The following is a 72089-nucleotide window of genomic DNA, read 5'->3' as shown; positions in this document are numbered from 1 at the left end:
AGACGTTCATCTTCAATAAGGTATTGAATTACTATTGACAATCCGATTGTCAATAGTAATTCAATACCTTATTGAAGATGAACGTCTTCCACGTCATTTGACATAATTATAGATTTTTTAAGCACCGAGAACACAAAAAAAAATTCTTTATTTAAAATGTATGTAAAATACTGGTATAAAAACAAATATTTCATAAAAATATATTGATAATATAATGTATACATCATTCTATAAGTGTGCAAAATTTAGACAATAAATTTATAAAATGTCACAATCGCATTGTTTTTTAGCACAACTGATTCTTTTTTCATTGAAATTAGGCAAACATATTTGATTATACGAAACTAGAAAACTATATCAAAATATGTTTGCACCTTTCCACCTGTCGAATAAATATTATTGTTTTTTGAACTTGAAACAGATAGTGTTTAATTTTTTTCAGTCCAATTACTGGAGCTAGTCTTGTTTACTTGAAGGCTCTGTCGCAATGGCGTAAGTAGACACAATTTCAGTCTCATAATTATAGCGAACGTATTGACATTGATTTGTGAGCTTGTAAATGGAATTTTGGCTAGAGCAGCTTTGAACTTTTCGACGAAAACAATCACCTCTATGGGTTCAGTAATAAGAACACAACCACTATTATATCACAACCGACGAAAACATTCCGATAGAATTCGTTCAAAACTACCCAGTTGTGTAAATATTGGAATTACCGGGCCTGATGGTTAGGGTGAATCTATTCAGGTAAATTGCACATACATACATTCATTAGTTTACATTCTGACTCGAAAGTTGTAAGATAACATCTACGAAAATGAAATGTATGTTATTTGTTGGGTTTAGCATGTGTCTATTAACCGTAAGTAGAATCATTTTCTTATTGGCAATCGAATTTAGATTTTGATTTCATTCTAGATTTTATTTGCTGCTCATGTAGATAATTTGCAAACCATTAATGGAACAGTCACGTCCACGGTGGATAATGTTCTAGATATTCTGGCATTACAACTATCGAATATCAACTCCCGGTTGAATGGACTGGTTGATGAAATAACCGAAGCTATCACGATTTTGACCGCAACTGCCCGTAATGCCGTCAACTCTCTATTAGTCACTGTTCTCTCCAACGCCCAGGGAGCTCTGCGAAATGCTCAGACCGCTCTCAATAGTGCTGCCAACAGTGGAGTGTCCAACACAAACAATGTTGTTAGTAGCGGTGTCACTCAGCTGTTGGACGCGATGTCCCACCTGAGCAACGTTACGAACCAAGTACTTGTGGCAGAAACTAACGTATCACAGGATCTTCTAAACCGACTGATTGGTGCCACCGATACTGTGAATAATCTTGCATCATCAGTGACTAGTTTAGTCAGTTCCCTTCTTGGTTTGATTGGGGGTTTGGTCGGTTAAGCGAAACTGAATAAATGAACATTGTTTTTTTACTTAAGGGGGTCTTCATATATAATTGTGCAAAAAGTACCTAATGTTTGATAATGTTTTTAAAAGAAGTAAAATGATATGTAAGCTATTCTGCAAAATGTTTATTAAGGTTTCATCTATAAAATAAAAACTTTCGAGTGCAAGGTGTCAAAAATGGCGGCTTCAGCAAAAGGTGTTTTGAAAACCGACCTCATCTGCGGGCACGATACAGGTCGCAATTCGTCGTCTAAAAGCCGCAAACCAAAATGATCTTGAAGATTATATTCCGTAGATGCGCCCCAACCTAAAAACATAAAAAATGCGATATTAAAACAAAATGGCAGACACTTGACAATAAAGTATCATTTCTTCGCATTATTTTTCCACTTTGGCCAGCTGTAAAAATTCGTTAATGATCAAAATATTGCGATTTTGTAGATTACAGCGCCCGAGAATGTTGTCTTCTTTTAGACGAGCAAAACCTGAAGTTGATTGGTTGAATGGTTCAAAAACGAGAATACCCGCAGATTCGAAAAATCTTGTTCCAAGATAGCCACCATTTTTGATACTTTACACTCGAAAAAATTTATTTTATAGATGAAACCTTAATAAACATTTTGCAGAATAGCGTACATTTCCAAGTTATTTTACTGCTTACAAATTATTAAACATTAGGTACTTTTTGCCACAATTATATAAGAGGACCCCCCCTAATTTGATTTTGTTATATTTTGTTTTAGTTTTTGTTAAGCTTCTTAGTGATCAGTATGTAGGATTGTAGCACTATCCTTCAAATGGTGTCTGGTACGTACGATGTTTGTACGCACAACAAGAAAAATGAAATCAAGTTTATTGCAATTTTGAGAAGCCAATTCAGCTATTTACTAAAGATGTAATAATGTATTCGTTCGACTAAATCGCAGTTCACTGTTGCTGGTACTTATTTGCTACTGCTGCTTAGTGGGAAGACGGAACTCTCCTCCGATCGACCAGTTCAATAACATTCGAGCTCTCCAGATTGTATCGTTGGTTGCTCCTACAGCGTTCTTAACTGTTAGCTAGATAGATAAGCTTTACTCCTTTGATGGAATCCCTGTGACTGTTGTGGGCGATGTCACTGTCTTGCCTACTTCACACTCCTTGGCTATTAGGGACCATTCATAAGTTACGTTCTAGCTTATTCTCCCTCCCCCATATGTCGCAACATGTCAATTTGTCGTACTCCCTTTCCCCCCCAAAAGCGTTACGTAATTTACGAATGATCACTTAGCTGTGAAAGAGAACTCGATTGGCACACCATCCATAGCGAGCGGGCCTGGTGCCGCAAGAAAAAAAAAACAACAAAAAAGTACAGTACAGTACTGTGAACAGTACTGAACAATGATGAGCATTATGCTATGCTATAATATTACACTGTACGGTGAACGTGTCAATTTTTCGCCCAGTGCTAAATTGTTATCCCGGTGAGTTAAGGCAAAAAAGTATTATTTTTTCTCAGAGTGTATGTATGGAGATTGAAGACAATTGCCATGATTATCTGTCAGTGTTATTCCAAATTAACAAACGACCTCTCATAATATATGAATTTAACTCATTTGGTATGACACTGACAAATAATTCTTTTTGGTAATCTATATATATATAAAAATCAATGTATGTTTGTATGTATGTCCGCTAACTAATTCTAAACTACAAGTCCGATCTTGATGAAATTTGGCATACGTATTCTTTCTCCCAAGAAGATGTTCATGGAATGTTTTGGGGGGGGGGGGGGTACACTTAGCTTTAGGGGGGGGGTTGTTTTTTAAGCAAAGAATTATTTATATCTCCATAGTTATTAGTATTTGACATATGTATTTCTCCCACTGAGCCGATGGATGATGGGAGTGGACCAAGAAAGGGGGGGGGGGTTCTGAAGTAATCCTTATCTATTCATTCAATGTGATTATTAGCGATGAATTCAATTTTGACATAAGTATTCCTTCCACTAAGGAGATGGTCATGGGGTGGTTTTTGTGAACGATGGGAAGGGTGAGAGGTACCTAATCCGAGGAAAGGGAGAGCGGGGGGGGGGTTGTACTGAAGAACTTTTTTTAGCTATATATATTATATATGATTTGGCACCAAAACGGTGGACATGATTGTTGGTTTCGGAATCTGAAGGAGAGGGAGGGTTTCTGATGCAATATCTATCAATTACTTCAAAAATCTAAAATTTTGTTGCATGTATGTTTACCAGCACATAAATGAAATGGCAAGAATTTATTTGATAGAGATCTATTACGCGAATGACAATATAATACTGATGAATTGCATGAATTTGTCGAAAATTAAATTGAAAATTGCACCTGCGATCGCTTCATCTGAAGTTGAATCAACATTGCTGGATTATAGACGAACAGCTCCGCCCTAAAACAGCCACTAAATCTTGCGCTTGCGGAAAACGTTACTTACAATATCAATCAAAATTCGGATGTAAGCAAAATGCTGAAAGAATGCAACACTGTTATATAGGACGAATTCACGATGACCCATAAAAGGAACTAATCGAATATTTGGTAGCGTGGTCCGCGATCTTCGTCAAATTTTATCCGTTAGTCGACACCTACTGATGAAATCAGTTCTTGCTTAAGGGGGTAGGATTATTGTTGAAAAAATATCGTGCTTAAAAAAAATTGCCGATACCGAGAGTGTTAGTCTATTCAGACAATAATGCAACATTTAAGCAATATTTTCCTTAATGTTCACCGCAAAATATTGAAAATCTTCAGGAGACACCACGAATAAATGCAATGTACAGAATAACTTTAAATCTTCATATCATATCTTATATCATAACATCATTAAAGATCATAACTTTGTTCACAAAAATAAGTTTCATGATTTTTTTTAGCGAAAATTGCATTTTTAGCTGCAGAATGCTATAAAAAATTCAAATATTAAGAAAAAAATAAAAGCTTTGATCAATACCTGGGGATATGTAGCAGAACTGTACAAACCTTGAAAACGATTGGTCCAATATATCTTGATTTATGATTTACACCACAAAGCAAGTTTTAAACGAGATACCTCCAGAGATTTTCTGTCACTGGCTCAATTTTTAGTATTCTGCTATGATATTTGAAGAAATACTGTTCAATTGTGCAGTAAGTATATGGAAAGTGAATGAATATACTAACACTCTCTGTATCGCCAAAATATTTTTTTAAATGCACCATTTCTTATGAATTAACTTTACCCACGTCCACCAACACTCCGTTATGTCTTCGTATCATTGGAAATATGTTTCGAAAACAGAACTTTTCACTATATGTGCATACTTTTATTGAATGATTCTTATAGTCACCTTCGCAGGTTAATTCGCCAAAAAAGTTAGATATATGGGTTGGGAAAATGTTAATCGATGCAACAATAACTTGCACCACATTTCCACAGGATTTTGTTACATAATACAATCTGTTGAAGAATTAATCGATTGCGTAAATTGACTTCAATTTCATACACTACTCCATCCAAAATAAAATCGATGGTAATTCTGTTACGCATATAAATCTATGGATGATCGTATTGAATTATTTAATTCAGTCGATCCACCATGCTTTCAGGAGTATTGGTTTTATACGTTACCAACCCAGCAGTCTCCGTCAGACGAAGGTTTTTATATTTAATCGAAAAAATAAAGTTCTTTCTGCGAATTTTTGCGATTAAGGAAGTTGCTTAAGGTGTAAATTGATAAAAAAATATTCGAAAATGGACAATAACTTTGTTGTTTCGAGAGCTACAGATTCATCGTTGTTATAAAAATGTGTATTTTATCGCTTTTAACAACTTTGTAGAAGACACTTTTAATAATAAAAAGTAATCGTAAAAAGTTATATTCGAAAACTCCCAAGCAAACCTACATATCTCGCTACTGTTACTATATAGAGCTTTAGTATCTTCAGTAAAGATTTTCACAATAATATTTTCTAGAACTTTACTGAAGACAGTGAGCTTCTAGCTAAATTATTTGGGGAAATAAATTTTCTATCTCACTTTTAGGGGATTAAGCACTCAATTTATTATATCAAAACATGCATCCAGAAAATTCTTCGAAAAAATCCATTCTCCAAAACCAATGGATCAGGAGTTATTAAATTTTGATCGTGAAAACGTCGTTTTGCAACACTGTGCACCGCATGTGTTGCAATTGAAACTTTGTGTGCCTATTATATTAGCTACTGCGCAACATAGACCCACCACAACTGTGCTTTGGTTGAAAAATTTCATTTAAGCGACCATTGTAGCTAGAAAATATAAAGGAGCAGATGTACCTCGAATTCGAATGATATTAATGGATTTCAAACGATTGTGTATAGGAAAACAGAGCAATTAATTTAATTGTGCTCCAGGTGGTCAAACTAAGAACATTGTCTATCCGCGAGCAAAAATATTTAGTATTTTTAGTATTTTTAAAATATTTCGTTTAGTCCTGATGGGTGTAGCGAAGCGCACCGGGTTACAGCTAGTTTGGTAATAAAAAGCAATAAAAGTGTTTCTTTTGAAGTCAACCCCAGATCGGAAAAGTCTTCCGATCAGAGTCCCACCAGAGGCGACAGCTTTTTAACACGCACTCATAATTCAGAGAATTCAAACCGTAGCTACTCAGATAAAAGTCGTGTTGACATTCGTTCAATTACCTAAACAATGATTAGGCATTGGTCTGAAGCTGGGACGGGACATGTGAAGACGGTCTTCTTTTTCCTTCCAGATATTGATGTTATTTTGCAGGGAAAAATCAGCTTGCAAAATAATTTCAAGCAAATGTCGATGATAGTGCTGTGCCGATGCGGCATAGATTTCTGCCGATGAGGAACAGATTTGTGCCGAAAATAATAGAGCTCATACATGACATGAATTATGTTATCGTTTCTCTGTGCTATGTAAAACAACATTAACCGTAACTGTTGAGCAGAATAATAAAATTGCACTTGCCGTCATTGCATTTTTAATATTTGTTTCTGTGCATGTACATGCATCTAAGCAACAGGTAAAATATATTTTCCAAAACCAGAATATTACGATGCTACCCAGACACTGTTTATTACAAGAAAATGAAAATCATCAAGAATCGCCCGGTTCACAGTGACAGGGCCATTGTCGGTTCGCGGTGACAGTTACTTTATTTCACTTTGTGCGTCCCGTCCCAGGTCTGAAGTTGTCCGATTTTTTTCACCGAATAATATGGCACGATGATGAGCAATATGATCACAGCTGGCTAAGGTATTAACAAAAACAAAGGATGACTGACATGCTCATGAGTTTCTACATTCTACTTTCGTCACAAACTAACAGTCACAACACTATCAGAAAATATCTGAAAAATATCGATCCGCAAACTTCGTTAGAACATTAGCTCCTTTGTTTAGCAGGCTCCGAAACAATTGTTCACTAGTGGTTCATCCCCCGTATACTTACACATAAGTCAGTGGCGACATCATCACATATGCGATCACAGTCTTAACTACACCCAAAACAGCGTGCTCACATTTGCTATTTTTGAGCTTACAATCTCATGCCCAAAAGCAATCCATTTTGAACATGGAGCTATTCACGTACAATTATAGGTTGGCACAACGCTCTCGAAAAAGATCGCTGGAGAACACTCACATATAAATGACTCTGTTAATATTTGGTTTCGTAATAATTTACTGTTTTCGAAGCTTACAAAGATTCCCTTCTTCTACACTACAATAGTATACAACCATAGGAGCTCATGATTGAACTGTATAATTGAATCACATTTTGGTTGTTTTCATATAGCTTTCAAATGGTTTACAATATCGCATTGATGTCAAAGAGAAAGTTACAAGAATTTTTTTCTTTTGAAAAAAAACTACACCGGATCTGTTTTTGCACGCCCTTTTTTTGCACGGATTTTGCTTGCACGACTTTTTTTGCACGATTTTTATGTATAAAATATCTATTTCGATATACCAGTTTAATGATTTGATCATCCCGTGAAAAAAAACCGTGCAAAAAAAATCCGTGCTATTTCGAGAAACCGTGTAAAAAAATCCGTGTTATTTCGAGAAACCGTGCAAAAAAAATCCGTGTTATTTTGAGAAACCGTGCAAAAAAAATCCGTGTTATTTCGAAAACCGTGCAAAAAAAATATTTTTAATAGGCATTTAGTAACAGCAGCTGAAAATAAATGGCATTGGATATTTGCAATGCAAATGGGGATGATCTGCCAATGTGCAAAAATCGCGTATTTTTCAATTTTAGGAAATGAGTTGTTATTCAAAATTCAAGTTATGGTAGTTGAAAATCCATAATGTTGGGCAATGGTTTTTATAGGATTGTATGCTTTTTAGATATCATCAAATAATATTCCGGTTCATATATCACATAGCATTGGCAATGGAGCAATTGGTATATGGCCAAGTTCCCCCGGTAAGTGCCACTACACAAAGTATATTAATTTTGCTTGTTCAGTTTGATAAGCTAGAAACTGATAGCGGAGATTTTAATATGCAGAGATACGCAATACGTATTGTTTGGTCTGAGTAGATAACGACTGATGTTTCTTTTTATCAACCAATTAGTGATCTCTGATTAAATAGAGCTTTCAAAGAGTTAGGAACAGGCACAAGTCTATTTTTTACTGAGATGGGACAAGTTGGTGCTGAACCTGTGGCCTTCGTCTGGTATGATCCATTCTCGTTGGTACGGATGTGTTCATGACTGGTTTGTAGATGAGTGGTCCTACTTAAAAGCGAATTGATCACTTCGTTTGGGTGGAGATATATGTGACTTCTGCTAGCTATCGAGCTTGGATATGTTAGCTGGTTCCAAGAAGATGTGCAGGACTGGCACCTACGAGAATGTTGATTGTCTCACTCGAGCTTTGGTTCTTGGAAATAACAAATCGCTTCCTCGGTGTGATATGCTCGAGTTGAATGCTCAGGGGTTGAAATGTGTTTGGAGGATTGGTGGTCTCCGAGAGCAGATGCGAATAACTCTGAAGTATCCAATAAAGGGAGATTGTATCTGTGGAACTGAAAAATATTGTCACTACTCTAGCTTATTGGTACATCATAATAACTACCAATATCGACTATTTAGAACAGAGATTTTCAAATTCTGTTATAAGATCGAGAAGATATATAGCACAGTTGTAGTGAATAAAGTATTTGCGAATAAGGACCAATACTGCTGGCATCTTTTATCATATTTATTAATAGATTGATCCGCTTCAGACCTAGGAGACGAAAGAAAAGAACAGGAACAAGACAAAAGGCGGTTCTAATTCTAAATTGGTTTAGTATAGATATAGACGACTCAAACGCACTGACAGGAGAAAATTTTTCAGAATTAGACAAATTGGAGGACATCGCGCTTTTTGAGACACACATGCACAAAACTTTATCGTCCTCCTAAAGATCAGTGCTTAATTGGCAGATAGTCGCCATTTCGTACGATTTTGCAAAGTTTGCCTCGCGGGACGGACCGATATCCACCCAGGCACAGGTTGCAGTCGTTAAAAAAACTAAATTCGATAAATGTAAAATAGCGAATTTTCAGCTTTTCAGGAAGGAATTTTTCATCAAAGTGCAGTTTTGGAAATTTTAGTTGCAAAGGAGGGGTCTGTCAACATTGCAAAATGGCAAATGCTGCCTCTTATCAGGAAAGAGTATTTAATTAAGTAAAAGCCAATCAATAGGCCGTTGAAAATTGACAATTTCTGACATTTCAATTGCGCAAGAGAGTCTTAGTATCAAAATGATTTTTTTTACTTGTCATGAAAATTCTTTTAATGAGAAAATAACCATTTACATGAAAAAATCGCAAAAAATGACAATTTTGATATTGTTGTCCCAGAATCGAACAATGTTTCTTACCAAACTGTATATGACCGCATACTGTTCGAAAGGTCTAGTTTTCTTCGTTTAAAAAATGTTACAAAACCGAAAATCGGCTGAAAATGACAACGTAGCAAATTTTGTTGTGGCAAAGGTCCCAAAAAAAATGTTTTTTTGCTTCAAAGTTTCGTGTGTACATTATTTTGTATCGCATTTGCTATCCTAGTTCATTTTAAAAATTTTAAATCGCTGTAGCCCAGTGTAAACTACAAAAAGTTAACAAACTCTAAATAGTTGAAACATTTTACCATTTTAACTATTGCTTTTCAACGGACAATAACTTCTTTTAACGAATAAAAAACTTACATTTTTCCTAAAAAAAACCTTTTCGAAAAATTAAAAAACTTCTACTGGGCACATTGGCAGCCTTTGTGCATTTAAAATGTCCAACAGTATTCATTGTTAAATACGATAACCAAATAGCTGTTAATAAAAAAATTCAGATTTTTTTTACACGGTTTCTCAAAATGACACGGATTTTTTTACACGGTTTCTCGAAATAACACGGATGTTAATAACCTTTCCAACAAGCCCCTCGTTCGCTGCAATCACTGCTTCATCTACTCGATGCGGCGAGGCGTAGGTATGCCGGAGCAAGTCGGCGCGTCGACGAAGACCGGATAATAAATAGACAAAGCTAATTGTAAACTAATTGTAAACAAACGACTAACGTTTCAAGCTTGTTGACGTTCGGAGGAGGAGCGTTTCGTATCCTTGATAGCAAACAGTGGACTAGCAACGTAACGCGGAAAGAATCTTTTTCGAAAAAAGTCCAATTAAACATATCAGGGATTGACGACAAGAAGGAATATTTCTTACAAAACGTTAGAACGGTGGAGAATCTTGGGCTACCAACTCAAAGTTTGGACTATCAAAATATCTCACAGCGATTTACGTTCTTGCGTGATCTTCCGGTTCAGAGCTATAGTAGGGCATCACCGGGAATCTTAATCGGGATCGACAACGCACGACTGAAACTACCTATAAAAAAACGAGACCGGAGAGATACGGAACCTGTAGCCATAAAAACGCGACTGGGATGGACTATATTTGGGGGACAACGTGAATCGGGTGAATTTCATCGAATCATGGTTCATGTATGCAACTGTTCTGAGGACCAAAATCTTCATGATCTGGTGAAAGATTATTTTGCCCTGGACAATGTTGGCACTGGAAGCCTGATTGTACCGGAGTCGGCTGAAGATCGACGAGCGCGTATGATTCTACAGCATACTACAAAACGGACAGATTCTGGCAGATTTGAAACGGGGTTGCTTTGGAAGGCCGATGATGTCGAATTTCCAAATAGTTATCCGATGGCCCTACGACGGCTAAAATGTTTAGAGCGCCGACTGCAGGCAGAACCAGAACTACAAAAAGCAATTGCCGAACAAATTACCGAATATCTGGAACGCGGATACGCTCATAAAGCAACCACTAAAGAGCTATCTGAGACGAACCCTAAAAAGGTGTGGTATTTGCCGTTGGGTGTAGTTCATAACCCTCATAAGGCGAATAAAATTCGTGTTGTCTGGGATGCCGCGGCCAAGGTCGGAGGAATATCTCTCAACTCCGCTCTATTGAAAGGACCGGACTTACTAACGCCTCTTTTATCGGTTCTATGTCGTTTTCGACAGAAAAAGTTTGCCATATCGGGTGATATTCGGCAGATGTTCCATCAGCTGCTAGTTCGAGAAGAAGATCGTCAATTTCAAAGGTTCCTGTGGCGAGCTGACACGGCATCCGCTCCAGACATCTACGTTATGGATGTGGCCACGTTTGGTGCAACATGTTCCCCGTGCTCTGCACAGTATGTGAAAAATTTAAATGCGATGGAGTTCACCGACCGTTATCCTGACGCAGCGTCAGCTATTATTAACAACACATACGTCGACGACTATTTGGATAGCAGAGACACCGTTGAAGAAGTAATTAGCCTGGCGTGCGACATTCGTTCAATACATAGTGAAGCTGGCTTTGAAATCCGGAATTGGCAGTCAAACTCTCAGCAGGTTCTCACACGGGTCGGGGGAGAAACCTCTGATGTTATAAAAAGCTTCACGGTCGAGAAGGCTTCAGTGGCTGAGCGAGTCCTACACGGAAAACCCCGCAATCACAAAAAATGAATATTGCAATTTTTGATTTTTGTCTTGACTGTTTCAACTAAAAATTGTTAATTCAACTAACTGTCCTGTTGATTTTCGCATCATCAATTGGCTGAAAAAATTAGTTGTTTTTGAAAGCTGTCAGTTTTCAGAAAATAAAGACAGCAAAAAGGAAACAAAAATTTGCAAATTTTATTTAACCATTTCTTTAGTTGAAAAGGATACGTCAGTTTTCTCGCTATGTTCATTTTGTAAAATTTTTGAGGCTAACATAAAAGAGCTTGATTTTGATGTTTAGATTAATAAACCAGTTATAATACTTAGAAGTGCCTAACTAATTTAGTGATATATATGTGAATTTATGGAAGTATTTTTATATAATACATCAGGTAGACAACAAATTGCATGATTCGACTGATGTTCGAACGTGAGCAAATCTTCTGGAACCAGGTGTGTATGTTTCATGTGTTTTTACAAATCATCCATCCAAACAAGATATGTAATGTTTTTTGAAAATTCGTCATGATCCCATGGTTAGAAAGAAGTCCGAAAATAATGGAGATCCAATATGGCAATGTAAAATGAGTGATCCGACTAGAACAAATCTTAAGCATTATTCGGTCGATCTGGCTATCACCATCACTAAGATACATTCTCATGAAATTCCTTCGTGCTATACTGCCGTTCTATGCATATTTGTCCCATGTATATAGGGAATCCCATAGAACATGGGACAAATATGCTTATAACAACTATTGGTAGTACTCTCCAAGATTCTGATAAGGGGCTCATGAGGTAATCACTGAATAATAAAGCCCCAGCCAAGAAGATTTCATTGTAACAGTAAGATACTACATTGTTATCCTATCTGCCAAATATAAGCTGCGATGTTCGTTGACATAAGTCACGTTCGAAACGGAATTTACAACCAAGTCTTTATGACTACCTGGAGGTATCACATTTTTTTAAGCGTATAGTGATGTCAGTGTGATTTTACCAACTATCCATTAAATTATCACAGCTGTAGTGCAATTATGTATACCGCATATACTGATTACAAATATGGGTTCAATTGAAACTGACATAGCACCTTCCCAATGGTTTATTGTTTTCATCACACCGAAACATGATAGTGAATAGATCAAAATTTAACGCGCGTTTCAAAGTTGAATACATTTGAATCTAATAAAATTGAAGAATAGTGTAAAGAACACTATCAGTGTTATTTAATAAAAGAAAGTAACATGGGTAACCTAACGTAATATCGTGAGATGGATTGGAGAAATTTACATCCTTCTCCCACTGTATGAATGATAAATCGATTCCTTGGACATGAATGTTGGTGTAAGAATTTACTTATTCTCCAATAAATGTGCATGTTTTGAATTAAAGGTAATCTCAACCTTTCATTTTTTTAGTTTCTACCCACTAAAAGCACATAGGAATTAAATTCTTTGTTATATTGTCATAAGGTTTAACCAAAGATGCTTCCGGAAAAACATGGCCATAAAGTAATTTATACCTACAATAAAAACTACAGTTAGAAAAGCATCGCCGAATATTGAAACTGATTTTTCTCCATTTGAGTACATTGCGACTTAGGCCCTAATGAAAGATCTGTGTCGAAAAGTCTAATAAATCTAGGCAAACATGTGAAAAAGGCTTAAATGCAAATGAAAGACTGTTTACTTTCTCTTTTGATTCCTATTGCGGCATCCCAAAACTTTATAACATTTTTTCAATACATACCGAAAGAATTTTATGTCGTTTAGGATATTAAGCATTATCCCTTTGGGTAGAAGGCGAACACAATTATCAACATCCAAATATTCAGATGGCAACGTGTGATCGTTGTACGAATAGGTACCGATTCAAAATCGAGGCCTAGAATATAATTGGGCAGTTCTTCGATACTAGCATGAGCTTGTTTCCACTAGAATTGATGTTCGCCGCCGGAGATCGAATGGTGGTCGCTATCATTGTGCTAGAAGTAGATGGTGCGCGATGTGTTATTTTGGACTGAGTGCCGAATGCTGTATTTGTGGAACTGAGCATAGCAGTACCGTTGTTTCGTCGATCATGTCGGGTGATTGCGCGAGTTCCACCTGCAAGATCCGTCGTTGATAAGGCTGCTCCGCGTTCAGGCATTAGGGAAGAGCGATTTGGGGTGTTTTGTTCAAAGAAATTCTCAGTGTTCATAGGATACTGATACGGATTGAAACACTACGTCCAGCCTTGTCGCGATCGCCTCTCCGTCAAATTTAAAACATTTGTCCCACCATTGCACGATCTCTGCCCGGGTTCTGTCGACAAACGCCTAAATATTCTCCCGTAGCATTGCCTCGCAAAGGCTCACTTCGGTAAGAAGTTTGTCATATGTTGTCTGTGTATAACCGTTATATTTTCCAATTTTTTTCACAACCGAAGGACGAACCGAACTACAGATTCGGTAGTTCACGCATTCGGTTTTCACGCATGCACTCCAAACTACGAATCAAATTGATTTGAACTATGTGCAGAGGCATTTCCGGTTCGATATCTAACTCCTCGTTTTCCCGCAGCAAATGTTTTAGATTGAGTGGCTCTTATCGGAGATTTTCGATTGTTTCCAAAATTTTCCTCTGCGGTTTTTGCTTTCGCAACTTTTAATGCGTTTCTGAAATTGATTCAACAAACGGTCGCCCAATGTAATTAAAATTTTCTCTGATATCAGAGGAACAGTTTTATTGAGAAAAATAGCTGATAATGTTATTCTTCTTTTCAGGGCAATGCACTTTCCTCACTTGTTTAGCTTTTGACCAGAGACGATGTTTTAAATATAAAGACACGCGGAGAGAAAAATAGTAAATCTGGCTACACGGCTTACCAAATTATTTTGTCTGCTAGTTTTGGCGACGAGGAATTTTATGTAAACAGCAAGTGACTTGCAATTTCAATTAGGTTTTACACCTACCGACAACACCCAGCAAAATGAGCCGGATGAACTTCGTTTGACAATTCTCGGTGGTTTGTTTACATGGGAGTTATGTAAGTTCGAATGTAACAGATGAGCATCCGTTGCACTCGCACTCACGCAATTGACAAAGTAAACAAACCACCGAGAATTGTCAAACATGAACTTCATTCATCATGAGTTCATTCGTGTCGTCATCATGTAGAATTCAATGAATGCATTGACGAATTCCTTTTTTTAAATATTCCGCAAAATACTCAATCATGCAACTTGGAAACACATTCATTTAAGTTTAAGATGCTTAAGTCATTTAAGTCTACACGTTTCTCATTGTACTAGAAAGGATATATCGAGAATACAGTTGATAGGTAATGCCGCACGATTGTCTACTTTGCTGGTACCATTCAAAATGAACAATAGTTGATAAATTTATAATTTTCAGATTTTGCATCTCCTAACTATATAAAATGAGGGACTATAGACAGTCGATCAATGCCTATAGGTATACGTAATTTCTAATGTGTTTACATTTACTCGTATTTTATTTGTATCCTAAAAGTTATTCAGTATGTTTATATATAAAGTTTACACTCTACTTACGTAAACATAATGATATGCATTTCTTTTTATTTCAATCTCAATACTCCCCACGCATTACTTTCTAAGTCCGCCATATTTGTAGACATTGCTCGTTTGGAACCGTTGTTTTGGGTTCGAGTGAACCCAGTCAAAAAGGGCAAGTTGCTGGCTAACGGGGGGCTATTTGCCAACTCGGATGCGCTAATTGCCCTTCAATTTGCCAGCAAATTGCTGGCAATTAGGGGGCTATTTCAAATGCAACATTTGGGCGATTTGCCGCCGTCATTTTTTTGCCGCCCAACCCGCCCTTAAATCGCTCCCAAATCGCCCACGGAACGCGCCATTTAATCGCCCTTAATTGCCTAATATGAAAATTAAACATAATACTTATTTTCGGATTCACTATCTACTCACATATACTTACCAGTAATCTAGGTAATCACCACCAACTTATAGGAAGAATCAAAGGTTAAATGGGTATTGCACACCAAAACTTGTCACAATCTGACGTTCATTAAGACTTTATGTCAGAGATCTTGTTCTACTATACTTACACACGATTCCACAATTTTCTACATTCGTTGGCTAAATGAAGTGCACTAGACAAACAAAATACAAGTGAGAACACACCAATTGGTCAAAAAACAATTTTAAGCTTAAACCAAACATGAACCGCCATGTTTGAAAAACGCAAAAAACAACCAAGTCCATTTCAGCCGCCAGAAAATTTGTCTAAGTATTGGAATTGCCTTTAAATCGCATTCGCAAATTGCATTTGTTCCTAGGGGCAATTAGCACAGGCGAGTTGAGTTAAACGTCAAACTTTTTAAATCGCCTGACCATGTTCGTCCGCATTTTTTTTGACAGGGAAACTTTTGGCTTCAGTCTTCGCGCATCTCCAGATAAGCATCATCTCTGCTTTAACCGGTGCGACAGGGATGCCGGGTCATATTTCTTGAAATCTGTGCGCAGCAGTCTAGACTATTTAAAAATCTGTTTTAAAGAAAACGTACAAATCTCGACAAACATATGATTACGGCTTAAAAGCCAACTGTCAAAATACTTTTTAAAAAGAAATTCTGTACAAACCGTTACTCACCGATCACAGATGTTGTTAGTAAACAAAAGAAAAAAGTTTTCTCTTTCATTAACTGCTATGAACTGTGTTTAGCCAGTATCGGCTTGTTTGGAATTTCCTTTCAACGAGAATTTTGACAGTTGGCTTTTAAGCAACAATCATATGTTTGTCGTAAACTTTGTTTCAAAACAAAAAGTGGCGACTTTTTTTGTTTTTCCTCGAGCCCAAAATTGAGCGCGAGGTCAAAAATTGAGAAATCTGTGCTATATAACTATGCATTATAACAAAAAACTAAGCAAATCTGTGGATTAAAACAGAAAACTAAGCAAATCTGTGGATTAAAACAGAAAACTGTTTGCAGTTTTAACAGAAAACTCTTTGCAGTTTTAACAATCTGTGCAGCGATGCCACATGTTTTTTTGAAATGTCTGTAGAAGAATAACTAAAATGTCTGTAAAAATCTGTAGATGGTTGTGTAAATCCTAGTTTCATTAAAATTTTACTTTAAAAATAGATTGAAAGTAGAATTCTATTGTGAAGGAATCACTCGTATTCGAAAACAGTTATTCTAGTGCAATTTTAATAAACACTATTACCCTTTTAAAAGTCCGTAGATCTCTGGCTACGTCTGTAGGAGACATCAAAAGTCTGTAAAATACAGACATGTCTGTAAATCTGGCATCGCTGAATCTGTGAAACATATATTAATCATTGTACTTGGCATCACTGCTGAGCGTGTACATTGCATTTCATTTTCTACTGTTCCTCCTTGTCAACCTAACGCAGTATCCCAGTAAAGTTCAACCGGAAAGGAATTGGAATTCTGGCTGGTTCCAGTTCGTATACGGGCTCCAGTGACACAACCGATTCTAACTAGAATCGGTTGTGTCACGAACCGGAATACGAACTAGAACCAGCCAGAATTCCGGTTCATTTCCGGCTGAGCTTAACTGGACTAAGTTCAACCGAAATGGTGCCCAGTAAGTTCAACCGGGAAATGAGCCGGAATGCTGACTGGTTCTAGTTAGTATTCTGGCTCCAATGACACAACCGATTCTAATTAGAAGCGGATTTATCACTGGAGCCGGAATAGTAAACAAAACCAGGCAGAATTCCGGCAGTACTTTGGTGGGTGGTTTATCCCTAAGAGGGTTATTCCACTTGTATTGAAAATAAGTACTTTTCTGCGCATTTAATGGGCATTTTGATTTATCAGTGTAAATTTGAAGCAATTCAATTGCAGGGATGCCAGCGGCACAGATTATTCTGTGTTTCACAGGTTTTTGAAGTGCTGAACAGATTTTTAAAACTGCACAGATTTCCAGTCTTCTGTTGTAATGCACAGACTACCACAGATTTCGCAATTTTGTACTCTCGTGCAAAGCTAAAAAAGATCGCTTCTTCTTGCTTTGAGACATAGTTTACGTTTTTCTGAGGCACAAATTATCACAAATGATGGCGCAGATTTCAAGAAATACCTGGCATCTCTGTAAAATTGTTTACTTTTTATATTTTCTTGTGTAAATGTATGTAATGTAAATATGATGTGTACGAATATTAAAATATTCCGTTATTATTGGCATTGCGTACCACTAAATAGTTTAAAGCATAGCGTGGACATAATAATACGACTGGTAAGTGGTTATTTGTCAAATGGTAATATTGCAAGTGGGTCTCTGCAGAATATTTATATTTATATTTTAGGCATACGATAAATAACTTCCTTCAAAGATAACACATACGAAAAAGTGTCAAATGTTGAATTCTTGTTGGACGGTATTCGAACAATTTTTTTAATTTCTCAGTGCAAATATACATCATAAATTTTGATTTCAGAATATCCCAAATCTTCGAAACTAAATGATGACGGTTTCGTAACAACTTTATTCGCATCATTTTTTGGTCACGTGATTGGAGATTTGCAGATTAATTTAAAGAAAGTTGTTCCTGTATTTGCTTCTCTGTTGCTTCACAGTCAAGAGAACAACACGAACAAATCTGTTATAATCTTTCCATTCCAAACATCCAAAGTGTAACTTGGTCTACATTTTGCATAACTCTTTTATAAGTTATTCAATGTTACATCTGATATTGCTGAATTTTAGCGGAATATACTCTGCTTAGAGCAAGCAATTGAATAAGAACTCCCGCTAACTTGCCAGGCCAAGTTCGCTTTCTGCGATCACACATATTATTTCGAACATATTGCGACCATCAATGAATTGCGGTACTGTTGAATATTTCTGATATGTACTATCGACGAAAATAATTGCGTTAACATGCTGACTTTAGGTATTTTTGTCAAAACGTAAAAAAATCAACTGATACATTATATTTTTCAGCGACAACAAGGTATGAATCCTAATCGTAAACGTATTGTCTAATATGACATTTATAGTTATTACCAATAATCTATCTACAAATATGTTTTTTAACTTATTGTTTTATTTTCCAGACTATAGCAAGTTGTGTACCGATTGCAATATCAAGATCATACATTTCTTCGAACAACACCGGCTAAGACATATGAAGAATTTATTTTCTCATTACAACACAGTAAAATAATCACAAAGCGATAGTATTACGCTAGCTATAACCTTCATGTCAGACATCTCCGATTTTTTTGAAGTTTTCTCACATGTTAACAAATGTTAGACATTAGAATAGGACATTAGTCTCCATCAGTAAATTGATCTGTATATTCTATCATTGCATAAATAATTGTTCCATGCAAATAGAGAATCTAGTGGAACATGGAACCATAATTCGTATAGAAAGTCAATGCTATATATTTTTTTTATAAAATAGAATTAATGTAAACGTATTGGCGCTGAACAGTGTTAATATTTATATTTCCTAGTGATACAACGCGTTTGGATAAATCAAGCCATTGATATGATAGCAATAAATTTCTTTGAAGATAATTTGGCTTTTTATTACTGGGTAACAAATCCTCCTTTTAATTAACAAAATCGTTAGCTGTTACAACTGGTTGGGATATTTTTCAATAATACAATTGATTGAAACAACCATCTTGGTTTTTAGTTTCAACACGCACCAATCTTGAAATCAACAATTATATTAGTTGTTACAACTGGTTGGGAATTATTCCAATATTACAATTGACTGAAACAACCATCTCGGTTTTCAGATTCAACTCGCACCAATCTTGAAATCGACAATTATATTAGTTGTTACAGCTATTTGATGAGCTGATTCGGATGGTGTGTGTCTTTGCTAACTGACAGCATCACATTTTCAACTAGATGATTTAGTTGTTTCAGCAACTGTTTTGTTCATTCAAAAACAAAAATGAAAGTTTAGAAAAATCAACAATCGTTTAGCTGTACCAAATTTCAACCAATCGATTTCAGAAATTCGACTAATATATTAGTTGCTATGCGATCGGGAGCGTTTCCGTGTAGGGATGATGTGGATTCCAAATGAGGACGTGTTTGTGTTCACCGCGCAATTTCGAGCAGACCTTCGTCCGCTTCTGATTGGTGATAATATTCCCACCAAACGTCAGGTACTTCAAGTTGTGATGAGCCTGTTTGATCCGCTCGGGATCATTGCTAACTTTACAATCCACGGGAAAATCCTCATTCAAGACTTGTGGAGGTCTGGAATCGAGTGGGATGATCCCATAAGAGACGCTGACTTCGCTAGCTGGAGGCGTTGGGTTAGAATGACACAAGATTTGGATCGTGTGAAGATTCCCAGATGCTACTTTCCGGAATACGATCCGCGTAGCTACCAATCTTTACAACTACATGTGTTTGTAGATGCGAGCGAGCTGGCATATTGTTGTGTTGCATATTTTCGGATCGTCGATGGTAACGGTTCTGGAAGGTGTTCTTTGGTAGCATCTAAAGCTAAAGTAACTCCATTACGACCGCAGACTATCCCAAAAAATGAACTAAACGCCGCCGTGATGGGTGTACGTCTTTTCAAGACAATAGCAGATGCCCACAATCTTCCAATTCAGAAACGGTTTATCTGGACCGATTCGACCACTGTACTGTCCTGGCTCAGAGCGGACCCACGAAAGTACCGTCCTTACGTAGCATTCAGGATTGCAGAAATACTCGACGAAACCAAATTCGACGAGTGGCAATGGGTTCCAACCCGTATGAACATCGCGGACGAGGCAACGAAATGGGGTGGTGGGCCAAGTTTCGACCCCGGCAGCAGATGGTTTTGCGGACCGGACTTCCTACTTCTTCCAGAGTCAGAATGGCCAACGAGTAAATTCAATTTAGAAGAACCGACCGAGGAGCTACGGGTTGCCCAAGTGCACCGAGAAGTTCAGATTCAAACACTTGTCACCTTTTCTGATTTCTCTCGCTTGGAAGGCCTATTGAAAAGATTGGCCTATATTCATCATTTCGTGAACAAATGTCGATTGCATAAACCAAAGTCAGTGCAAACCCGCAATGTGATGCTGAATCGGGAAGATTATGTGGCGGCGGAGCGAAGCTTGTGGAGGATGGTTCAGGCTGAAGCGTATCCTGATGAAATAACAATACTAAAATTAAATGCAAATTTACCGTTAAAGCAGCATAGGCAATTGGCGAATTCTAGTGCTCTGAAACGTTTGTCACCATTTCTAGATGAAGATAGTATTCTCCGACTGGAAAGTAGGATCGATCCAAAAGCCGCATTCTATAGTTTCGACTTCCGCAATCCGGTGATTTTACCCCGACAGAGTTATGTGACGGAACTACTCATCCTTCGCATACATCAGCGCTACGGTCATGCCAACAAGGAGACGGTGTTGAATGAGATCAAGCAGAAATTTTACGTGTCAAAGTTGAGATCATTGATTAGTAGCGTGGTAAAAAAATGCATGTGGTGTCGCGTTTATCGAGCCAGACCTGACGAACCAAGAATGGCCCCTCTCCCTCAGGTCAGAGTGTGCCCCTATGTACGTCCATTCACCTTCACTGGTGTAGACTATTTTGGACCGCTGATAGTAAAGAAAGGAAGAACCAACGTCAAACGGTGGGTGGCATTGTTTACCTGCCTCACGGTACGTGCCGTTCATTTGGAGGTGGTGCATTCGTTGTCTGCAGAGTCGTGTAAAATGGCACTACGTCGATTCATTAATAGGAGAGGAAACCCTCAGCAGATATTCAGTGACAACGGTACAAACTTTCGTGGCGCAGCGAGGGAGCTAGCCGAGGAAATTAAAATCATTAACCGCAAATTAGCGGACACATTCACCAACGCGGAAACAGAATGGCACTTCAATCCACCATCCGCCCCCCATATGGGCGGCGTATGGGAACGAAAGGTTCGATCCGTCAAAGAGGCGTTCAAAACGCTATCACATCCCGACAAGCTGGATGATGAAGGACTCACCACACTTTTTACTGAAATAGAGATGATCGTTAACTCCCACCCTTTGACGTTTGTACCATTGGAAACACCGGAGCAAGAAGTTTTAACGCCGAACAAATTTCTACTTATGAGCTCGACGGGGGACAACAATCCAAGTAGAGTTCCAATGCAGCAAACAACTACTCTGCGAAGTAATTGGAAATTGATGCAATATCTACTAAACCAATTTTGGTCACGATGGATCCAGGCTTACCTTCCAACCATTGCTAGGCGAACAAAATGGTTTTCGAACACAAAACCGTTACAGATCGGTGATCTTGTAATCGTGGTCGACGAATCAGTAAGAAACGGATGGATACGTGGCCGCGTGATTAAGGCATACCAGGGACCCGATGGTCAGGTGCGTAAAGTGGATGTTCAAACGAATACGGGTATTCTTCAACGACCAGCGATCAAGGTGGCTCTCTTGGACGTGCTCGAAGATAGTAAGGCCAACCAATGATAGGCATTACGGGTCGGGGTGTTAATAACCTTTCCAACAAGCCCCTCGTTCGCTGCAATCACTGCTTCATCTACTCGATGCGGCGAGGCGTAGGTATGCCGGAGCAAGTCGGCGCGTCGACGAAGACCGGATAATAAATAGACAAAGCTAATTGTAAACAAACGAAACAGAGAGGAATCATCTGGACCACATTGTGCGATAGGTTATCTTTAGTATAATTGTTAAGATATATCGGTAAATCAAATACCACTAATCTCAAATTGAGCAAAGGTCGATTGTGGTACGAGCTACCTTAATATGTCGCAGAGGTTTGCTATGTAGAGAGCAGGTTTGAAGTAAATTTACGACACCAAGTTTATGCTCGTGTAGCATCATGATTAAATGCTTCTCTTATTGTTATTTAGTTACTTATCATCTGAAAATCATCTCCAAGAGTGCAATTGTCTACTTGAAGACATCGAGAAGAAACTAATTGTATGTTAGTATGACTTAACTGAAATGTACCATTGAATTAAATAAATTTGATTTCAGTTCGAGTCTCGCCAAAAACGGACTGCGAAAACTTCTACACGGATTTTTTTACACGGTTTTTTTTTGCACGGAACGCATCCCCCGTGCAAAAAAAGAATTTGGTGTATTGTTCTTGATGAAGAAATGCGAATAACTTATAAAGAGGTCGTAATAAAACAGAATAATTGGGTTGTTAAAACAAAATTTAAAATATCTCGAGAACCACTACATTTTGGAATTTTTTGTTTGAGCATGAAATGGCGTTTCATGCTATTCAAAAAGAAAATTGTATTTTTGAGTGCAAATACTATGAATTATGAAAATACACTCAGGTTTTTTTACGCGGGGGATACATGCCGCGTAAATGAAAATCGCGTAAATGAAAACCGCGTAAATTTCAAAATCCGCGTAAATGAAAACCGCGTAAATTTCAAAATCCGCGTAAATGAAAACCGCGTACATTTCAAAATCCGCGTAAATGAAGACCACTTAAATTTAAGAATCCGCGTTAAAGGGAACCTCGTTGATGAATACCGCGTAAATTCCAAAATCCGCGTAAATGAAAACCGCGTAAATTTCAAAATCCGCATAAGTGAAAACCGCGTAAATGTCAAAATCCGCGTAAAAAAAACCGCGTTAAAAAATATCGCGCAAAAAAACGCGTAAAAAACTTGAGTGTATGTCAAAAGTTGTTGTTAGGAAAACTATTTTATTGAAAGTTTCTCCATGATCCAAATGCACTGAAAAAGTTTCTTTTACATTTTTGAAACAATAAACATTAAATTGTTGACATTTTAAAATTGGGAAATACGAATACCTTTTAAAAAGGGCATAATTACACAAATTTATTTTTTTAGTGGGGGCAAAACTTCAAATATCTCGACAACTACCAACAGGCTGGTGGGATTGACGGTATTCATCATCAAGCCACAATAGATTTAATAGAGTTATCTAAATATAAGGACCTTCGCTCTTTTTAGTTTCTATTTGCGCCAAGTTCTACTACTAGAGGTTAATTAGTTCTCATGTTAACAATTCACCAATCATTCTGACTAACCAGGATTTGATTTATATAAAAAGCCCGCTTCAAGATGTTGATTACATTACGTCTCGATAGTGGTGTATCGAGGAGGCTGGGAGGGCTGATGTGAGCCTTTTTTCTGTTCTACACTTTTCCTCTCCTTACCAGCTCACAACCAACAATCAACCAATAACAAATAGATACTTGAGAAAGGATGTGCTATGTGAGGTGGTTGGCTATTCAATTATTAGTAATGTTTGAAGTACTAATGTGTATTTGCCGTCAAGTAGAACGAAGCAGGGTGGACTAATGTTTTCCCTGGTAAGTGCACCGAGGCGTACTCCGGGATCGTTTACGGCGAGTAGACTCCGATCTCTTACGGTGTGAAAACTCCGGATTTTTTCGATTAAAAGTGGGGATTCCACAGTTGGTAGAAAAAATGCGTAGTTATTTTCAGGAACGTGCAATCGGCGGGAATTTGCGGTAAGTTTGCGGTAAATTTGCTCTTGGTCAGGCTGCCGTCACAATACTGTTGCGTAGAATCGTAGGATCGTAGCCAGGAATTAATTAATAAATATTTGTTTGGTACAGATGACATGAGATGAACGACCAACGGATTGAAAATTGGATGAAATCTTCTAAAAATATTCTAGAAACTGAAAACCCTACAAATAGTGCTAGAACGACTATGATATGTCGCCGCAATAACTATTTTAAATGTGAACAGATGGATTTGAATGTTTCGTCAGTAACTGACACCAACTTGCTGACAGTTAGACGATGTATTCAAACTAACACTAAAACTACGCCAGTTAGACACTGAATCCAAACGGAACGTTGTGTGTGTGTGAACACCTAAAGCAACTGGCAGGTACCTATTGTTTTATTCGGTTAGCCAGGCCCCGAAACCCTGGGTCGCTGACGAGTAAAGGGAAACTGTCTTTTGACATGAGTCCTATGATATTTTTTCGCATAATTGCATAATCATTTTTGTAGCTCGCCATATCGATCTATTTTTCCCGTCGGTACAATTTTTTTTCAAAAGAGGGAGCAGCATTTCAAAGTGATATTGAATGTTGTATGTTTAAGTATTCAGATCACCAAGGCATGTTTAATGTGTCACTTGCTTTGGAACAGAAAGTAGAAGTAAACGCCAGTCTGGAAAATAAAAAAAGTGTCTACCAGTCGTTGCTATACATTCTTTAAATATACCAATTGGGGGTGGGCGTAGAGTAGTTGGTAAATCGATGGCCTTGTACGCATCGTACCTGGGTTCGAGTCCCGACCCCGCACATAGGCTTAGAAATTTTTCTTAAGAGATTTTTCTAAACCGAAGAGGCGAATGACCTTAGGGTAAAACCTCTATAATCGAAATAAAAAAAATATACCAATTGCAATCATTATGGCAAATAAAATCGAAAAATGTGTCATCGGCGATTTTTCTATTCCGCTCTATAAATTTGACTATTGAAACAATGCTTCCTCCTTTCATTTACCATGTTGCATTTGACAAACGGTGTGGGCACTATAGCCACTTCGGCTGAAAAATGATTGGTTACCAGAATCACATTTTGTGCAACATGTTCAACAGATGTCGTTAGTATGCCGTTGGCAATGAATTTTATAAAATTTTCTTCAAGCTGGTACGCCTGTTTTGTGTGTGGTTATAAGCTAAATATATTTTCATCACGCTTGCTTGCCGCACATCCATTCATTGTCGTTTGATAATGCGATAAAATCTGCAACAGCCATGTTGATCCATGCGGGGTCGCAACAACGCAAGCTGTTTAAGCCTTCAACCCGTTCGTAGAAAGCCGTGCGCGGTGACGTTCGGCGTGGAATAACTTGATTACAAATGGTGTGCTATTTTTCGCTCGGCGGCGTGTTGTTAGGATCTAAGAGTAGGATATGTGATTTTTTTTCGTTCAAGCACGAGGGCTACATTGTTGATTTAATTTTGTTATAAGCAATTGTTTCAAAAATATTACGAAAAAATTACGACTACGACAATTAATTCGTTCAAATCGGTCAATTAGGTCGCTCGTAGTATTTTTTTTTAATGTGCTAAAAACTTCGAATGGCTATATTGCGGCCAAAACTTTTTTTTTCTCTGATCTCATTTAATTTTGCTCTGCCAAATACTACCAAAAAATTGGATCTTCCATCGAAATCTTAATTTCACCTAATTTGGGTGATCCGTTGGAGACATTTTGACGCAGGATCAAGTAGGTAGCCATTGTGGTTGAAGTGGTGGTACCAGTGTATATGTAAACTTGTTGTGTAATCGCACTTTACCAACCGTAGTACTGGAACCAGAGTACCGAACGACAAAAAATCAATGGAATTAAGTTTGAACAAATCGTCTAGGTCATCTTTGAGAAATTTATGAGCTTGTGCGCCCATCCTTGGCTGCTACTCCGTTATCGACCTTGACCTGCAGCTCCTGGTAATCCTAAAGTGTTTATTGATCGATACCGGCGCAGGCCAGGCCCGAACGTAGATCGCGGAAAAAATGTTAGTCCGATACTTGCTTTTGCTAGTGTCCGTATATAATACTGCGCACTCCACAAGTACCACCGGAGCAGGATATTTGTTAGTAAATATAGGGGTTAGCCTATTTCCGCTACGAAGCCATAAACCGACAACAGAGAAGTAACTCCACTATCTGGACTGGATATCGACCCATCAACTCATGTACCGGTGACCAACGGCTTCACTTTCCTTCCGAAGGAAAACGTGACCACAGATTTTTTCACCTCAGAAATATCTCAACGGCCTTGGTTGGAATGAAACCAGACCAACTGGGTGGGTGTACCACTCAACTATCGGCGCCATCAGCTCGGCCATCTTTGAGAAATTTGTGAGATTAAATGATATATCCACGCATAAACACACAAACATTTTCCGTTCTCGACGAACTGAGTAGAACGGTATATAACACTCGACCCTGCGGACCAGATTTAGTTTATCGATTTTCAAAGTAATTGTAACTTCTTTCCATACGAGAAAAGGAAAATGGCATTAGTCGAATACTACCGTAAAACGGGGTATCTTTGGTCACCGGGGTAAGTTTGATCAAATGAGACTTTTTTCAGTAACGTACATTATGATGATTACCTCTAACAAAATCATCGAAACAAAATAAAAACCATATTCTAAACATGTTCAGCATCTACCGGCAACGATTATTTTGTCATTTAATGTACCTTTTATAAACACGAATTCAAATTAAAAATGATACAACTTTCATGCATCGTTTCAATCTGTTCAAACAATTCCTTGTATATTAATGAAATCAACCAACTTCAATTGAACCGATTACTTTTTTCGAAACCTTAAATATTTCTGTCCAATAATTGATTCAAACAATGTGATTTTTATTGCTAACTATTTTATTTCGACTATTTTCCCGAAAAAGCTCAATAAAAGTCGGCCGTATCCTTCCAGACAATTTTGTTTTCTTACGAGACGACACCATATCGGGCCATAAAATCGCCTGCAGATATGCAATTTACACAACATTTGGAGCGTTATTTCGCATTTCGATACACATAATTTGCTGATCAAAGTTACCCCAAAAACAACGAATGAAAATTTACAAATTTATTTTATTTTTATAGTAAAACGAAAAAAAATTACCAAATAATTTGGACGTTTTCAATCTGTGGGTATCAGTACTTGTTTTAAAAATGCAAACAATTACATCTACCTGATTTGAAGAAAGTTATTCGAAAACATGTAGAAAAATTGATCAATGCTCCCCCGTTTTACGGTACGCATGAATTACTAATCATGCTTCGAGCGAGTGATGTAAATGGCGGGAAACGTTTTATTATTTTTTAGATTGCGTAAATCCGCATAATCAATTTCATTGTGCCCACTTTCTTCGGGTGTCGCTGTAGAAGGATCATCTGTGTAAATACTGTCTCAGTTAGTAGACTTTATGAGGATACCAAAAAAACTTGCGAATTATTTTCATTATAAAAAGCCATCTCTTAGAACCATCATCCAGTTCCAATCTAGTATCTCAGGTAGCAGTACATTTTCAACAAAATGAAATCCTTGTTGATCGTAGGACTTGGTCTGTGCCTAATGGGCGTAAGTTTATAAAACCGATTAATCAATAACTTTTACAAAAAGTTTTTATTTTTCTCTTAATAGGTTGCTTTTGCAGCTCCAACTTCCATTCTACAGACCATACTTTCGGACATTACCACAGGCGTCAGTAATGTTCTGAGCTTTCTACAAACCGAAATAACTACTCTGACTAGCACAATCAACAGTTTGCTCAGTCAAATTACCGCCGCTCTTTCAGGTGGAATCTCGAACGCCAACAGACCATTGTCCACAGGATTAGCTAATGCCCGTACTGCCCTTCAAAACGCTTTGGCTGCTTTGACCAGCATTGTTGGCAATGGATTGACTCAATTCTCTACTGGTTTGACCACAACCCTGAACACTCGAACCTCTCAGCTATTGACAGCCCTTGGCTACTTGAACGGTAATCTCACGCAAGTTCTGGTTGCTGGAAATAGCGCTTCATTGGATCTGATTTACAAGCTGGGCAATGCTACTGCAAATCTGAACGCGGCAACAGCTAACGTGGCCTCGCATGTTAACTCCTTGCTCGGCAATTTGCTGAACACGCTGTTTGGTTAATTTTTAGCGATCATCAAATGAAGTTTACCTACTGCTGGCATTGAAAGAAAATGTTTTGTAGACAACGTATTTTACGGAATATTCGAAATATGTAACAATAAAAGATTTTCCAATAAAAATGCTAAAAGTAAGATATTGATGAAATTCTTTTTTAAATTAGAAGGTTCATCTATGAACATCCGTCATCGTATGGCTTCGTATGGTGGGAACTTCGTGCTTCGATGATCGTCGCCAACCGGTCCGGAGACCGTTCTGGGGGTGAAGAGCCCCCTTTGGGCTTGGCCATCACGATTCTGTAGGCGTCACCCCACGGATTCGCGTTGGCACTCTCACACAGGTTGTCGAAACACGCTCTGTTGCTACTTTTAATGGCTTTGTTAAGGGCCAATTTCGCAGCTCAAAACACTTCACGGCGGTTCTCTCTTGCATCCTCGGTGCAGGCTCTTTGCATCCTACGTCTAGCTCTGAGGCAGGCTGATCGTAGAGCTGCAATCTCGGCACTCCAGTATACCGGGCGTCTGTCGTTTCTGGAGGCCAACACCGACAGTCTAAGCGCATCCCCACTTAGACTGTCGGTGTTGGCCTCCAGTTCCAGGGCCGCGGTGAAAGCTACGATGTCGAAGTGATTGGACTTCTACCCGCGTACCTGACAGGGATCGCTATGGGTGTAGCTCTCGTCTATCCTCCATTCCATGCCTGGAACAAGACCCGGCCTGGCAAATGTAACGTCACCCAAGCAACACTTTCAACATGTAATGGCCGCGGTTTGATGCATAACCATAAACTTTTGCTGGTGCGCTTTTTCAGTTGCTAAATCAGTTGAATAATGGTTTATGTACGCTTCTGTTCAACAAGTTTTGTTGTAGAAACTGCTAATCAACAAGCGGTGCTGCTCGGGCAATCCATGCCTCCACCCCGTTTCTACGGAATGTGCTAGCGGAACCATTATTGGCTAACACAGCATCGAGTTTCGCAAGCGTCTCCAGTAGCGTTTGGCCCCTGCTATTTGTACAGCGGCTGCCCCACTCTACTGCCCAAGCGTTAAAGTCTCCCGCTATGACTACCGGTTTCCGACCTACTAGGTCTGACGAGAGTCTGTGGATCATCTGGTTGAACTGTTCTATGGGTCACCTTGGTGGAGCGCAGCAGCTACAATAGAACACACCATTGATCTTGGCAATCGCAACACCCTCGGCGGAGGAGTGTATTACCTCTTGAACCGGGAATCGTCCCGTTGTACAGATTGCCACCATCCCAGACCCGTCCGACACCCAATTGGGTCATTAAATGAGAAAAAAAAGTCGTTTTGACGTAGGACTACGTCTTTGTTTTCGATACAGGGGTACACGTTGCAAATTCTACAAAAATGGTATGTAACGAAAAGTGGTCCAATTTTAAACGCATATAATTCAGCCATCTCACGATAAATTTTCAATTTTTTTGCACATATCGCCCCGAAATTCTTCTAAGAATAGATTCCAATAGATTAACCCAAAGATTTTTGATATCATGGCATTAAAAACTTAAATAATGAACAACCTGGTCAAAATATCGCGCATTTACGCACAGAAGATAGCGCTTCCCTAGTCCAGCACGACAGATTTATGTACCTAGCGCGCAACGCTTCTATGAATGGCGTCATCATTGACTATTTAAAGGGATGTATTTCGCCAGTGCAGCTCAGTTGCCTGTTTAGCGGCAGACGAAGCAGGTCACTGCGTTGTGTGTTTTCACAGCCAGTGTAGCTGAGTTAGAAGTCCGTTACATTGCCTGTGGAAGTACGCTACCCAGTGAATGCGACTGTGCTTGCCGTTCAAACACTATGCTATCTTTTGTGTTGTGCTCGTTTCTAGCACACTTTTATGTATAATTATTCGTACACAAAATAGTTTGTACTTGCGAGCTCCATTTGCAAACACGGATAACATAGTGTCGTGGTATTAGTTGTCTCTTTCGCCCTACCCATCATCAGCGTTGATTCATTTTGCTTTGTGCGCTTGAGTTTAACGTTTGAGTCGAATGTGTAGGTAGTTTGATCTAATTTGTTACTAAATTGCACAACGAAAGTTTATTATTTACGTTCGATCAATTCATTGATTCATTTCCCCTTCACGTGATTCATTTCCACTCAGCCTATAGTATTTTGATTCTACTAATAGGTACATACTACAAAGCCTATTTATGAATGAATACACTGCCACTTGAAAAACCGTTGCAAAAACGCATCTTGTCCATATATAGAATTGTTTTCGATTCTTGTATATTTATAGTTTCGATATATGATTAAGACCACTGCGTTCGCTATATTTGTATGCGTACTTTAGGAAAGTTACAATAATGACAAAATATAACTAGACCAAGCATTCTGGTCTATACATGAAATGTGATTATATTGTCTAAATTTGATTTTTCTTCACTGGTCCGGGTTTTTTTCCACACACAATCGAAAAGTTTTTACAAGCTAATCTTATACTATAAAGATTTAGTTCCAGATATTACATTACGGTTACAGTTTTCTGTCTTCTTTCTTCAGATCTTCTTAAATAAGTTCAATCGGATTCGATCACCTACTACAAATGAAATGACCTGATAACCAAGAAGGTTTGGTTCAATGTGTAAACTCGATGTTGATTGGTCGTTATTAAACCATACGTAAGAAATATATTTGATTTATTATTACTATAAATATACTAAGAAAATAAATATTTTACATTAAGTAGTATAGTCCTACGTCTACAGCTCGTGCAACCCCATAGGGCTGCCCCTTGTAGTTTTTTATTACTTACATCGATAAAGCTGATTTTCGTGATTGCAACTGTGTTTTTTCCAACTCAGGAAACGTGAAAATAATATTAAAATTTAAAATAAAGAAATTTGTTGACAGTCTGGATTTGACACTATAGGAAGGATTTGACATATCGAATTTCACGACAAATGATGCCCTGTCAGAAAAAATAGGGCATGTTTTCTCGGTTTTCCCGGAGGGTTATTGTTATTTGACATAAACACCATCCATTGCATATAGTTTTTTTTTCATTTTTTTTAAATTTAATTCAATTCCTTATCTTCGGTGTACACCGTACAGACGCATTTTAAAACTATATATTTCTTATTAATATCTTATATCTATACTTCGAAACGTTAAAATCATACACTGTCGATATTGCCTGACAGCAAGTCGAAAACAAAAACTCTTTGCAGGAAGATACGGCGAGTCGCCAGAGTCTGCAGACCGAGTAGCATACATCTATCGGCATAAGGAGGCAACACAACTGGATCATTTCAATTGTTTTTCCTTTTAGGCTGTATTCATAACGTCCTGGAGTAAGCAAGCGTCCGAAACTAATTACTTTGCATTTATTAACGTTGACTTCCATTCCGTTAAGCGTGCACCATTCATGAATAGTACAGATATCTTCTTGAAGCACTACGGCGTCAAGTGCAGAAGCGATAGTTCGAAAGATTTTGAGTTCGTCCGCGTACAGTAATTTCCCAGACTTGATCCGACTACAGATATCGTTAATAAACAGAATAAAAATAAGCGGGCCCAGGTGACTGCCTTGCGGGACACCTGTGGGTGTTCTGAATGTGCTTGAACGCGTCTTTTTTTATACTCACGAATGCCGAGCGATCGGAAAGATACGACTGCAACCAGTTAGTCAGCCAGGTGGGAAATCCCAAACGCTTTAATTTTTAAGATTGCGATGTTGTGCGGTACTTTGTCGAAAGCACGACGTAAATTGCGTCCACTTGACGACGCTTCTCGACGACGGGAAACAACTTAGAAGTGTAAGCTATCAGGTTAGAAGTTGTTGATCGTTTTGTGACAAACCCGTGTTGATACTCCGAGATAATGTGGGATGCAGCTGCATACGTGACGTTGGAGACCAGCTTTTCGAGAACTTTGGAGAGACAGTTTAGTAATGAGATACCTCTGTAATTTTCGACGTTGTGAATATTTCCAGCCTTGTGAATAGGAACGATAGCAGCTTCTTTCCAGGCGATAGGAAAAATGCCTTCTGCGAGAGAGCGATTGAAAATGATACACACCGGCGCAGTTTTTTATAAATTGGGGCGAGAGATGATCGAGGCCAGGCCCTTTCGACGAATCAACAGCAGTCAGAGCCTTCAAGACGTCAGCTCGGCTTACAGTGGGACGGGGGAGATTTATGTTGTACGATGGTAATGTTTCCAAATACTCTTCCGAAGGGACGGTATGGTCGCTTCTAAACACTCCGCGAAAAAAATCAGCAAACAAATTTACGGTATCAGCTGGAGATTGCGCGCTTGCGTTTCCAAGGAAAACGTCAGTGGGAGTACTACCAGATCGTTTTCTGCTGCTAACAAATTTCCAAAATGTTGCGGGGTGATCGCGAAGGCTATTTTGCACATGATTCAAATACTCACGAAAAGCGGAATTCCGGGCCGTTTCGTATTGCAGTTCTATCCGTCGAAGAGTAACTTTGTTTTCGTCTGAATAATGGCGGAAATAACGCTTCCGTTGTTTTCGCAGTGCATTACGCAAACGGCGAATCTCAGCGTTCCACCATGGAAATTTGAAATCCACCCTCCTGTTGACTCGTTTCAGTGGAGCCTTTAGGCGGAGTATGTCATATACTTTGCCATAAAACAGCGCGACTGCTTCGTCAAGCTCATTACAACACATTAAGTCGGTCCAGTCGACAGTGGCAATCAGTGCGGAGTCAAAATCAAGCTCGTCAATCGAATGAAATGAATCATCTCCAGTGTTGGTACGTACATCTAGCCGCAGGACAAACGGTTTGTGGTGAGGATCGACTTTGAGAATAGCAGTCGGAGGTTCAGGCAGCTCTACGATATCAGTGTTGTTTACGAATGCAAGATCGAGGATCCTCCCGTTTACATTCGTCAATGAGCAGATCTGATACAGACCGTCTGCAACCATAGACTCCGTTACAGCTATTTCTTGTTCCGAAGAGGCATTAATAGGTAGGTAACATTTTAGATCATTATCGAGCGACCACTGAAGGCGTGGAAGATTGTAGTCTCCAAAGACGAGAACAGTGTCGGTGCTGCCAGCATTGTCTAGAATTGTTTGAACGGCATTAGCGTGCGCGTGATACAAATCCGGATCACTATTTGGCCTGAGATAAACACAGCTAATATATACAGATTGATTCGGGAGGGCGATACGCACGGCGATTTGCTCCAGGCGTTCAATTCCAGATAAGCTTAGCTGCGTGCCTACGAGGTTGTTCTTTACCGCTATTAGGACGCCACCGCCTCGACGCAGATGACTGGTTGTTGAGTTGCGGTCGCAGCGATATATTACGTAGTTTGACGAGAGCTCAGCGTTTAATATGTCTTCGCGCAGCCAGGTTTCCGTAAGGACAATGACGTCGTACTCACTAGAAGAAAGCGCTAGATGGAATTCTTGTGTTTTCGTTCTCATACCTCGCACGTTCTGGTAGTAAACGGAAAGAAACTGCTCGGAATGTGCGGTAACCTCGGGAACAGGCAATACAGGATGTGAAACAGGCGATGTAACTAGTTGGGAGGAGGGCAAAGAGCAGTGGAAGCAGTCATTGTTGCAGATTCGGGCGCATTCGGTTTCCAAAATAAACTTTCTGGAATCCGACTTCTCTTCAAACTCACGATAAGCAATGCCAACTGGCCATGTAGACGCCGTCATAACCTTTTCCTTGAGATCCGGGGGCATGCCAACTTTGTAGGAGACAAAATTCAGCGTTCTAGGATCTCTGCCACGAGGGACCAACTTGACGACAGTGATGTTCGAATTTCCGAGTTTATCCGCAGGTAGCTTGGTGACGCTTTCATCAGGGACATCGGGCGAAATTCCTGACAGGTACAACCAAAAATTTTTATCTTCACGATTCACAGCGATGGATGGTGTCAATGAACCAGCGACATCAGTACCACGTAGCAGCTTAGAAGGATTGGAGCCTGTATCGTCGTTGTCTCTCTTTCTTTTAGCAGAATTAAAGGAAAATTGTCGCGGTCCAGGAGTCGGCGTTTTTGGTACAGCGTCTATCAACGTTTTAAAGTTGGTCCGAATTTCTACCTTTAATTCCTCCAGTATGTCGTTGCGAATTGAATTTTTAAGCTCCTCGATCACTATTTGGTTTGCGGACACTAATGCGTTACGAAAACGTGCTTTGTCCATGATATTTTTGCAGGTGTTACACATCCAAAATAAGTTAGACTTGTTAATAACAGCGGCAAATAATTCGTCGTTTAGTTCGCAACATTTTGCGCAAAATGATGATGAACAAAAACCGCCACATTTTACAGCATTACGACCATCGGAAAATTTATCAGTACAACTCTCACAAAATCCAGGCATTTTACGATATGCGGTAGTGTAAGGGTTACTAGTTGAAATGCTCAGTAACAGATGGCGCCACTTTCACTCTACAAGATGATGACAGGTATGTTTTTGGGTACGAAATTCACTTAGGTACAAGATCGAAGGAGCGCAAGAAAGTACTAACCAAAACAACTACCAATTACTTCTCACCTTTCTCGTTCTGGCACCTGGAGTTCAGGAAGGCGGACGACAACTGATGGATGTATATGTTCTTTCGGTTGGCAGAAATAAAACACAGCAGCGGCGATGATGTTTATTTCTGCTGGATGATGAATTAGCAAATTAATGGGCGGTATTTGGTCGTGTGTTATGTTGATATTTTGTTCAGGATGGTGACACTTTTGTAAACTGCGAGTGGAAGTGATGGAGGTGGAGTGGCGAGGTGACGGAGTGGCGAGGTGACGGAGTGGCGGTGTAGCGGTGGTATGGCGGTTGTGGCAAATCGGCAAACTGCTTCAGCTTGTCCAGAATACCTTGATATTGCGGTCCTACCTTGCGTGTGAGCAAAACACCGTCATTCGGAAAGTGAACACGGAGGCTGGATAACAAGTTTGAACGGTTTTGCAGGATATTGAGGCAATAATTACAATGATATAAACAAAAAATGAGGAGCGCGGAAAACAAACTAAACTTTCACAAACAGTGTTGGCAGTTGGCATTTTGGGTGTTGTTCTGATAGGAAATGTAAACAACCGCAGTTTTCCTATGTATGGTTGCCAAGTTTACATAAAATTTATTTAAAAAAAAAACAAAAAAATCGTTTTTACGTATTACAACGATTTTTTTTGAAATAATGTTATATTATGTATATTGGACCTAAAATTTATCGAATGGAACGGAAAACTATATACAGCTTAATGACCCAATTGCCGTTGCCGGCAGGGATGTTGTACGGGTCGGATAAGAGAGCGACATCTGTCCTCGACTCCGAGACCGACTGCCACAACAGCTGTTGGGCAGCTGCACAATGGTTAAGCTTTAGCTGTGTGACGTTCATGGCTTCTTCTTATTTTCCTCACCGAAGGGACACGAAGGTCCACCCATAGCATGGTTACGGGCTTGCTTCTTAGCGGTGCAGATAAGGCATTTATGCACCTTAGTGCAGCCCCGCTCTTTATGTCCCTCCGCGCCGCAGCGACGACAGTTTGCTCATGTCTGTACCCTTGCATTCGTACGACTTATGGCCGGACTCAAGGCACCGATAGCACCTATCCACTGAAGGCGGCTGGGGTATGTTAACTGGGCATACTGACCAGCCAATCTTCAGTTTACCTATCCCGGTAACCTTTTTTGCTTCCGCTTTCAGTAGCCTGAGGTAGGCTACTTGCGTGCCAGAGGGTCTAGCTCTTAGGCGCACAGAGGCCCGCTCAATTACTGCGCCACATTGCTCGGTGACGGCAGCGACGACATCGTCTGCGGCCGTGAACTCGGCTGGTGCGGCATACAAGGCCTTGGCCCAAGAGGTCCTGGGTGAAGGCGCCCAGGTGAGATCGTTAGGGGCGGAAATGACTCTCCAGTGTAAGCATTTCCGCCCCTAACGATCTCACCTGGGCGCCTTCACCCAGGACCTCTTGGGCCAAGGCCTTGTATACCGCACCAAATTGTATCACGCTGCGCACGTCTTGCCCGAGGCCCGAGAGGCTTTCGGCCGCCTTCACCCAGGACCTCTTGGGCCAAGGCCTTGTATACCGCACCATATTGTGCGCCTTGTTTCAGCACCAAAAGCATTTCACCTGTATTGGTGCGTCTCACGCTGCGCACGTCTTGCCCGACGGCCGAGAGGCTTTCGGCCGCCCGCATTGACTTTAGGACGTCGGCATATTTGTCCTTGTCGGTCTTTAACCACAAGGCCTCGCCTCTGTCCTTGGCCTTCTTTGCGGGTCGAGGTGCGTCCGGCGTCGGCTTCCTCCTACTGACCAGCTTCCAGGGGTTTTCGCCCCCTGTCCCGGTTGCGCCGGGTTGCTGGTCTCTATTTTCTGCCCGACGGGATCGTTTGCGCCCCGGTTTACCTCGACCAAACGGCGTTTGGCCGTCACGGTTATACGCCGTTTGGTGTTGCTTTTTGCACCCTCGCCTGGTGACTTCCTACGATGCTTCAAGTTTGACGCCGTCTTGCGCTTGCCCCTGACCTTCGAGGGGAACTCAGCCGCCGCTTCGAGCGACTTGGCTACTCCATAGAAGGGAAAGGGGAAGGCCCCTGCCTGGGTACCTATGTCGGCCTTCTCGCTTCCCTCCTCCCTCTTGGAGGCCACTGTCTGGGTTCCTCTGTCGCCTTCTCTCGATCTTCTACCCTCTTGGCGTAAGCCTGCTGTTCCTGTCTTGCGACTCGAACAGCTTTTCGGAGCACCAGCAGGCTCTGTTTCAGATCCTTGTTGATGTTTTGTTTCGCATTTGTAAACTCGATGATACTATCGAGTTGCTCCACAACTTTACGCATCGCGGTTAGTGGTCCGTCCAGCGCGTTGGTAGAGCTATTTCCTACCACTGCGGGGGGTGGGGTCACTGGTGCTGTCGGATGCAGCCCCCGACGCTCCACTACCCTCCCCACTGGGGGGAGACCTCATCAAACCACCTTTGGCAAAGGGGTTCGGCACCTCCGTTTGTTTGTTTTTGTTTTTGTTCACTTCGCTTATTGATCCCACGAGTAGCGCGAAAAAGAAAGGTCCGCCACGCCAGAGCTCCGCATTAACGTGGTAAGGGACGCTTACTGTGGGGGTTGCCCAGGTACCCCACAGGCTCCGTTAACGATCGAGCATCTTTTTCACCCCCTCGATGACTCATCCCTCGGCACGGATCGCTTCCCGCCTTGGACTTGGGGTTATGACCTTTGTTGCTTTACGTGATGACCGCGGCCCAGATCATCACAACCATCCTCCTTTACCAGGGCTTTGGACCTGTAGCTCAATAGTTCCAAGTTCGTAGGTTATTACGGACATACTATTATTGAGATCCGTCATTCGCTAGCGTATCGCGTGTGAAAGTAGCGATTTGGCCACTACTCGGGTTCTGATTGCCCGGCGGACCCTTCTTGTCAGGGTGGCCTAAGTGCTCCTACCGGAATTTCGAATCTTCATATGTAAACAAACAAAAAAGGAAAAAAACAAATAAATACATTGCTTTCGTGTCTCTTAGTCTTAAATTTACCGAAAAAAATTAAAAAAACGATACAGTAGAACCTTGCGGCAATTGAAACATAGTAACACAAATAAACTAAATTTACCGACTTTTATTTCCTCTCTCCTCGTTGCGTTCTGCTACCTTTGCTGGATGTTTCTAGTGACAGGAATGTTTGGCGGATTCTTGCCACTTCCGACTGGCCAGGATCCCAACGGCCGCGTTCACCTGCAGTTTTCGTTCCTCTACAGCGAGAGGGGTGGGCGCTTAGAATCCTTTACGATTAGCCGAGGAAGCGAAAACTCCTTTACAATTAGCTTCCCCCGACGACGATCCTGCACCACTAAAACTTTTGACCGAACCACGGGCCGACACTTTCGATGGGAATCTCTTCTGGCACACACGCGCACTTCACTTACAAGCTACTGTGGCGATAAACTTTTCCGAAAATAATCTACGTCTGTCTTCAACCGTGGTTCGTCACTTTCTAAACTCTATGGCCGCCTTCAAAATCGTCCAAAACAAACCTCCAACCGCATCGCCGCAATGCTATCATCGCCGATGCACAGCATAATCAGCACACTTTTCACGGCAAGAGGAAAGTGGTAGCCTATCTAAACCCTATGTTAATCGTACAAATTCACGCAACAAACATTATCTAACATATCAGCACGAACAAAACCGTTCACCAACGCCAAACTATACAAAAATTCACAAATAAACGTAAACGGTACGAAACAGCGGTGAGCATTATATTACGTAAACAATACACTCTACGGAGTGTATACACAAAAAAGGGTGTATTTCCACCCAGTGCTAAATTGTAACCCTGACGGGTTGCACGCGTCACAACCAATCATCTCTGAGTTTCAGTACGGTATTGAAAAATAACGCTCGACAATAATCTCGTGTGATTTGTAAACAAAGTTGTGCATGTGATCGTGAAACGGCGACAAGTTGACATGATTTATATACACTCAGGCAAAAAACAGCGAATTTCATATGAATATCGCATATTTTTAGCCACAATAGTAACACGTATGTAAATCATAAGATTAGATTATGAAAAGGCATTTATTTGGTCAAATCGGTTAGCTACACTCAGGCAAAACGTATATCGAAATTCATAAGAATTAACGTATTGCATAGAAAAGTAACAAAATCATGTTTTCATAAGATTAATATGAAAACATACGACTTTTATGATTATCTTATAGTTTATAAACCATTGCATCTGCCAATCATTTGAATTTCATACGAGCATTCTATGATTCTCATGAACATAAGAGAAATTTATAATGTTACCTAATGAAAAATTAAAGAAGGCATATGGAAAATGAAACCATAGCAAACCGATTTGACGAAATAAAAGCTGCTTCATAAGAGAGTCTTATCCGATTTGGTTCCAATTCGGGGTAGAAACTCCTGGTGGGGCTAAGGCACAAATCTCCGATCAACATGGGGAACATATCATTTGAGCCAGTCGCTACTGATTTCTGGTGCGGCTAGGAATCGATACAGGAGTGATCCGATGGGAGTAATTTATTTTTCTTGTTATTCTATTGCGCACGTATTTTAATGTTCCGGATATTCCGTAAAATTCGTTGACAAACAAACATATTATTCAATGCTGGTACTAGGTATTCTTTATTCAATTTAAGCACAATGGAAACTATCGAAACATTCTGTAAGCTGTATTTAGAATATTGCCGAGCAAGGAGTTAACATGCGATGCCACGTTAGCTGTCGCCGCGTTCAGATTTGCAGTAGCATTGCCCAGATTGTAAATCAGATCCATTGAAGCGCTATTTCCAGCAACCAGAACTTGCGTTAGATTACCGTTCAAGTAGCCAAGGTTTGTCAATAGCTGAGCGGTTTGAGTGTTCAGCGTTGTGGTCAAACCAGTAGAGAATTGAGTCAATCCATTGCCCACAATGCTGGTAAGAGTCATCTGAGCATTTTGGAGGGCATTACGGGCATTAGCTAATCCTGTGGACAATGCTCTGTTGGCGTTCGAGATTCCACCTGAAAGAGCGGCGTTAATTTGACTGAGCAAACTGTTGATTGAGGTAGTTAGAGTAGTTATTTCGGTTTGTAGAAAACTCAGAACGTTACTGCCACCTGCTTGAGCCGTGAAAAGAAAAGTAACAAAATCATGTTTTCATAAGATTAATATGAAAACATACGACTTTTATGATTATCTTATAGTTTATAAACCATTGCATCTGCCAATCATTTGAATTTCATACGAGCATTCTATGATTCTCATGAACATAAGAGAAATTTATAATGTTTCCTAATGAAAAATTAAAGAAGGCATATGGAAAATGAAACCATAGCAAACCGATTTGACGAAATAAAAGCTGCTTCATAAGAGAGTCTTATCCGATTTGGTTCCAATTCGGGGTCGAAACTCCTGGTGGGGCTAAGGCACAAATCTCCGATCAACATAGGGAACATATCATTTGAGCCAGTCGCTACTGATTTCTGGTGCGGCTAGGAATCGATACAGGGGTGACCCGATGGGAGTAATTTATTTTTCTTGTTATTCTATTGCGCACGTATTTTAATGTTCCGGATATTCCGTAAAATTCGTTGACAAACAAACATATTATTCAATGCTGGTACTAGGTATTCTTTATTCAATTTAAGCACAATGGAAACTATCGAAACATTATGTAAGCTGTATTTAGCAAATTGCCGAGCAAGGAGTTAACATGCGATGCCACGTTAGCTGTCGCCGCGTTCAGATTTGCAGTAGCATTGCCCAGATTGTAAATCAGATCCATTGAAGCGCTATTTCCAGCAACCAGAACTTGCGTTAGATTACCGTTCAAGTAGCCAAGGTCTGTCAATAGCTGAGCGGTTTGAGTGTTCAGCGTTGTGCTCAAACCAGTAGAGAATTGAGTCAATCCATTGCCAACAATGCTGGTAAGAATCGTCTGAGCATTTTGGAGGGCATTACGGGCATTAGCTAATCCTGTGGACAATGCTCTGTTGGCGTTCGAGATTCCACCGGAAAGAGCGGCGTTAATTTGACTGACCAAACTGTTGATTGTGGTAGTTAGAGTAGTTATTTCGGTTTGTAGAAAACTCAGAACGTTACTGCCACCTGCTTGAGCCGTGACGGTAACCTAGAAAAGTTTTTAAAATTTGTACTTGAAAGGATGAAATTATATTAAATTGTGAGGCTCACCGCCATCAGGCACATGCCAAGTCCGATGATCATCAAGGATTTCATTTGGTTAGTAATATACTACTGCTTCAGATGCAAGAACTACCTGTGGGTGGCGAATGAATGAGGTTTTTATATTGAAAATAATTTCCTAAACCTGTACTGGAAAGTTTTTTCTTCCTCATAACTATTTTGCCCAACCAACCGAGACAGTATTTGCACAGATGATCCTTCAAAAACTATTCCCAAAAAAGCTGTTTTTCCGTTCCCCACATAATGAGATAGATTATTATGGAATATCCGGCTGGGGTCCACTAGGAAGTTGATAACAGCCTATTATCTTTCTCTGGACAAATCCAGCCTAGAGGACGTGTGGTATCCGGCGGGTTGAAGTATATCAACCAAGAATTAATCTGCTAGGTTCCTGTTCCAATGTTGTAAGAGGCGACTGAAAACAGGAGTCCTCATATCGAGGTGTTTCTCCGTACCGAGGACTGAATTGCTGGCAGGACTAAAATATATCGGTCGCGAACGGAGTGTCCTGGGTCTTACCCTTACTGTGTTAAGCGGAACTCTAACACAGTGGACGTTTGTTTCTTCGCTAATCGTGGGACTCAAATGGTGGTCATGTCCCTAATAACCATTTTGGGGTTCTCTACCTATAGCTAATACCATAGAAAACGGGATAAATGTGTGATCATGGGTAGTATAGGCGATTATAAGCCAACGTGTTTGATATCTTCTAACTGCTGTACAACAAGTGCTGATGATGAAATATGTAGTGCTGTGATCGAGTATGGTTGAAGCAGCACAAATTAATCTTCATAATAAACGTACAGCAACCATGAATCTATCCCGCCTTGTGCAGGAAGGAATAGCTTCCATATATTTGGTTCAAGAACCGTCTTTCCATAAAGAAAACTTCTTTGTTGGAAAATTACTTAATCCCGCCCTCGCAGCTTTCAACAAAAATGGCATAGTAAATCCACGTGAAATACCTCGTGCCTGTATACTTACGAATATATTGACGCATGTCTTATATCTAACCTCACAACTCGCGATATTTGTGCTGTCACAGTCAACATGACTGTTGATAACATAAACAAGAAATACGTCTATTGTTTGGAATATTTACCACATAATGAACCATCACCTTCTGATGATTTCAAAAGGGTTGTATCATACTGTGGCAGATATGGGTTTCCCTCATAATTGTCGGTGATGCAAAGCTCCACCACATAATTTGAGGCAGCTACGATATCATTTTGAGAGGCAGCGACGGGTTGGAGACCTTTAAGTTGACTCGCATACAGAAATCCCCTTTGGTCGTCTGAGCGAAGTGGTTGGAAAAGCCTTTGCACAAATGTCCCAAGTCTCGACGAGACTAGCAAATCAAATAAGTTACTTTCGAAAGACTTTTATGTCAGTTCGATCAGAACTGCTAATCGCGAATACTCGTCTGATGAAGATGTAGTAGACGAATTTCGCGCCAACTCGAACAAATGTTGACAGCACCCTCTCAGATTTTAATGAAACTTTGAGAACTTTGTCACAAAAAGCCACTTTGCATATTTTGTTTTTCCAAAAATGATCTAGAAAGTCTTTTGAAAAGGGTCAAATTTTTTTTTACCAATTTCTTTCAAATGGCTATAATCTAAAAATGACAAATTCTACAAAATAATTTTGTAGGAGTGATTTTCACAAAAATAGTCCAAATTTTGAATAAAAATGTTAAAAAAATTCTTGATCGACTCCTGCACTGAATAACAATTTTAGTTGCCCCTTCACCACTCCCTTCCGGCTGATTAAAGTTGCTAATGCAATACCTTATTAATATATTAAAATGTCTAATCCTGGAACCATCCTTTTGAAAAAAATCAAATTGTGCAGAAAATTGTACCCGTTGGAACAAAAATATATATTTTTTCTTAGAACAATCGTCTTCATTTGGAAAAGTTAATCTTAATGTTTCGTTTTCCACTCGTCAGCAACTGGCACCAACTTGCTGTTAATTTAGCTTTATATCCAAACTACCACCACATAACTGACTGCAAGTTGGTGTCATTTAGTGACGAGTGGAACATGAAACATTGAAATCCAACTTTTCTAAGTTAGGTGTTGTTCCCTCATGCGAAAATTGGTTCATCCACATTTTTTCCTTGGGAAGAAAAATATGTTGCGTCCTTAAACCGTCTTTACCGTGACAACCGACGTCGGTTTTCACGGTAAAGATAGATACGTCTACCTTTATCAGGACACATGTTAGTGAACTCGGGTGATTCGTAGTTATTCTGCCTAAGCTGGACCCTCATTAACAGAAGACAAAGATTAAACCCGTACGATATTAAGCCTGTTCTAATGACCCTGCCACTTCAAGTTTTCCGATCTGTTTACTTCACATCCTTGCTCTCACTTGAGTACTATGGCTCTAAGTGTCATAACTTTCCCTACCCAGTAATCTCTATCTAATTGAATGTCGTTAAAATGTAAAAAAGAAAATGTGACTAACATAGTCGAAGTAAAAAAAAGGAAAAAAAATGTGCACTATTCTGCAAAATGTATATTAAGGTTTCATCTGTGAAATCGAAATTTTCGAGTGCAAGATGTCAAAATAGCGTCCAAAATGGCCGTTTTCTCGAAACAAGATTTTTCGAATATGCAGGCTTCAGAGCATAAAAAAGATTGGCATCCCTGCGTGAACTTGAAAGAGAAACAAAATTCAATTCATACCCGTCGTGATAAATAAAATTTTGGGTTCGTTTCCCTCGTCATTCGTTCTCCCGCAACAGCTGAATGCGTCGGATATGCTCGGTTTCAGAAGCAAACTAAATATTGTTTCTTTGGTAGCTCTGAGAGGGATTATTGTGCAAAACTGCACTTCTGCCTTCAAACCGTCCACATAAAAACAAATGAATACTTTGGTTGGTGAAGGAGTTTACATTTCCTCTGCATTCAAGCATTCGATTCTGCATAAAATTTCAGTCAGTTGGAAAGCTAATAAATGAGGGAGGCAGTGAATCTGCATGTCGGTTTCGGTAAATACAAGCAAAAATAGGTAACTGATTTTGAAATTTCGTTGCACTGACAGGCATTCACGTTTTTGAACCATTCAACCAATTAACTTCGCATTTTGCCCACCTAAAAGAAGACAACATTCTACGGCGCTTTAACCTACAAAATCGTAATATTTTGATCATTAACGATGTTTCACAGCCGGCCAAAGTGGAAAAATCATACGAAAATACGATATTTCATGTTGAAGTGGCTGCTATTTTGTTTCTATAACGATTTTTTTTTCATTTTTTTTTAGGTTAGGGCTATGGAATGTTTTCTTCATGATTGTTTTGGTTTTCTGGTTGTAGACGACGAATTGCGATCTGTATCGTACTCGCAGATGAGATCGTTTTTTAAATACTTGGACGCCATTTTTGACACCTTACACTCGAAAATTTTGAATCTATAGATAAAAACTATAGAATATGTTGCAGAATAGCGAACATATCTAAGATATTTTACTTCTTCAAAAAACTACCAAACATAAGGTATTTTTTGCCCAATTATGTAAGAGAACCCCTTAAAAAGCTTTACAACGAAAAAACGCAAGGGAATTACTTGAGCGGTTCTTGAGATATTTATATATGAGACTTTGAAGACATGGGTTTGAATAAAACATGATAAAAGTGTTCAGAAGAGTTGAAAGCAAATTTTACTTATTTTTCCAACATCAGGAAGGAGTCGGGGCAGTTTGTAAAATGTGTTTCTAACATGTTGATATTTAAATATATGGAAAAGGAAAGAAATCAATTCTTTTCTTAAGAAAAAAAATCTTCTATTGCCCCTTAATGAAAGAAACAACTTAATTTTTTTGCAAAATTCTCAAGCGAGAATTTTTTTTTTGATAAGTCTAAATTTGTTGTGCATAAGCATAAAGTATGGGTTTTTCAGTGTTTCGGATTGTCCTCTTCAGTAACTATCACCAACTTAATGCTAGTCCAAACCATCACCAAATTTTGGTTGTAAATCTGGCATGGAATGGCCCGTATATACAAAATGATCAACAGATTCTCATAAAAATCAATCCTAGTGTATACATATACAAACGAAAAATGATATTTTTGATCGTTTTCCTACTGTTTCCTAAAAATAGTACACAGTATCAGCATGGGATTTCAAAGGAGTGACCAAAACCAAGAACAAAATATGCTTCATAGAACCCGCTTCCAACACATTAGAAGGTATAAATTGGATATAAAGATCAAGCGTAAAAATCGTACTAAAATCCTTCAGCATAAGAATTGCTTAAAAAGTTCTCGCTCGGAAAAATCGGCAAGTATAAACCTCTAGTATAAAAAGCGGCAAAAAATAATAATTCGTTCACAATCGAGTATTCGTATAACTTTACATTCAAGATTAAAAGTTGGATAAAGATATGTGCTTTGTAAGAAACCAATATATTTTTACAGTTTCACATTTCTTATATCCCAAATATGTAGAATTTGTTCAGTCTTGTATACCAATCAACTTAGTTCGATGATTTAGAACAATGTCGGCATGTTTGAGTCTAGTGGTGGCCCTGGGTGATGGAAATTTGCAACTTGATGTTTGTGGCTGGAAATGTTTGTACATAATGTTTGGTTGATGGTTAACAAACTCTCGAGTAAGAAAAAAATGTTCTACACATACCATTCCATCTTAACCGTTACAGAGTTATTGAACTTTTTACTGGAAATGACTTATTTGTGTAATAATACATCTAACTCAAAAAGTATACGTTTGACACCTGCTCCTTTACAGCCGCTTCAAAGTTGAGAACGAAGCCCTATTATCTTTCAGTTAATCAAGTAACATTTTAGTGATGAAGTAATCAAATAGTGTTTTTGATAAGGTTTTTGTTATTTTTTTCAAAATTATGAAATGAACGTAACAGTCACTTTTATCTAAAAGTTGAGTTTCAAGATGATCCACAATTGGTCCTTCAACATTATATGCCAATCTCTTCACGTTTCTTTGTTATTTTATTTAAACTTTTTTAGTCGACTTGAAAGTGCTTAAAAACTCTAGTCTAAAAATATGCTTTATATTTCTATTCCAAGGAATTTAGGAGAGCAGAGAAAATTTCCTATCGAATTATGTAGAAATATCATTCAGTTAAGGGTACTAGGTGGTTTTTTTTCTAGTAGAATAGTTCAGAATTAGTGTTTTTCGAGGTGTGTTGTCATTTTTCTAATTATTAATTAACAAAATTTATTTTTTTTTTGTTGGAGACGGACCACTGCGACCAACATTTTGATCTATTGTGGCAAACAAAATTTATTAAAGCGATTGTTCATTTGAGCGGGTTCGAAATCATCGGTTTTGGATATTCAATGATGTGATTGAAACGATTTCGCGTCAAAACAAAAAGAGATCATTAGGAAGGAATTTTAGAACTTGCTGAGATGCATTATTTTGATGATGATAATGGTAAAGTACTTGATTAGGAAAAATTACGAAAATGCCAATAATACCACTAACTTTAAACTATATGACTTCTAAACGTATACTAAATTCACTTAACTGAACGGTTTGTACATTTTTCTCTGTGAAGTTTTGTTGGCTTTCCAGTTAATACAAAAAATATAAGGTAGATTGCATATTCTTTTTAAATAAATCTAGTATAAGAGAAAATAAGATTAAATAAGCATCCAAGTTCAATAATCCGAAAACATGGAGACAAGAAGAGATAAAGTACGAACAAATTATACTACCTGAATTAATAAAGTTACTATGTTAACTCTTTGTACTTTTAAATAATTTACTTCTAAAAGGATACTTAGACTTATTAACTGAAACATATGGCGACACCATTCAATAGAAAATGTTCTCACATTTCCGATGAAGAGATTTTAAATTCAAAGTATTTATTTTACATTGGAGGTATTCAAAAATAAACGATTTACAGAAAAAGTTTAATGCCTCTGTAAAAGTGGAGATTTTATGGTATGTATAGAACGATTTTTGTCTCCAAATATGATTCTGTATCACCCCTCAAGCGATCCTTAACCATGAATCAAACACTGATAAATAAAACACTTTGTGAACCACTTAAAACGAACCGCCAAAAACTTTAGTAGACTGACTGTATGTTGCGAACCACTGGATGTGATCGATGGAATAGGATAGCACTGATTTACACTTGTATTGTTTTTTGTGCTTTAGCTAGGTTAGACTTGGGTTGTTAGAATGAAACTGATAGCTCCTGTGTGCAGAGCGGGCTTATTTGTATTAACGCCACTTGTTCTAGAGACGCTTGGCTCATTCTATTCTAAGCGTGAATAAGGAAGTCATGCCAAACATTGATTACCTGTCATCTCTTTTCCACTTTGGTTAGTTGCATCTTTTTCCATTCCAGTTCGTTTATTTTATAAGGCACGTTTGCGTTAGCTTGAGATTGTATCGTTGGTTCATTCAAGCTTACCGAAGATGATACATTGTCGCGCGTATCGCTGTTGTTGCTGCTGCTATTGTTGTTGTTGTTGTTGTTGTTGTTGCTGCCGCTTGCATTGTGTAATGGTCGTGTGTAATTGAAATATTTGACTCTCATTCGTGTTTCTCAGCAATAGCTGAATCGATCTTATCCAAACCAGTTTCAAAAAACCTAACACTGAACACAAAAAATTTGTTTTTGATACTGATGAACATCTGTGTATAAAAGTTATTTTTACGGTTTTGTTTATTAACCCTAGAACGTTACACGTTACGTACCCCACGCGTTGATCGCAATTTTCGCAGGTAAAAATGCAAACAAAAGAAATGTATAATATTTTTTTAATTGCGAAACAGCTGTGTAGTTGAAAGTACGGAAATTATTGAATCGATAATACATAAATTGGCTTGTCCCAGGTCGGTAAATGCCGAATTCAAAGAGGGGTAAATTTGTACCCCAGTGCAACGTTCTAGAGTTAACTGGTAAACTTAACAGCGAATAGAAATGCTTTACATATCACCAGAATGCTTATGCGAAACGAGGTATAGATTACTGACATCGAACTATTATCCAAAGAGACATTTAACCTAAATTTTATTGGCTAACAATGCTACTGTGCAGTGTTTACTTTTATATCGTCGTTTATCTTTCTTGTTTAATGGTGTTATAGAAAACAAAATGTAAAAAAATGTACCAATTTACAGAGGAAGAAACTTGTTATTCAGAATTTTAATGCGTGTTTGCTGAATTTGCTAAAGTGCAGCCAAGGTTTTGAGTGAAATAGTGCAACAACACAACCGGTAACCTACTGGCGGCAGTTGTTCTTCTTTGTCTGGCCCAAGTCCCTCCGGTGTGCAAAGAAGTGGTGATAGGGCAAACACCGATAATTTGTGACGTCAGTCAATTGCAATGTGTTTGCTTCCAAAACTGTGTTTGATAATGATCTCCTGCTTTGGCGGGTGTGAGCAAATTCTTCATGTGAAGTGCTCGGATTTGAACACGGTGGCTGTTAGTGCAATAAAGGAAAATGTAGCACTAAAAAATATATGTGATCTTCGTGCAGACATGAGCAGTTGTGCGTAAACGATCTCTAAAACCTGTGGCTAGTTGCTTGAGAAGACGAACGAATCTGCTTCGATTACTGAAGATTTCGAGCAGATAGTGTATAATGCTTCAAAGGCGCAGTTTGACCAACTCGAAAAGCGTCTTTCTTCTAGCATCTCTGCAAAGATTGAAGAAGCTATCGCTTCTAAGCGATTTTTGTGTACGAGTTCTATTGACAATCATGACACACCGGGAGCAGCTGCACTCGTCAAATCTTACGCAGCAGTTGCAAAAACCACTTCAAGCAATCAGGTCTGTAATGTGAAACGAATGGTGACAGAAACTGAACCATCAACTACGCTAGCTCAAGCTCGATAGATGAGGGTGGATTATTGAGGTCACAGGATGGCTGGTAGAGCAACTGAAGTGTCGGCAAGCAGTTCGAAAAGTCCACAGACTCCAACCACTGTTCTATCTAGTTCCGCAAAACCTCTCTGCCCTAAACAGGAGCGGTTACGAAGCTGGAACAAACTGTTACATTTAAATCAAAAAAGAATCAAACTTCTGACGTTGTTCGCAAAAGGGTAGTTGGAGGAATCATACAATATCGAAGTGCAAACCGCTCTGAGGCCGACGATTAAAATCTGTGGGTTTTCTAATTATACAGTGTATGAAGTACTCACAGACAAACTAAAAAAACAGAATAGTCTTCCTGATTCTGCCGAACTAAAAGTCATACGAATACTAAAACCTGTTTTAATCCACCTAGCGGTGCAATTGTGCCTTTCTCATTTCTCTAAACTATGGCACGGAGGCTTTTTATGTTCAACATAATTGTGGAAATGTCTATTACATTCTTAGTACACTTTGCACTTATATACAATGGCATGCCAGCCACGAACTTGATGAGCTACGTTACGACGGTGAAACACTTGAAACAAAAAAATATCATACTCCATTAGCCTAATCAGTTATGTTATCTGCTTGCTAACTCATTTTGTCAATGTTATCTGCTTGCTAACTCATTTTGTCATGCGGGGGTGGGTATGTGAGGAGGGCGAAAGTCCCATGAACGAACGACTCCCCAGCTTAAATTTGTATGCTTTGTGATACAGTGGTGGTTTAAAGATGATGGGGTTGAAAGGGAGGGGTATGAGGGCTGGATGGGGTGGTGGTCTGAGGGGAGAGATTTTTAAAGGAGGGGAGTGAACAGTAGAGGGGGGGTGTAACCCCTCTCCGTAAACCATCAACTACGCCCCTGTTAAAATCCAGAAACCTTATACGAGTCGAAAAATTTTTTTGCCGGGATTAGGTTGACGTTTTTCAGAGTGATTGCATAACCTTTCTATATGAGAAAGGCAAAAATGTGCCAAAATCCAAAAAAGTGAACTGTCGTCAAATTTTTTTTTCCAGTTTGCATCAAATCTCGACGTTTCATGCACCTTGAACACATTTAGCATCAAAAATAAAAATTCTGTTTTTAATTTTTCCTATAGTTTGGCCCATAAAATTGAAATACAAACGAATTATTGCTAATGTCCCGTAATAACATATATAAATTATTCAATCAACGCATTGTGTATTTTCCTAAAGGGGTTATGTTGTGCTGAGTCAAAAAATTCGAAAAACAAATTTTTGAATGGATTTGCAGTTCATAATCTCAATAGCTTGCTTGTATCTTGCTACGTCTAAAGTGCATGCGTGCATAGTTCAAACTTTACTTCGATATCGACTTTTTCTAAAAATGACTTCTCGGTAGTATCTTTGATCTGAATTATTATCCCTAATACAAATACCAAAGAACAAATAAAAAACTCTCACAACCCGCTAGGAAAAATTATTATCATTACTGGAATTTTCTTTTCACGAAACTTTTCGTTAACCTTCCTTTTCAAATACTTTATAATTTACGTAATCTTATTAGGAACAGTTGTTTAAGAAGCTTTCGTAATATTATGTAGGAAAAGCTGAAAATTTATGAATTTTCTCTATCTGCAACATTTAAACCCTTCACTATACCAATTAATTTAGGATACCCTTTTAACATAAATTATCGCACGAATGGGAATAGGTTCGCCGAATTTTAGAAGAAGTCGATAAAATAACCCCTTGAAAATTACCTAAAAATTGGTGTAGTTCGATGCAATTGAAAGAAAATATCTTCGGAAAATGGGATGTACCTATTACTGTGAATAATAAATACAGTAAAGACCCGTTTTTATCATCTCCATGGTGTATTTTAGGCTGACAAAATGAGGACATTGACTAAATCGCGACATTTTTTTTCTTCATAATAAACTGAAGCTGTTAAAATATTCTTTCCTTCCCTTGATGTAGTCTAATAACTATTTCTGATTATTTAATGAAGTCTTCTAGCGCAAACATTTAAAAAAATGGTTTTTTTTATTTTTGCCTATTTGCATCTTTAAGATAAGGAAAACATGGTCAAGAAAGGATTTACTCAAATACAGCCTTGTTCGTCTGCAAGAGCCCATCAAACATATTTTCATATGAGGCAAATAAATTTGGGGGCTGATCAAATCGGGTCTTCAATGTATTTGTATTTTATTATATAAAAGTAAACGGCTTAACCGATTGCCGTCAAAATTTATACATAGCAGGCAGTTGTTCTGGAGCGTGTTTGTGTGCTATTGGTTGGAGATTATCTGTCCGCCAGACGGCGCCTTGGAACAAATTGTGTTTCCTCCTATTTCGTTGAACGTAGCAGCAACGCGCGATGGGTATTAGCTAGTGTATTATAATAGATAGGCAGTATTCGAAGAAGTTTCTTGTGGACGAGTGTAGAACGACTTTGTTTCTACTTACTTGGACTCAGCAGCGTAGAAATTCAATTTGGTGGCGATTTGGTGAAAATCTAACTTACTGTCCAAATGCCAAAATTACGAAACCGCCATCTTTGAAGTTTTAATTATGGAGAATCAGTTTTTCAAAAAATTGTAACAGAGTTCCTGTCTTTAGCGAATTTCTTAAGACTTTCATTTAAAACAACTGCCTACAGAATACTATACGTATATGGAGTATATCGAGTTATAAAATAATATTAACGAAGTGTTCCTCAATCTAGATTTTTCTAAAATAACTTTCTGTTGTCAGCTTCACACACTCAAGCTTTGGATAAAATGTAACTTTTATCGTTTATAAACAATAGAAGAGATTTATCATAAACAGTTAAATCATAATAATTTACCATAGGATCTGCTGATTAAACTATATAGTTGAATTATATTTTGGTTGTTTTTGTATAGCTTTCAAATGGTTTACAATATCGCCTTGATGTCAATGGGAAAAATATAGGAAATGTTATGGGCCTTGCGAAAAACTAATTGTTGTTGATGATGAATAACTCCTGAAAAGGTCGTAATAAAACAAAATAATTGTGTTGTTAAAACAAAACTTAAAATCTGGAGAACTACCACATTTCAGAAAAAAAATTTATAAGCACTTTGATTTAAAATGGCGTTTAGAATCATATTCAAAAATAAAATTGTACTTTTGACTGCAAATAGTATGAATTATAAAAATTTGTCAAAAGTTGTTGTTAGGAAAACTTTTTTACTAAAAGCTTCTCCATGATCCAAATACACTGAAAAAGCTTCTTATATGTCTTTAAAACGATAAACATTAGACTTTTGACAATTTATGATGGGGTAACGCGAATAACTTTTGAAAAGGGCATAATTACATGAATTAATTGTTTTTGTTGGAGAATAATCCCAAATATCTCGAAAACTGTCGCATTTTGGAAGATATTTGTTAAATGCATTTTGATTTAAAGCGATACTTAGAATTATATTCTGTAATAAAATTAAAGCTTTGTATGTCAATTAGTATGAAATTTAAAAACATGTATAAAGTTACTGTTAGAAAAACTTTTTTGCTGATAATTCCTCCATCATGAAAACACATTCAAAATGTTTCCTTTCCCTTTATATTTTTTTTTTTGACAAAATATAAAAAATTAGACAAAATGAGTTTATTTGTAATTTAAATTTTTATCATAAATTTTTGTTTTTGTGAAAAATGACAACATTTTTTTCAGTGTATATTTTTTCGTGCAGAAGTATTCATTACCTGTAACTCGTTCTCAGATAGTTGTACTGTATAAAATAGTGTAATCGAACGAAAAAATTGAAATCATTGCGCGTAGAAACGTTTATGCCCTTTTAAAAAATTATGCTTGAGTCAAAATAATCTAGTCTTCCATGCCGGTTGAACCTGTGAAGTTTTATCGGAATCTAAGATGGTCGGTCACGATTTTAGAGATTTTCGGACGGACCTTCGTGGAATTCCTCATAAGTAATTTTGTTCCCTACCTACTAGAGATGGTCGGGTTCGGGTTTTTAGACCCGAAACCCGGACCCGACCCGAACCCGACGGGTTTCGGGTCGGGTTCGGGTTCTATAAATTGAAGCTTTTCGGGTTCGGGTCGGGTTCCGGGTATTCAAATTTGAAATTCTCGGGCTCGGGTCGGGTCCGGGTTTTTAAAATTTTGAACTTTCGGGCTCGGGTCGGGTTCGGGTTTTTCAAATTAGAAATTGTCGGGGTCGGGTCGGGTTCGGATTTTGAACAAAAGAATGAATTATTTTATGTTTTAAAAGAACATTCATGAGAGAGCATTCAACAATACGTGTTTCACATCTAAAATCTCTTTGCGGTTTTTTTTCATGATAATTAGTAATAAATCAAGTCAACAGGAATTTATCGGAAAATATTGGTTCAACTTTCTGTTTTAAAATATTAATTTCGACAGGTACTTTAAAACCGATACGTAGGCCGCGGTCAGGGTAAACGCGTAAAACTCAGCTAAAGCGTACAGCAAATAGTAGGGGTGACTGAGAACACTTGATCCCCTTTTTTATTTTTCAATCCTACTCCGTAGAATGATACAAAAACTATGTATATGTATGTAGACTGAAAGACTGAAAGACTGAAAGACTGAAAGACTGAAAGACTGAAAGACTGAAAGACTGAAAGACTGAAAGACTGAAAGACTGAAAGACTGAAAGACTGAAAGACTGAAAGACTGAAAGACTGAAAGACTGAAAGACTGAAAGACTGAAAGACTGAAAGACTGAAAGACTGAAAGCCTGAAAGACTGAAAGACTGAAAGACTGAAAGACTGAAAGACTGAAAGACTGAAAGACTGAAAGACTGAAAGACTGAAAGACTGAAAGACTGAAAGACTGAAAGACTGAAAGACTGAAAGACTGAAAGACTGAAAGACTGAAAGACTGAAAGACTGAAAGACTGAAAGACTGAAAGACTGAAAGACTGAAAGACTGAAAGACTGAAAGACTGAAAGACTGAAAGACTGAAAGACTGAAAGACTGAAAGACTGAAAGACTGAAAGACTGAAAGACTGAAAGACTGAAAGACTGAAAGACTGAAAGACTGAAAGACTGAAAGACTGAAAGACTGAAAGACTGAAAGACTGAAAGACTGAAAGACTGAAAGACTGAAAGACTGAACGACTGAACGACTGAACGACTGAAAGACTGAAAGACTGAAAGACTGAAAGACTGAAAGACTGAAAGACTGAAAGACTGAAAGACTGAAAGACTGAAAGACTGAAAGACTGAAAGACTGAAAGACTGAAAGACTGAAAGACTGAAAGACTGAAAGACTGAAAGACTGAAAGACTGAAAGATTGAAAGACTGAAAGACTGAAAGACTGAAAGACTGAAAGATTGAAAGACTGAAAGACTGAAAGACTGAAAGACTGAAAGACTGAAAGACTGAAAGACTGAAAGACTGAAAGACTGGAGACTGAAAGACTGGAAGACTGAAAGACTGAAAGACTGAAAGACTGAAAGACTGAAAGACTGAAAGACTGAAAGACTGAAAGACTGAAAGACTGAAAGACTGAAAGACTGAAAGACTGAAAGACTGAAAGACTGAAAGACTGAAAGACTGAAAGACTGAAAGACTGAAAGACTGAAAGACTGAAAGACTGAAAGACTGAAAGACTGAAAGACTGAAAGACTGAAAGACTGAAAGACTGAAAGACTGAAAGACTGAAAGACTGAAAGACTGAAAGACTGAAAGACTGAAAGACTGAAAGACTGAAAGACTGAAAGACTGAAAGACTGAAAGACTGAAAGACTGAAAGACTGAAAGACTGAAAGACTGAAAGACTGAAAGACTGAAAGACTGAAAGACTGAAAGACTGAAAGACTGAAAGACTGAAAGACTGAAAGACTGAAAGACTGAAAGACTGAAAGACTGAAAGACTGAAAGACTGAAAGACTGAAAGACTGAAAGACTGAAAGACTGAAAGACTGAAAGACTGAAAGACTGAAAGACTGAAAGACTGAAAGACTGGAGACTGAAAGACTGGAGACTGGAGACTGAAAGACTGGAAGACTGAAAGACTGAAAGACTGAAAAACTGAAAGACTGGAAGACTAAAATACTGGAAAACTACAAGACTGGAAAACTGGAATACTGGAAAACTGAAAAAGTGGAAAACTAGAAAACTGAAATAATGCAAGACTGGAAGACTCCAAGACTGCAGTTCAGTTTTCTAAAATTTCTTTTATGTCTGATGGAGCAGCTACACAATACAAAAATAAAAAAGTTCGCAAGCTTGTGTAGATTCCAGTCAAAGTATGAATTAAGGGCAGAATAGCATTTGCAACGTTCCATGGAAAAGGACCCTGTGATGCTATTGGTGGCACTCTCAAGCGAATGGCAAATAGAGCCAGTCTTGCTCGCGACTATGGAAATACCATAACAACTCCCCGAGAGTTACATAACTGGATAGTTGAGCGAACTGATAAAAATATCACAAAATTAAATTTCTGCTACGGATATGAACAGTACAACAAAATGTCAGAAGAACTCGAAGAACTGTATAATAACGCAAAAACAATATCTGGAACTCAGAAATTCCACAGTTTTGTGCCTATTCCTGGTGGCAAAGTAGAGGCGAAAAGATATTCTAATTCAGAACATAAACCAAAAAATATTTCCCTCGTATAGAAATAATACAAAATAGCATTCATGAAAATATAAAATTAAATGAATGATTATTTATGTAAAATTCAATACATAATGTTGTGGTGAATGGTGATTATTTCTTTCCCTGATCCTTCCTCAGAACTAAACAATAAGATAAAGAAGTAATAATGGAATATTTGTTTAATGACATAAACTCTTTTCAATTTGCCATTGGATTCTTGATTAATAAAAATATACTTAGTTGCTGAATTATACAATATCTTCTCACAAACTGAGTTTTGTTGGATTCTGAGATGATTATGGCTATCATTGGTTTAGTTTTCTATAAAAAAAACCGATTTAATCCACCTAGCAGTGAGATGAAACATTTCTTACACATATCACTGTTGGATCATTCATTAGTTTGCAGAACTCATGCGAAGTAGTAAATCAAAATTATAAAATACACGAATCAAATTATATTAGCTTAATTAATGAAAATTTAGACTATATTTTTAAATAAGTATAATATTAATAGAATAAATTGACTAAAACTAACAAATTGAATGAAATAAATAAATGGAATGACTGAACCTGAAATTAATAAAATTAAAGATATGAACAAAATGAATCAAATGAATGAAATGAATCAAATGAATCAAATGAATTAAATGAATCAAATGAATCAAATGAATCAAATGAATCAAATGAATCGAATGAATCAAATGAATCAAATGAATCAAATGAATCAAATGAATCAAATGAATCAAATGAATCAAATGAATCAAATGAATCAAATGAATCAAATGAATCAAATGAATCAAATGAATCAAATGAATCAAATGAATCAAATGAATCAAATGAATCAAATGAATCAAATGAGTCAAATGAATCAAATGAATCAAATGAATCAAATGAATCAAATGAATCAAATGAATCAAATGAATCAAATGAATCAAATGAATCAAATGAATCAAATGAATCAAATGAATCAAATGAATCAAATGAATCAAATGAATCAAATGAATCAAATGAATCAAATGAATCAAATAAATCAAATGAATCAAATGAATCAAGTGAAGCAAATGAATCAAATGAATTAAATGAATCAATTTAATTTAAGGGTTCAAATGAATTAAATGAATGGAATGAACAAAGAAAATAAAATGAATAAAAAATAAATTAAATGAATAAATCAAATAAACAAAATGAAGTGAATTGACAAAATGAATAAAAAAGAAGAAAATGCATTGATTGAAATGATAAATTAATCGATATTGTAAGGTTATAAATTAATAGAAAAAATAAATTGTGTCAAAAGAATTATTTGGATGAAATGAATAAAACTGAAAAAAATAGTCAGGGTAATAAAATGTTCTTCATTTCAAACAAAATGTATGAACTGGAAAAATGAATAGAATACATTGAATGAAAACAGTGAATAAAATAAGTGAAATGAATGATATGACTAAAATGCACGAAATGAATAAACTGATCAGAGTGAATCTAAATGATGAAACGAATAAAGTAGATTAAATGAACGCAGGTGAACAAAATTAATAATAAGATGCTGAATGAAACAATTAATTAAAATGCAATGATCATTTAATGTTAAAAAACATTTTTGAATATAATAATCCAGATTGTACGAATTTGAGAACCATTGCATCAGAAAGTTATGAAATGATTTTGAAAATTTTATCTTCCGAGAAAAGGCTAATTAATATACAATGGGATTTCAAGGGCTGCTATCCTTTTTTTTGTTTTAGTCTTTTCGTTTTCACGCTTCTTTACTTGACAGCGTCGTTTTAAGATTATTTAGTGTTTCAACATTATTGATGGACCTTAATTAGTGATCAGGAACCTGGAACGTTCAATTTGCTTTGGAATTCAAAGTTTACTTTTTGGTCACATATTCCCGAAAAAAAATCGTGCAGAATAGAATTTGCTGGTTCAGTAATTTAACGCGCCATTGATTAAAGTGAGACAAGGTCACATGACACATTCTTTCGTGACGTTTACAACGATTTGACGAATCTTCATTCGCCAAATATGTCATAACTTTATCAAATGAACACCTACATCAAAACTTATTACATATTCGGAGAGTAGACAAAATGTCATGAAAGCCCTTAGAACAGAGAGCAAAAGATGGAGAATGCGATTCGTAAAAGAGACAAGTAGATATTTTCATTTGAATTAAAATAAATAATGTGAAGTGTCTAGGCTACGTCGATAGCATAAAAAGGCTAATTATCTTTCCAGTCATCCTTAGCTTGCATATTGTTTCGTTCGGAATTCTCGTTCAGGAAATATGGATAAATAAGCCCTGTACAATCCAATATTGTGAAAAAGAAATGGTTCAAACTGTCAGGATGGCAAAAATGTAGTCAGATCAACTATCTGTCCAATGCATAAACTCTGATTGTAATCCTCGCTAATTTACTTGTACAATATGGAAAAATCGAACGAAACGTGTGCTGAATTATCCAATGCCTCACTACTAATTGTGACTTCCATTGAAACTTCAATTGAAGTGTACTCAGTATAGAGCAGATATGGACGACGATAAGTTAGAAGACACCTTGTACTTGCATCCCCCATTGAGAGTGGGGACTTTGGGAGACTTCTTTTCCCAGATCTAATTCGTGGATATTTTTGGGCTTTGATCCGTTATTTTTCATGAAAGTTCATACCAATACAATGTATATGCATTTTCAATATCATCACAAAAAGGTGTTCTTAGTTTTCACATGACATATTTGAGCATATGTTTTATTCAAAATTCAATAGAGATACGAAGAGTTGAAATATCGCACGTGTCCCACCTCCCAGTTAAGCCACATATTTTTCTGAGAAAGCCATGAATTTCCTTTATTATAGTGTTTATACAAGCTTTGAATAGAGCTGATTTAAATTTAAGTTGATGTAATTTTCGATGGTCACCTGTCTACCCATAGTGCAACGTTTCGAAATACCAATTTCACCTTGAAAATAGTTATAGTTTTCCCATAAGACAAATATTTTGCAAATTTTCTCGGACTACAAATATTTTATTTGACATGTAGGATGTATTATTAACCTTGTTTCCGCGAGTCTCTTGTACACTAAAATACAAAGAAAATAATAGGGTAACAGATAAAAAATAGTTTTGTTTTCTCAAACCTTCACAATTACATCGCACACATGAAATTAGCTTGAATATTAATAAAGATTAGCAGAGAATCTTATCACACAACTTAGAAATGGATAGAGAAATAGCAAGATAGATGTGAGTCGTGACAGTTGCCACCAACATGAAGAAAGAGAGAGAGAGAGAGAGAGAGAGAGAGAGAGCGAGAGAGGTAGACAGAGAGATAGAGATAGAGAGGGAGAGAAAGAGAGAGTGCGATAGAGATGGGGAAGGCATGTGAGGAATGGCAAATGATGGTTCATGCCGAGACCTTATTTTTATAGGTATATTATGCGATATATTGATTCCTTACATCCTTCTTATAAATAATGTAAGTAGTAATTTTTGCGCCATAACCAATATACTCTAAATTTTGCAAAGAGCTAATTTTTTGCTAGTTTTGGGATTCAAAAATACAGTTTATTTCAGTGATGCCACGAGTATAATAGTATGAGAAGTCTTTTATCTCACTACTAGGCGAATTACTTGATGATATGTATAGTTATATACCATCCAATATTTACTTCACGATTGAACGCATCGCCTAATCCAAGGGATAAATACATGAACTCTAGAAAAAAAATCACTATGAACGCATTATTTTGTTTTTGAAGTGAACTTACATATTGATTTTTGAGAAATAGTTCAATTATTATATAGGTAATTCACAAAATGTTTTCAAAATCAAATTCCTTGAATCACGTAGATGTGTGTTTTCATACCCCGATATTCAAAATCGGTTTAGTTTTGCCCCTAAAACACCAGTAAAGCAATACTCTATATGAAACGGTCTCCTTTTTAATTAGTGAAAATTGGTAAGCGAGGAATAGAAATACAAAATGTTTAATATCTCCATCGCTCGTGAACGGATTTTGACAATGTATAGCTTGATAAAAAGGTATTTTTACAAGGTTTCTAATTATGCGCAGGTTGTGGGACCACGTTGCTTTGTTTGAAAGTTATTCATTAAAAACCTGCAATGTTTTGACAAAATTACCTATATCTCGGAAAGTAAACAACATATCGAAAAACAAAAATAATAGTGTCAAATGGGCACGTTAGGCCTTTCATTTGAAAATAGTTTCATTAAGATCGGTTCAGCAATTGCTGAGATAATTACATGACATTTTGTACATACATACATACACACATACACACACATACAGACATTGACTCAATTTGTCGAGCTGAGTCGATTGGTATATGAGACTCGGCCCTCGGCTCCTCGGCCTCGGAAAAAGTTTTCAAAGTTTGAGCGAATCCTATACATTTCTTTTGTAAGAAATGTAAAACACTGAAAAAAAATCAGTTTGGACAAGGAAAAACGTTTTTTAAATAACTTTTTTTCCTTGAAAGTGCCCAACTTGAATTTTTGATGGTACGTAGGGAACATAATTACCTATCTTGGAACAAAATTTAATCCAAATCAAAGATTTTTTTTTGCAAATCTATTTTAAATTTTTAAAATCGATTTTTTAGTGTAGGAGTGGATAAAGAATTTGTTCAATATTTTTATTCAAAAATTTGACAAATTTTGTGAAAATCACTCCTACAACATGTTTTTGAAAAATTTGAAAAAATGATAAAAAAGATGGGTGGGTAATGTAAGAGACATAACCGGAGTGAAGTAGAATACACTTTAGACCGGTAAATTCTGCTCTGGAATAAGCAATTTCTATGCGATTTTGTCGACTTTAGCACATTCATAGTTTATTTGGAGTATTTTTGGAATTATCAATTATCGTAAGTCCACCGGAGGAAAGGCTCCCCGCAAGCAGTTGGCAACAACCCCCTGGCAACCCTATACCATCATATGGAGTTTGACAGCGACCGACATATATGGGGCGTTATAGCTATAAAGCCCCAAACAAAGAATTATGTTCGGCACTATGCTCGATATTCAAGCATTCCACACGACGTTTTGCATCTTGTGGGATGATTTAATAATTTAATTTAATCGACATTTTGTAACTAAATACAGCTTCTAATCATTCGGTTCAAAATCAATGTTTTGCCTTTCATGGCAGTGATGCTGGCTGTACAGAGACGTCGTCCTTGACAGGGGGCTGGTTGGCAACGAAGGCCGTGTAAAAGTGCCCCAGTCACCGTTGGCGTTAAGAGCCTCATCGCTACCGAACAGAAACAGTCGCCCTGCGAAAAATTCACAGCTATCAGAAATCGAGCGGGCCTAAATTGTGACCCAAAATAAACCACAAACCAACAAGTTGTTTTCAGAACCAGCCAATTATAAAGTATTATTATTATAAATGAAATTTTCCATTGCCTTACAACCTCCCTCTCCCTTTCCTCCCGGCTTGAATAACTATCAATCTTGATGATGCTGTGCGGCGTGGGCACTAGTTTTTATTATGGTGGAAAATTTAGGTTTGCTCGTTTTTCCCAAAAGTTTTTTAGCTGTGCTGTTTTCAAAGAAGTTATAGTTGAATTCAAAATAAAATAGTTTATTTCTATTGTCAGAGATGGACCTTCCAACGAAAACTAGTCTTGCTCGCTTGGAATCGAATTGTATGGACCAACCCCTGCTTTCACAAAATCTGTTATTTTCAGTAATTGAACATTCTACATTTTTGTAAATTGAATCATTACACTAACCTGTCTACAAATCACACAAATATTTTGTGCCATTCTACTTGAAAGCGACGATATTGTTCACAAGTGGCTCACTTACCATCCAACGCTCTTGGCAAGCCACTTTCTGATGCTTGTAATAAAATTTCAATTCGATTCTTTGTCGATAAATTGATGGCCCTGAAAAGGGCCTTTTCTTTGGGCAGTGTTCGAAATTTACTTGGTGCTGGTGTATATGGTAACAGTTTTGGTGCCATCGAAGACGGCGTGCTTGGCCAACTCTTCTGACAGCAGCACGCGGACTGCGGTTTGAATTTTGCGGGAGATGCTGCAAACGAACTGCTGTATGCTGATGCTGGAAACGAACTGATCGTGAGCAACAGCATGCTGAGTTTTTATACCTGACTACAGCACAATGTAAGCTCGTCCTTTTTTGTGTTGTCCTCAATATGTGTTCTTCGTAGCTCCACCCCTTTGTTGGTCGACCACATATTTTTGATAAAGAACAAAATTGAAATTGTGTTTCCAATACGGAGGTTATCGAACACTCAGGGTAAAAAGAGTAATGTAATACGGCACTTTGGTAAAATGTTTGAGAATTGAAACCGTTTTTGAATGCGCCTAGTAAACACGAAACTGTAAACAAACAGACAAATGATAACTTTTTATTTTGTGTCATTCTACGTGAAATCTACGATATTGTTCACAAGTAGCTCACTTGCCATCGAACGCTCTTGGCAAGCTACTTTCGGATGCTTGTAATAACAAAATTTCAATTCGATTCTTTGTTGATAAATGGCCCGTACCAAACATACCGCTCGTAAGTCCACCGGAGGAAAGCCTCCCCGCAAGCAGTAAGCAACGAAGGCCGCGTAAAAGTGCCCCAGTCACGGTTGGCGTTAGGAAGCCTCATCACTACTGAACAGAAACTGTCGCCCTGCGAGAAATTCACAGCTATCAGCAATCGAGCAGGCCTAAATTGTGACCCAATATAAACCACAAACCAACAAGTTCTTTTCAGGACCAGCCAATTATATTCCAGTAAGATATAAATGAAATTTTCGTTTTCCATTGCCTTACAACCTCTTTCCTCCCGGCTTGAATTACTATCAATCTTGATGATGCAGTGCGGCTGGGCACAGGCAGTTTCCATTATAGTAGAAAATTTAGGTTTGCGCGTTTTTCCCAAAAGTTTTTTAGCTGTGCTGTTTTCAAGGAAGTTGTAGTTGAATTCAATATAAAATAGTTTACTTCTATTGTCAGAGGTGGACCTTCCAACGAAAACTAGTCTGGCTCGCTTGGAATCGAATTGTACGGACCAACCACTGCTTTCACAAAATCCGTTATTTCAGTAATTGTACATTCTACAGAATTAGTCACAACTATTTCCAATCAGCGCAAAAATCGAAGGTTTTCATTCAATACAACAGCAGATTTTCACGTTTGAAAAAACAGGCAGCATTCTGGCCGAAAATTTTGAAACGGAGCACCTATATCGAAACGTTAGAAAACGTTCGATTTTTGTAAATTGAATCATTACACTAAAATGTCTATAAATCACAAATAACTTTTGATTTTGTGCCATTCTCGTGAAAGCGACGGTATTGTTCACAAGTGGCTCACTTACCATCCAACGCTCTTGACAAGCTGATGCTTGTAATAACAAAACTTCAATTTCATTCTTTGTCGATAAATTGATGGCCCTGAAAAGGGCCTTTTCTTTGGGCAGTGTTCGAAATTTACTTGGTGCTGGTGTATATGGTAACAGTTTTGGTGCCATCGAAGACGGCGTGCTTGGCCAACTCTTTTAACAGCAGCAAACGGACGGCGGTTTGAATTTTGCGGGAGATGCTGCAAACGAACTGCTGCATGCTGATGCTGGAAACGAACTGAGCGTGAGCAACAGCATGCTGAGTTTTTATACCTGACTACAGCACAATGTAAGCTCGTCCTTTTTTGTGTTGTCCTCAATATGTGTTCGTCGTAGCTCCACCCCTTTGTTGGTCGACGACATATTTTTGATAAAGAACAAAATTGAAATTGTGTTTCCACTACGGAGATTATCGAACACTCAGGGTAAAGAGAGTAATGTAATACGGCACCTTGGTAAAATGTTTGAGAATTGGAACCTTTTTTGAATGCGCCTAGTAAAAATGTTTTCCACTTCACTCCAGTTTGTTTGCAATTTGCAATTTACGTACTGAAATAAATCATAATTTAGGGTTTAACCCAAATTGCTCTCCAGGGAGAAACAGTCCATGAAACAGAAAATGCAAACTTATTCTTTGAAATGGTTTTGGTGGCCATGAAAAGGGCCTTTTTATAATGATACAAGTGAGTTCTACCTTTTCAACTTCCAAATCCATACAAAGTGCGTCCCTGCCGCTTCAGAGTATAGACGACATTCATTGCGGTTTTGCGCTTGGCGTGTTCAGTGTAGGTCAAGGCATCTCGGATGACATTTTTCTGCACACCATCAGCATTCGTAGATTAAATTGGAGATGCATTTTACACCACCACGACGAGCCAGACGCCGAATTTGGTGATTCCCTGGATTTTATCACGAAGAACCTTGCGATGACGCTTGGTACGGGAACGCAAATATGATACCGCTCATTGTACCGTCCGGACGAGCATGTTGCTCGTGTGGTAAGCGAGCACCCACTGATACAAAACAAGCTCGCGTGTCCTGTATATATAACATTCCCGTATGTAATGAAACGCTTACATGCTCCTTTTTGACGGCTCTGCGTGGGATATGCTGGCAAATTGCGCATTTTCCTCGCTGTTTCCGAAGGATTTTCTGAAAATCCTTGTTTTGGTTTATTTATAGTAGTCGCAGTAATTCCGAAATTTAATACGAAATACGTGCACAAATTTCCGATCAGATAGTGCAAAAATATTGCGATTTCGTCCAGTAGAACGGAAGATATTCGCATTTCAAACCTGGGAAAATTTCTCAACTGAAATTTTTGAAACGGGACCCCATATTGAAACGTTAGAAGTATTCTACTTCAAAATAGTTTGACCCTTTTCAAAAGACAGTATAGATCATTTTTGAAAAAAAACAAGCTATGCAAGGACAAAGTCTTCATGTACAGAAAGTTTCATTAAAATCTGAGAGGGTGCTGCAACACCTCGCTCAGCACCTTCATTCGCTACTTGAAGATTTTTAATAGCTTCTCCAATTTTTGAATAGTTTTTTGAATTATCCCATTAATCTTTGAGAGGGTTCTGAACGACTGCAAATCAAAGTGCTGATTACGAATCCGGGAATTATCACTTGGAACTTTGTTCCTAAGTGCCATCACATTCGCTTTTTCATCTATTGTTACTATTGTTATTTAGTTATATTTTGAACGTATCAATCGCTCAGGTATTAACACCATAATTAACTCTAATATTAAACGGAAAAATCAGTGATCGATTGATTGAGTCTTGCGGTTTTTCGAATGAAACTTGCGTAAAACCCTTAAAAAAATCACGAACTTAGCAAAAGTATACTTAACTCAACTTTGCATATAACCACTTAAACATTGGAAGTCTTGGATACGTTCCCACCATACGAAGCCACAGCGGATTTGAACGATGACGGATGTTCAATGAACATTGTTCATGAACCTTCTAATTTAAAAAAAAGAATTTCATCAATATCTTACTTTGAGCATTTTTATTGGAAAATCTTTTATTGTTACATATTTCGAATATTCCATAAAATACGTTGTCTACAAAACATATTCTTTCAATGCCAGCAGTAGGTAAACTTTATTTGATGATCGCTAAAAAATTAACCAAACAGCGTGTTCAGCAAATTGCCGAGCAAGGAGTTAACATGCGAGGCCACGTTAGCTGTCGCCGCGTTCAGATTTGCAGTAGCATTGCCCAGTTTGTAAATCAGATCCAATGAAGCGCTATTTCCAGCAACCAGAACTTGCGTGAGATTACCGTTCAAGTAACCAAGGGCTGTCAATAGCTGAGAGGTTCGAGTGTTCAGCGTTGTGGTCAAACCGGTAGAGAATTGAGTCAATCCATTGCCAACAATGCTGGTCAGAGCAGCCAAAGCGTTTTGAAGGGCAGTACGGGCATTAGCTAATCCTGTGGACAATGGTGTGTTGGCGTTCGAGATTCCACCGGAAAGAGCGGCGGTAATTTGACTGAGCAAACTGTTGATTGTGCTAGTTAGAGTAGTTATTTCGTTTTGTAGAAAGCTCAGAACATTACTGACGCCTGTGGTAATGTCCGAAAGTATGGTCTGTAGAATGGAAGTTGGAGCTGCGAAAGTTACCTGGAAATATTGAGAAAGACAAAAATAAAAAAAATTTACTTATAAGGTTAAAATTGAATCCATTTTGCAACTCACAGCCACCAGGCACATGCCAAGTCCGATGATCAACAAGGATTTCATTTTGTTTGAAATATACTACTGCTTCGGATACAAAAATGAAACTGGATGATGGTTCGCAGAATGGGGTTTTTATATTGAACATAAATTGCTAAACTTGCGCTGGAAAATTTTTGCCAACCTCATTACAATTTTGGCAGACTTCCCCAGACAGTATTTGTACAGATGATTCCTAAACGACGATTCCAGAAGAAAGCTGGTTTTGGTTCTCCGCACAATAAGATCGATTATTATGGCTTATTGAATCTTCAAAGTAATAATATTGTCTCACGCTCCTTTGAGTCACCGGCGCTTAATACGTAATACGCTTGTGTAATACGTAATACGCAGTTTTCGGTTAATAACACTAGTTTACAAGAAAAATGAAGCTTCAAGAAAAAGTATTTTTTAGACTAATTTTGGGTCGCTAAACACGAAAACAATATTCATTTTTTTGTTCAAAGAAGCGATTTTGTGATTTTCTCAAAAAACTCGTTTTTGAGCACTTTTTGTAGTTTTTAGTCAATATTTCGTGTCAAAATCGTCCAATTAATATAGTCAATATGCAGATTGAAAGGTGCCAAAATGCCCTTTCCAAAAACATATAATATGTGTCGATCATATGTAAAATTTTTAGTGCTGCAAGCGTCCAAAGTTTAAAAAAGTGAATTTTTGACCATTTTTAAAAGTTACTCATTTTTAATTGATTTTTTTTACAGAAGAACAAATCTTTTTTCAGACCTTTTAGAATCTAAGATGACAGATAATATGTTTACGTTAATTTTAAGTGATATTCACTAACATCGGATGAAAAATGTTGATGCTATGGCACATTGAGCGAAATGAAAATTTTATGATTTTAGCAGTCCCTGCCCTGGTGCGGCGTAGACTGCCCAGAAAAATAATGAATTTTTGAAAACTCAATCGGCCCACCCCTGCTTCGATTACTAGTGCCACCAGGAGTACTTGCACCAAATTTGAAGCAAATCGGACAAGTCTAGCTACCGGACCAACGCTCCTGAAGTTTGTATGGGATTTTTCGACAATTTACACGGAGAAAACCCACTAACTCGCATTTTTGCCGCTAAATAGCACTGTATGCATCGTATTATCACTGTAAGTAAAAATAAGAAAGATAATTTAATTGTCTACAACTTTGTCGAAGACTGCTTGTCAATTCGGCTTTGTTAAAAGAAGTTATTAAACTTTTAACGAAGTGATGTCTGAGTCAGTTTTCTATGGGGCCTAGTTGTGCTTGGTTGTGTGTCAGTACTCGATTCCCACGAACTATTCATTTTTGTGAAATAACCGTTTGATTTAGCTTATTAGTATGTTCAGAAGAATTGTAATAAATAATACGAGTCATGTTTTAGTTGGAAAATTTTAGTTCCAACTATGACCGCATAGAGGGCGCCAACACTAACTTTTCAAAGAAGAGAGATAGAATATCGAAATGTTCGGAAGAATTATTGAAAAATGCCTGCTCTATAACTTTGTAGAAGACACCTAATATCTATCTCTTTCCGTTGAAGAGTTAGTGTTGGCGCCCTCTATGCAGTACAATTTGGTACTAAAATTTTCTAGCCAAAACATGACTTGTATTATTTACTACAACTCTTCTGAACATACTATTGAGCTAAATCAAACGGTTATTTCACAAAAATGTTTAGTTCGTGGGAATCGAGTACTGATACACAACCATGCACTGCTAGGCCCCATAGAAAACTGACTCGGACATCACTTCGTTAAAAGTTTAATAACTTCTTTTAACAAAGCCGGATTAGCTAGTAGTCTTTGACAAAGTTGTAGACAATTAAATTATCTTTCTTATTTTCACTTACAGTGATAATACGATGCATACAGTGCCATCTGGCGGCAAAAATGCGAGTTAGTGGGTTTTCTCCATGTAAATTGTCGAAAAATCTCATACAAACTTCAGGAACGTTGGTCCGGTAGCTAGACTTGTCAGATTCGCTTCAAATTTGAAACAAATACTCCTTGTGGGACTAGGAATCGACTCAGGAGTGGGCCGATAGGGGTCATTTTTTCCTGTCACTCTAGTGCGGCGGTTTAGAGGGTGTCGCACTGGTCTCATAAACCAGTCATCAAATATTCGAGTCCCTATCGGGACTCAGTGGGATTGTAGCACTTTAATAGAAATCTCTATTTTAATTATCCATTACCCGTGAATTAAAGATGCGAATTTTCATTTTCAAATACCAACTTTCAGTTCAATTCACCGCAACCATGCTTCAAATAACATGTCAAAACCGTACGTCTTCATTTCAAATTGATGGTTTTTCATTCACCAACCAAAGCTGTCATCTGCCCTGTAGAGGCCAGTTCAGTGGCGTAACTGTGGGAGGTGGGGAGAGTGAGAGGCTAACCCCCCCCCCCCCTTAGGCCAAAATTAATTAAATTGAAAAAAAAAGTTGGTTACGACCAATTTAATTTATAAAAATATTTAATATTTAAATAATAATTTTGGAAGTGTATTATCCGATCATTACATTGAGAAGTTGTTTCAAATACCATTGGGACTTTTGGTAAATTGTGGGGATGGAATCTTGTAACTGATCTCTTAGTGCGGATCTTATAGTTGACAAATCATGATCTGCATGAAAACATCCGCGTAGAAACTGATGAAAAGTGGCGTTTTCTGTTGGCCTCTAGTAGGTCACGATAAGTTTTTACGAGCATTTGATTTTCTTTTGTACTATCAATTATTTGAAGCAAAAATATATAAAATTGGGGGGAGGGGAGTATTATCTATCTTGGTATACCTACTAGGTGAAGGTGATTGGGATGAAAGAGGGGTGTGTGGATGAGTCGGGGGCTTGATGAGGAGTGGGGGTATTTGATGGGAGGGGACTTTGTGTGGGGGAGTAACCCCTCACCGCATACCCCTATCTACGCCCATGTTAAAACACAACAAACCTATATAAGTCAAAAAAGGCCGGGGTTACGTTGACGATATGCTGAGTGATTGCATAACCTTTCTATATAAGAAAGACAAAAAGGCCAGTCTTTCTCAAAAAAATTTTATCGAGTTTACATGCAATCTCGACATTTCATGCATTTTAAACGGCATTTGGCATCAAAACTGCAAATTCGATTTTGAAATTTGAGGTTTTTTTCAGTTCCTGCTGATATGGAATCAGCAGGTGGCCAATGTGGTAAAGCGATTTTTGCTTAGTCATTATTGATCTAGAATGACAAATCAAAGTAATTTTGAACCCAGTTTAGCAAGTTTTGCATCATTTTGATATCATGGTGGTACAATTTTATATGGAAATTTGCTGTGCGGCCGCACTCTTCAACCCTTAACTGCGAAACCGGAAGTCAATTCAATAAAAAATTTAATAGCACCCGATGGGAAGGTTTAATTTCTTTAATTTCAGACTAAGTTTGTGCAAATCGGTTTAGCCATCTCTGAGAAACAGAGGTGACATTTTTGGTATATGACACACGGCCTTTCGGTCCGGGATTAGGTTGACGATGTTCAGAGTGATTGCATAATCTTTCTATATGAGAAAGGCAAAAACGTTAAGTTAGTGGCTACTTATGATGTATATTTGAGTACTGAATTAAATGGCGTAATACAATTTTGTATACAAGGACTCGTTCTTAAGTTATGAGTCAATATCATCGGTCAATATCACATAGCTTCGAAACCGTCAGCTTTGAAGGTTTAGTATTTGCGAAGAATTTTCCATCGTAAAACATCTTCTGATAAAATAATTTTGGTGAATAATAATCCCAGATGGATACACTAAATCTTCAAACAAATTTAGTCTTGAAAAACTTGGTGTCCTCAGTAAAGTTTTCGAGAATTTAATAACAAATAACGTGGCTGAAAACATGAATGCTCCCTATATTCAGAGTATCAAGATATATTAGGCTATTTGCGAAAGTGAGCCTTCAAAACAAGTTATTCTGATATTACTGTATATGATCATTATAGACCTCTCCAGATTTTGAAATAGTTTTGAAATATTCATGGGTCAGCTAAAATTTTTGTTCTAGGTGTGATTTTAAAAACTAACGCCAAAAATGACTTACTTTGGACATGATTTAGAGGTGTCTCCAATCAAAAATCATCTTTTTACTATGTTTCCATAGTAAGATCACGGTGATTGGCGTTAACAAAGAATTTAAGAGATCACCTTCAGCAAAGTTATTGCTCGGTTTATAGTTGCAACAATCCCGCTTAACACCTTTTTATTGATGGGACATTAGACAGGCAACAATTTTGACTTTTTTTTCGGAACACTGCTAATTCAAATGGTAATGTGATGTACAGATCATATACTACATATGAGCTTTTACCGATAGCTCTAGTTTACCCAAAAGAGGTTTCAAATTTCTATAGTAATATACTGCCCATGATCGCATATTTGTCCCGTTTTCTATGGGATTTCCTATCTTTATGGTGATGTGATCATGGGCAGTATGCATATATGCATATATGGAAATTCGGAAAAAAAAACTTAAAATCCAATAAAAAATTCCACAGTAACTCTGCATACCTCAAAACTTATGGTCGCGTAGCTTATTTTATAACGAACAGATTTGTTGAAGATTGCATAATGATTGGAAGTTCCCCTATAAAGTTATTTAACTTTGAAGACCAACCGATTTTTTTGAAAATTCCTAAGCACGAGCGAGAAGGGGAGGCTACACATAACTTTATATGACAATATCTTTTTATTGCAAAATCTGATCAATTTACAGTCTTCGGCAATGTTGATCCTTACACCTTAAACTATATATCTGCAGATTTTGGGTTGCACAAGATGACATTGGCATTTTGTACTTAATTTATTGTTTCTATTGCCTATTTTTCGTATATTTTCACATACAAACTTCAAAACTCTTGTGAATGAACTAGACTTTTCGTAAAAAGCTCATACTTGATAAATGCTTGACATAGCCAAATTCCGTTTGATTTAGCAGTGTTCCGAAAAAAGTCAAAATTGTTGCTGGTCTAATGGGACATAGAGTAAGGTGGGGCAAAAACGTGCACCTAACAGTTTTCGTAAAATAACTATTAGTAGAAAAGCACTAGAAAATCGGCATGATTACAAATTAATACTCTCATCACACATCTTCAAAACGTAATACTAGATATCTCTTGGTTTTGCTTGTAATCCGAGAAATAATTATTTTCTTATGAATACTTAAATGCGCACTTTTGCCCCATGGTCGGGGCAAGAGTGCGCATAGCACGGAGAAAAAGTGCGTACTGATTAAATAGCCGATTTATTACCGCCCATAAACTAAACTAATAAATTTTAGGATTTCCATCCCCTCTTACTCTTCCTTCATAACTAAAAAGTACTCCTTCATCTGCCTAGGTTGATGTTGGTCAGTTTTCCATTATGTTGAAAAAACTTGGATGTTTCATCTTTTAGACAATGTCGTTCATGATCAAACTGTCACCCCTCGTAACATCATTATTTGTCATAGTTGGGTGGATCACTACAAGAATTCTTGCGAATATGGTATTTATATTGGAAATACGTCTTTATTTACATATTCATAGTTTTTGTTTCTTTTTTAATTACTCTGAGCTTTCGGCACTCTATATTTTCCCTTGGAACCAGTTATGCTGATGCTTTTGTTCCTAAACCGCTCATATCAGTCGTAATTTGACCGGTGAGCTTGCAGTTATTGAAGATTCTGGTCCCTTCTTTAAATCATGGAAGAATTAGTTCAAATTTTATATAAAAAAGCATTCATTCGCGTCTTTTTAATGGGGCGGATAAGCTATACGCACTTTTACCCCACCGTCAGTTTTTTAACTTATTAAATTGTTACGAAAATTACTGAATTTTTTTCATCAAATCGAATATATCTCGCAACGAACCATATGTTGAAGATTTGCCCACTAACACTTTCTCATTTCGCTTTTACTGCAGAAGACGGTAGTACACAGTCGATACCGGCCTACAGATTAAATGTCATAAATAGACGCACAGGAAAGCATGAGATAGGAGCTTGTGAACACTGGGAAGTATTCACTATTTGACGACCAACCTTCGAAATTGATGTTTTCGAAATTATGTTATGTTGGCCGTAAGAAAACATTTCGAACATATATTCCACTTTAAAACTGTTTATTCATTGATTTTCTAACAGTTTATAAGAGCAAGTTAACTAAAAAACCTGTTGAAATGGAGTAACTCTGCCCGTGATTACGCGTAGTATGGACAAATAGTTACAATAGAGTCAAGTGTTGTAGGAAACTATTTCATAATTTTCATATAGTATTGGTTGTAGAATGCTACGCTAACACGAGCGATAATAACAATCATCTACGGGAAATACAAGAAATCGATAACCTAATGCACGGACTTGTTAGCAATAACGGATCTTGAAAATGGATTAAAAATGCAGATGCGGCGAATCTTCAGTACCTATTGACCCATGATCACCGATACTAGTTATATCAAAGTCGTACGGCCGTGTTTTCACGCCTAGATCCGTTCGCACCCTCTCATTCTGCTTTTATCGGTAGAAGGCCAATAGTATTCAGTCGACGCCGGTCTAAGGACCAAATATCTTCAATACACTAAGGGCCGATTTCTTCACCCTCGCACAACTTTTAAACCTGGTTCACCAGTACATTTAAACCTGACTTAAGCGCTAAGCGAGGGTGAAGAAATCGGCCCTAAGACTTTCGTGGGGGTATGAGATTTGACAACCTTATACGTCGTTCACACTACCGAGTTAAAACACATTAC

General features: G+C 37.9%; 5 protein-coding genes across 7 annotated transcripts; 3 read left to right on the top strand and 2 right to left on the bottom strand.

The window, feature by feature from the left end:
* The first annotated feature begins 359 nt into the window (after positions 1–359).
* LOC131696053 (uncharacterized) lies at positions 360–1650 on the top strand. The gene is made up of 2 exons (XM_058984579.1): positions 360–862; positions 919–1650. The coding sequence occupies exons 1-2, from the start codon at positions 818–820 to the stop codon at positions 1411–1413; spliced, it is 540 nt and encodes a 179-aa protein (XP_058840562.1). The 5' UTR covers positions 360–817; the 3' UTR covers positions 1414–1650.
* Positions 1651–19471: 17821 nt separating this feature from the next.
* Positions 19472–22606, top strand: LOC131696047 (uncharacterized). The gene is made up of 2 exons (XM_058984571.1): positions 19472–22221; positions 22291–22606. Exon 1 carries the CDS (start codon positions 19472–19474, stop codon positions 21884–21886), a length of 2415 nt encoding a protein of 804 aa, XP_058840554.1. The 3' UTR covers positions 21887–22221; positions 22291–22606.
* Positions 22607–27410: 4804 nt separating this feature from the next.
* On the top strand, positions 27411–28203 carry LOC131696051 (uncharacterized). Its single transcript, XM_058984577.1, has 2 exons — positions 27411–27515; positions 27579–28203. Exons 1-2 carry the CDS (start codon positions 27471–27473, stop codon positions 28074–28076), a joined length of 543 nt encoding a protein of 180 aa, XP_058840560.1. The 5' UTR covers positions 27411–27470; the 3' UTR covers positions 28077–28203.
* Positions 28204–40194: 11991 nt separating this feature from the next.
* LOC131696048 (uncharacterized) lies at positions 40195–46968 on the bottom strand. 3 transcript variants are annotated; one of them, XM_058984573.1, is made up of 3 exons: positions 46757–46968; positions 40754–40838; positions 40195–40691 (listed from the first exon to the last, which is right to left on the bottom strand). In XM_058984573.1, exons 2-3 carry the CDS (start codon positions 40796–40798, stop codon positions 40221–40223), a joined length of 516 nt encoding a protein of 171 aa, XP_058840556.1. In that variant the 5' UTR covers positions 40799–40838; positions 46757–46968; the 3' UTR covers positions 40195–40220. The 3 variants fall into 3 exon arrangements, with proteins under 3 accessions (XP_058840556.1, XP_058840555.1, XP_058840557.1); XM_058984572.1 differs by having other exon boundaries at positions 46828–46968; XM_058984574.1 differs by having other exon boundaries at positions 46852–46966.
* A 17636-nt stretch (positions 46969–64604) lies between these two features.
* On the bottom strand, positions 64605–65437 carry LOC131696050 (uncharacterized). The gene is made up of 2 exons (XM_058984576.1): positions 65323–65437; positions 64605–65247 (listed from the first exon to the last, which is right to left on the bottom strand). Exons 1-2 carry the CDS (start codon positions 65365–65367, stop codon positions 64750–64752), a joined length of 543 nt encoding a protein of 180 aa, XP_058840559.1. The 5' UTR covers positions 65368–65437; the 3' UTR covers positions 64605–64749.
* Positions 65438–72089: the final 6652 nt, after the last annotated feature.

Source organism: Topomyia yanbarensis, unplaced genomic scaffold, assembly GCF_030247195.1.
Source record: "Topomyia yanbarensis strain Yona2022 unplaced genomic scaffold, ASM3024719v1 HiC_scaffold_65, whole genome shotgun sequence".
Lineage (NCBI taxonomy): Eukaryota > Metazoa > Arthropoda > Insecta > Diptera > Culicidae > Topomyia > Topomyia yanbarensis.
Note: the sequence above shows the minus strand (reverse complement) of the source record. Positions and strands in the feature narration are given on the sequence as shown.

Excerpts from the sequence above, each read along its gene's own strand:
- LOC131696053 (XM_058984579.1), top strand. The coding sequence starts at position 818 with ATGAAATGTATGTTATTTGTTGGGTTTAGCATGTGTCTATTAACC. Across the intron at positions 863-918 it reads TTAGCATGTGTCTATTAACC|ATTTTATTTGCTGCTCATGT; the intron begins GTAAGTAGAATC and ends ATTTCATTCTAG.
- LOC131696047 (XM_058984571.1), top strand. The coding sequence starts at position 19,472 with ATGTGGATTCCAAATGAGGACGTGTTTGTGTTCACCGCGCAATTTCGA.
- LOC131696051 (XM_058984577.1), top strand. The coding sequence starts at position 27,471 with ATGAAATCCTTGTTGATCGTAGGACTTGGTCTGTGCCTAATGGGC. Across the intron at positions 27,516-27,578 it reads TTGGTCTGTGCCTAATGGGC|GTTGCTTTTGCAGCTCCAAC; the intron begins GTAAGTTTATAA and ends TTCTCTTAATAG.
- LOC131696048 (XM_058984573.1), bottom strand. The coding sequence starts at position 40,798 with ATGAAATCCTTGATGATCATCGGACTTGGCATGTGCCTGATGGCG. Across the intron at positions 40,692-40,753 it reads TTGGCATGTGCCTGATGGCG|GTTACCGTCACGGCTCAAGC; the intron begins GTGAGCCTCACA and ends AAACTTTTCTAG.
- LOC131696050 (XM_058984576.1), bottom strand. The coding sequence starts at position 65,367 with ATGAAATCCTTGTTGATCATCGGACTTGGCATGTGCCTGGTGGCT. Across the intron at positions 65,248-65,322 it reads TTGGCATGTGCCTGGTGGCT|GTAACTTTCGCAGCTCCAAC; the intron begins GTGAGTTGCAAA and ends CAATATTTCCAG.